The sequence below is a fragment of the Canis lupus genome, chromosome 31, assembly GCF_011100685.1.
Source record: "Canis lupus familiaris isolate Mischka breed German Shepherd chromosome 31, alternate assembly UU_Cfam_GSD_1.0, whole genome shotgun sequence".
In the NCBI taxonomy this organism is placed as follows: Eukaryota; Metazoa; Chordata; class Mammalia; order Carnivora; family Canidae; genus Canis; species Canis lupus.
Window position 1 is genome coordinate 37,313,266 of NC_049252.1, and position 69,293 is coordinate 37,382,558.

The 69,293-nt window shown below is 62.4% G+C and overlaps 1 protein-coding gene and 1 long non-coding RNA gene across 3 annotated transcripts; one reads left to right on the forward strand and one right to left on the reverse strand.

The window, feature by feature from the left end:
* Nucleotides 1-31,356: 31,356 nt before the first annotated feature.
* Nucleotides 31,357-43,199, reverse strand: SIK1 (salt inducible kinase 1). The gene is given in 15 exon segments (XM_038581592.1): nucleotides 31,357-33,820; nucleotides 34,268-34,502; nucleotides 35,027-35,305; nucleotides 35,851-36,067; nucleotides 36,186-36,308; nucleotides 36,721-36,870; nucleotides 37,157-37,380; nucleotides 37,966-38,023; nucleotides 38,025-38,090; nucleotides 38,193-38,317; nucleotides 38,471-38,632; nucleotides 38,808-38,871; nucleotides 41,398-41,514; nucleotides 41,869-42,039; nucleotides 43,147-43,199. Coding segments are annotated over 14 exon segments (2,322 nt in total). The 5' UTR covers nucleotides 42,025-42,039; nucleotides 43,147-43,199; the 3' UTR covers nucleotides 31,357-33,474.
* A 568-nt stretch (nucleotides 43,200-43,767) lies between these two features.
* LOC111093457 lies at nucleotides 43,768-46,100 on the forward strand. 2 transcript variants are annotated; one of them, XR_005382452.1, is made up of 2 exons: nucleotides 43,768-43,893; nucleotides 44,912-46,100. It is a non-coding gene; the product is annotated as an uncharacterized LOC111093457 (long non-coding RNA). The 2 variants fall into 2 exon arrangements; XR_005382453.1 differs by lacking the exon at nucleotides 43,768-43,893 and adding an exon at nucleotides 43,905-44,246.
* The last annotated feature ends 23,193 nt before the right edge of the window (nucleotides 46,101-69,293 follow it).

Here is a 69,293-nt window from a genome sequence, read left to right on the forward strand (position 1 = left end):
CACTGACGCTTCACAGGCCAGCCACGGGGGTGCCACTTCTAGGAGCTAGCCAGCTGCCTTCGGGCCCGGGGTCCTTCTGGCTGCAGCTCGGGGGTGCGAGATTCATCCTCCTTTCCTGGCCGGGATCATAAAGTGGCAGGTGCAGGGCCCCTCGTGCAAACAGAGTCAATCCCTAAATAAGTGAGTTGCAACACCAGCTAGTCAATACTAAGCTCGCAGACAAGTTACTCACTTAAGGAATAACCCACCAGGGCGCCTGGGTGGCTTAGTCAGTTGAGCATCCAACTCTTGATTTCAGCTCAGGTTGTGATCTCGGGGTCCTGGGTTGGAGCCCCAAGTCAGACTCTGCACTGGGCACGGGGCCTGCTTAGGATTCTCCTTCTCCCTCTCCGTCTTCTCCATTTGTTCGCATGTTCGCATGTGCCTTCGCTCAAAAAAATAAAAAGGAGAAAGACAAAAAAAAAAAAAAAAAAAAAAGGAGAAAGACAGAACCCACCTACAGAGAGATGAGTCAGGTGGTGGCAGCGGACAGCAGACCAGCAGGTGCAGGACTGTTCCCCCAACAAACAGGGAGCGAACAACCATGGCCGGTCCAGACCAGTTCTGGGAGGCCCCACGGTACAGAAGGAGCTGCAGACACCCAGATGGAATTTCACAGGGCACAGCGGGCATTTATCCCCCACTGCCCCGTCCGCAGCCTGGCACACCGTGACCCCCTTGGCACAACCTCCCCTGGGGAAGAAAGGTGGATGGGCAGCCCTCGTCACCACCACAAACACTGTGGCTTTCCCTGCCAGGGACCCCACAGCCTCAGCCAACACCACACCTGGGTGACAGAGCTGCCCGCTGGGCCCTACTGCAGGGAGGGGACAGCCGCAGCTGCTCTTGCCACCTCGAGGCCACCACCACGTCCCATACCCCTGCTCTGCAGCTACCCCGCACATTCTCGGGCCTCGGACTCGGGCCCTGCAGCCACCATGGGGACGCTTGCTGGGCTGACACAGCTCCACAGAGCCAGTGCCGGGCCTCTACCACCTGCCGGAGCTGGGTCCACCTCGCCTCCCCCAGCTCAGCCCGTGCACTCACCTGGGGTACCACTCCACACCTGCTAGGAGGGCTATTAGCTGCAGGCAGAAGACAGCAAGTGCTGGTGAGGACGTGGAGCAGAGAGTCCTGCGCTGTCGGCGGGAATGCAAGTTCTGGAACACAGCATGGAGGTTCCTCAAAGAATGATAAATAGAGCAACCTTATGATCCAGCAATCCCACGGCTCGGTAAATATCCAAAGGAAATGAAATCAGGATTTCAAAGAGCTGTCTACACCTCCATGTTGTCTGCAGCTTTATTCACAACAGCCAAGGTACAGAAACAGCCTAAATGCTCACTGAAGGATGGCTGGATAAAGAAGACGGGGTTCACGCTGGAGCCTCATCACCCCACATCCTGCCATTTGTGACAGTGTCGAGGAACCTCGAGGACATGATGCTCCCTGAAGTAATCCAGATGCAGGAAGGCAGACCCAGCTTGAGTTTCATATATGTGGGACCTAGAACACGGGAGCGCACAGAAGCAGCAAGTACAGCGCTGGTTACCAGGGGCAGGTGGTGGTCAAGGGAACAGAGTTGCAGTTACGTGGGGTGAGTGAGTTCTGGAGACACAATGTGCAGCCACTCGACTGGAGTCAACGATACTGTACAGTTGAAATCCACTAAGAAGGGCCACCTGGGGGGCTCAATGGTTGAGCCTTTGGCTTAGGGTGTGATGCTGGGGTCCTGGGATCGAGTCCCACATCGGGTTCCCTGCAGGGAGCCTGCTTCTCCCTCCGTGTCTCTGCCTCTCTCTGTGTCTCTCATGAAAAAATAAATAAAATCTTAAAAAAAAAATCTGCTAAGAAGGTCAATATTAAGTGTTTTCACAAGAAAGAAGAAAGAGAGAGAGAGAGAGAGAGAGAAGCTATTTGAGCAGACAGACATGTTCCTTAGCTGGACTGTGGTTTCTACGTCACAATGTGTAGGACCGCCCCATCAGATGGTATGTCTCAACCGCATATAATTTTTGTTTCTCAAATATCCCTTAATTAAAAAAAATTAGCAAGGGCTTGGTCTTACATGCAAAGCTAGATCCCACTGGAGACCCTGCTGCCTTTGAGGAGAAGACGCCACCAAAGAAGCAGACGTCAAAACATGCCAGGACGTGAGTCTAAACCCTCACTTTGGGGAGGGGGTGGGGGCTCGCAACGACTCTGTGCTGCATGTAGGGAAGCAGCGGCGTGGGGCTCTCACAACACGCGGGCAACATTTTTTCTATCCAGGGCAAACTTCCCCGGGGAGCCACGGCCCCAGGTACAAGGGGAGATGCGCCAATTGGCCCCCGGAAGTCTGAGCTGTCTCCTTTCTTGCTCAGCATGACAACTGAGCGCTGGTATTTCCCATCCCAGGCACGGAGATTTTTCAAAAACAGATGGCCTCCGGTGGCAAGCGTTCTGTGCTCGGCTTCACAGATGGGGAAGCGGTGAGGTTAATTAAACCATTTGTTGCTCCACGTGTCGTCGGCTTTGGGCGGGGAGTCACCCGGAGACCTGCTCCTGTCGACCTTGGCTGAGCCGAACGCGGCCAAAGATCCCATCCTGCAGAGCAGCTTCCCAGCCAGCCCGAGGAAGAGGCCGGGGTCAAAGCTGTAGAAGCCTGTGTTTCCATTCCGGCAATTTATGATTGCTCTGCTCCTCTGAGTTCCCAGGGATAAGAAATCGTGCCTATCAACCAAATTTGAGCACAGATCCTGTATCTTGTTAGATGGCCCCGATTATTTGAGAAAATCTCACACTTCAATGAACAGAAGGACACATGGGGCAGGTTGTGAACAAAGATCCTTTAAAAATCCTCAGAAGAAGAAGGCCGTTCCAGCTTCACATGCCCGCTCCCAGCTCACCCTGGCCCTTACAGCCTGTTCTGCACGAGGCCCCTGGGTGCAGGCGGCACACCTGGTCCACCTCCTGTCTTTGAGGAGCAGGACCCTGGGTGGGTCCTGTCTCAGGCTGGCTCTCCCAGGGGCAAAGCCCGAGGCAGAAGTTGGTGGCGGTGATGGATGGGGAGGCTGAGCACAGCCGTATGAGGTGAATCACATTCTCCCAACTCACGTGCTGGAGCTCCATCCCAGGATCTCAGAATGAACCCACATTAAAGAGGTGATTAGGGTAAAATGGAAACATCAGGGTGGCTCTAGTCCAATCTGACCAGTGTCCTCATAGGATGAGATGATCAGGACACGGAAAGGAGTGTCCTGGGCTTGAGGGACACAGAGAAACAGCTGTGTGAGGACACAGCGAGAAGACAGCCATCCGTGAGCCGGGGTGGGAGGCTTCTCAGAAACCAACCCCGTCAGCGCCCTGACCGCAGACTTCAGCCTCTAGATCGTGAGAAAAAGATGCTCTGCTGCTTAAGCCTGTCGTGTGGGTTTTGTTATGGGAACCTCGCTGACTAATACACCTGGGAAAGGGGGAGAGGGAGACAGGACAGGGGAGATGGCCGGGCTAGGATGTTCCCCGGAGAGGAGTTTAACCTGTCCCATGGGGGCTCTGGGTGTGAGCCGTCCCCCGAGGAGGCCCCCCCTTGTAGAGCTGCAGCAGCCCTGAGCCCGGGCAGCTCACCACTGGGGTTTGTGCCGGGGCCTGGAGAGGGGGCTCACATGTGATGCCAGCAGCACCCACTGCCTCGCTCGGGGACCTCCAGCCAGCGTGATCAATCCTGGCTGTCTGGGGAGCTAAGTGACCATTGCCCCAAGCAGGGTGGTATTACCATTTGGATATCAGCACACAGAGGGACAGACACCAGCAAGGGAAGCCAAGTGCCCAGGGCACACGTGGACCCTGTGGGGAGCTGAGGTGGTACCTGGCTCCTGGCAGGGCTTCCTCATGGCCCTGAGGCTCTGGGCAGCACCTGCATGTAGCTCATTCCATGTCTCCTTCGGGGTCGTGTCAATCGGGGACTGGCGCTTGCAAAAGCTCCCCAGGGCTGGAGAGGCTCCCTTCATGGGGGGGAGCAGAGTGCAGGAACTAAAAGGGGTGCAGGAGGCAGCCCCAGGGCATCTAGGATGGCATCCTCTGGGCAGGGATTGGAGGGGACCCACTGCCCTCAGCGAGAGCTGCCCGCACGCCCCTACCTGCCTGTGCCCCCAAAGTGAATTGCACAGCCGGCAATGCTGTATCCCCCAAACCCTCCCCATCAGTCACTGCTGGTGGGGTCCACGCACCCCTCCCCATGCTCACTGGAGACCAACGTCCAGGGACCCCTGCCAGCAGGCACTGCAGGCCTAGGTGGTGGGCCGAGTGGAATCATTCTCTGGCAGTTGTCCCCATGATGGAACGAGGCTGGGCCTCCGCGTGACACTGTGTGTTCCTCAACGTCCCGCTTAGAGCTGCAGAAGGAAGAAAGGATGTTCGGGGGAGCACGCCCACAGGCCTGCTTCTGCTCACCTGCTGCAGTGCATGTGCAAGCACAAGGCACACGCATGTCCTCGGCTCGTCCAAGAGGAGCGGGTCATTCCCACAAACTGAGGATGGTGTCTGGCCAAGTGCTCCACGGGCCCCAGGTGCCACCAGTGCAGAGCATGGGACGCCTGGAGACTGTGCGCCCAGTGCGAGGACGGATTCCCCTTCCCGGGGAACCCTCTTTGTCCACCCGATGACATGCAGCTTTATTTAGTGCTTTCTGCCTCCGTGTGCTCATCTATAAAATGGGGGGCACGTGCTGCAGGCCCGGTTGCCGCGATGATTGCACTGGATCTCTGCCAGGCCTGGTGGGGACCCCTCGCTGGCTGCCAGCCGCCCTCCATCCATGTCCCTCCTGGACGGGGGCTCCAGACCGCTATGGGATTCCCACCCCGCCCTGGGGTTCCTCGGACCTGCCACTCGCCAGGGCTCCGAATCAGCGGGCGCCGGGCACAGCAGGGCGCGTGCAGAGGGGTCCGGGTGCTGACGGTGACAGCTGTCGTCGTTAGCTAGAGCTGACGGGCGCCTGCTCGGCCACGACTGGCAAGGAAGATCCCTGTTCTGTTTGCTCTGCTGCCTCTCGTGACTGCAAACCAGGCCTCGAGGGACAAGCGCGGTGGCCGAGGCCCCGGGGCCCCCCCGATGCTTCGGAGATGAGAGGGGACGCATGTGAGAAGGCTGGGAGGCCCTTTGCCCAGGGTGTCCCTCTGTGTTCTGCTTCCCCCTAGACGGCCGTCACGGCCCACACCCCACCCCAGGGAAGCCTGGAACACAGCAAAACCCGAGCCTTTGCCAACAGCAACGCGGTTCACGGCGGTTCCCACGGCGCGGGGACGGGCAGACAGAGGGGGTCCGTGTCCCTCTAAGCGAGAGGAAGGGCCAGAGCACTGCCGCCCCCACCATGCCATAGACGGGGTGCGCTGCGCGGGGCCCTGACCACCCCTCCCGACACGGAGGCCAGGGTTTGCCTTCGAGGAGCGGCCTCTCGGGAGAGACCTCGTGCGCTTAGCAAACCCGGCGCCCCGAGGGCAGCCACCTGCGCCAGCCCGCTGCCCAGCGGCCCTCCGTGTCGCCTCGCTCCCTAACCCTCTAGGATGCTTTTGGTCACAGCGGGTTGGGCGGTGGCCCTGCCCGGGGGGATAGGACAGTGAGGCTCTGGCCCGCCTGAGTCCTACGGCCCGTGTCGTAGATCGTGTTCATAACGGCCGGGGATACGCGCCGTGCGCACTCGGGCGACAATACACGTATACAGAGGTTTTAGCAGGAACAGGGGTAGGACAGGAAGGCCGGAAAGGCTGAAAGGGGAGGCCGCGTTGACTTGTTTGGTATTGAACCGGAGGTTTTCAACCCCACCCGCCAGATGGCTCCGTCCAGACGCGGAGAATGTTCTGGACGGCTGGACGGAGTGCGGCTCCCCAGGAGGCAGAGGAGTCCCTGATTCCCCATCCTGGGTGTCAAGCTCGAGTCTGAAGCCGTTCGCTGCCTTCCCTGGGGGAGACCGGCCCCGCCATGCAGGACCCGGTGGGTGAGGACAGAAAGGACCGGCAGCGGCGGCGGCGAGCTGCTGTCCCCCCTGCCCCGCTCCCCCCGCCCGGGGAGTCCCCGCCATCACTTCGTCTAGGCTCCGTGTGGAATTCTGAGTCACGGCCCTGGCTCAGCTCAGAGGGGTCGGTTTGTTTTTCAAGGGAAACATGTCCTGGGGGATTTCTCTCCGTGTGTGTTTTCTCATGACCCCCTCTCCCTCCGCCCGTGTCCCATTTCACGATGCGTCCCCCTCTGCGGTCACATGTGACGTCATCCCCCGCGCCCCCACCGTCAGCTGCTCAGTGAGCCTCTCCCAGCATCGCGGCGGCCTGCGGGGCACCAACCCCCACCTTCCCTTCCCCTCCCATCTGCTGCTTCCTCGTCCGGGCCACCGACCTCAGGGAGCCAGTGGTCCCCAGGCGGCCACCTCTGCGCCAGCCACTAGCCGCCCGCCGCCCCGCCGCCTTCGGGAGCTTCTGCAGTAGGAAAGCGTCCTTCATTCGATGCCCTGGACGTGTTCCTAAAATGCGGTCTCCGCTTGAAAAAACGAATCACACGGTAAATGCACTTGGGGAAGTGGTTATTGGTGCTTCTGGCAAATTAAGGGTGTTCTTTTCCAGAAAAAAAAGAAAAAGGTCCTTTGGAGAGAGTCTTCCTAATTTCCTTGATTTTGCATGTTGGGTTTCTTGAAGGGAAGCACCCCCTGGGGCCTGTGCTCACGACAGAGCAGGACCAGAACGTCCTATATTTTATCATCCGAGCCTCGCCCCTTGAGGACAAAGGAGGACCTAGGACACAGGTGCTGCCGGCCAATGTGGTCGCCCCGAGCACAATGCAGGGTGCCGACCTGCCCTGCGGGCCCGTCTCTTCCACTGTTTCCTAGAATCACAGGCCTCAGGGCCCGCAGTCCTGTTCCCAGGCCACCACGGTTTAGGATCTGCTGGGACCTCGTGTCTGGCTTAGGAGTCTACTAGCTCAGCAAAGGTGGGGTGCAGGGGTCTCCCCGCAGTGTCTTTGTCAGAGGGAGCTGCAGGATCAGGAATGGGCACGGCCTTAAAACTGCTGATCCAAGCCGCCTTCCCTGCTCGAGCTAAATGAGTGTCCCCAGCAGCGGGCCCGGGCAGCGGCGGTGGCGTGCCTGGGGGCTCCCCGTGCCTCATCCGGTCAGGGACCACAGGGGGATCTGGGCTCTTCCAGCAGCTGCACCTGAGAAAGCCCCCCAAGGACTGCTGGCAGCCCCCCAAGGACTCTGCTGGCCCAGAGCCGGGCCCTCCCTTCCCACATCTGGATGAGAGAAGCCAACGGCTGACTCCGGCCAGGTTGGCCCTGATGGGTCCCTCATGGGCCCCTTCCCTGAGACCTGCTACGAAGAGGTCAGCCCGCCCCGGGGCACGTCACAGGCGGACAGAGGCATGCCCTCAGCATGCTCCAAGCACTCCGTCTGTTTGGGTCAAGGACCACCCACCCGCATCCCAAGGGTCATGGACACTCCAGGGGGCGAGGCTGGGAGATTACGGGGCCTCCTGCTCAGCTCCACCGCTGGTCCCAGGGAGGGTCAGAGGGCCCAGCAGGGAGCCCCACACCGAGAGAGGACACCCCTACCGAGAACGAGCCCCTTGGTGGGAGTTGGGGGGCTGCTGTCTCCTCACCTCTACTCTCGGCAGAGCTGGAGCCCACATGTCAGGTGGGTGGGATGGGGCTCCTGCCCCCTGCCTGGGGTAGGACCAGGCTTCCAGCCTGTGGGCCGCAGGCGTGGCCACCTGACGGCTTGGCTGGTGGAACGGACACAGTGAGAGCCCCCAGCCCCAGCGGAAGCCTCGAGGGCCGTTGCCAGCATCAGTGGGCTCTGTCCCCTGGGCCGTCACCATGAGGAGGGGCCCCAGGCAGAGGCTGTGCCTTTATCCCGGGTCTTAAAGCCAAGCCACCGAGACTGGCAGGTGGGCAAGAAGCAGAGCTCTCGTCGTAGAGCCCCAAGCGTCTCTGTGGTCCTACAGCGTGACCCGCAGGGCTGGAGGAGCAAGGGCCGTCATCGCAATGGATGCTCAGCTGTTGTCATGGGTCGGGAGGTGCTGCAAGCACGGCCGTGGGCTGCGCTCAAGCCGCTCACTCCCAGTGAGACCGGGGCGGCCCAGAGCCTGCTTCCGTCCCCCTGGAATGGGAGCTTCCCCTTGGGAGCCACCCTGACTCGCTGTCAGCGGAGACCGGGGTGGGGGACCCGTCCTGCTGCTGGGCTCTGGGCTAGGTGACCCGTCCTGGCCGAGCCCCCGAGCCTAGCTCCGGCGCCAGCCACCCCTGGGGAGAGGAGCACCTTTGCCCTTTGGCGGCCTGGGAGGGGGAAGGTCCTCCGAGGGCCCAGCCGGCCTGCGGGCGGGGACAGCTATGCTCGCCTGACGCTGAGGATCTGAGGGCCGTGGTCTCTGTTGTGTAGTCTTCTCCGCTTCGTCTGGAACCACGCAGACACGGTCAGCTCCGGGCAGTCCTCATACGTGGACACCTGCCTCCGTGGGTCGGACAGGTCCCATCGGGGAGGTGGCGACACATGAGGGCGGGGGGGGATAGCCCTCCCGACAGGTGGATGCACCTCGGCCCCCCCAGCCCCCCGAGGCCCTGCCCGCAGCCGAGGCTCTGCAAGCAGCAGCTGGCTGGAAGATCTACCCGGAGAGGCGTGCGCCCTGGCCCGACGGCCCCCACCACGCTTCTTGGCACCACCCCAGGATGGCCCCGGGGCGGCGGGCGCACAGCCAGGCCGTCGGCGCACAGACCCCCTGAAAAATCACCTGGGAGCTGCGGGGAAACTGGCGGAGTCTTCTCTGCCCGTGAATAATTCATGAGGATGGAGGCCTTCCCAGGCCTGGTGCCAGCTTGTCCACCAGCTGAGGCCAAGTGACAGCCAGGGGGGAGGAGGAGGAGGCGGCGGGGGCAGGGCAGGACGGCGAGGGTCCGGGACGCTAGCCTGTGGCCACGATCCAGTCAGTGACTCCTTGTTTAGGGAAGTCTGGTTACGGTTCCTGGGAGTGAAATGCTGCCCTGGGGACTGCGGGGGCTGTGACAGCCGCCAGGCCCCTGCCCCCACCCTGTGTTGGGGCCCTGGGGTCTCGGGGTCAGGCGGGGCGGCCCAGGGCTGCATGGAGCGCAGAGAGACCCCACCCACCCCCCAGGATGCATTCCAGACGCCGTTGGGTTTTGTTTTTCCCATTCTTGGCTTCTTTCATTACTTTCCAATCAAAAGCTTCATTTAAAAGCACACTCTGGACTCTGCGGGGAGCAAAGAGGTCAGTGGCGGGCGGAGCGCAGAGGACCTGGAGGGCAGAGAAGCCGCTCCGCATGGCACCGCCACGGTGCACACGGGTCATCAGACTGTCGCCCGAACCCGCAGAACTCACAGCACCGGGAGCGAGGCTGACGTCAGCCATGGCCCCTGCGTGGTGATGACGTCAGCAGGCCCGTGGATCTCCACGTGGCGGGTGTGCTGCTGTGCTGGGGGCGGGGGGAACGGGAAATCTCTGTACTGTGCTCGGTCCTGCCAGGAACCTACAACTGTTCTCAAAAATGAAGTCTTTTTTTTTTTTTTTTTTAAAAAGCATAGGTCTGAAAGTCCTTCCAAATGCATCTTTCCCTAAAAATTCAAAGGTATGTTCATTATTAAAATACCATAGATTTATTTTAATGTTTAAGTCTTTGCAACATCCCTGTGACTGTGTGATTTGTTTTCGCTCTACTGGAGGAGAGAAAGAAGCATAAGGGGCCCGAACATGGGCACTCGTGTCCTTGGGGTGAGTGAGGTCAGGGGTCTGGCTCAGCTTCCTGGAGGCTCCCCGACACTCTCTTCTCTCATTCTACCTTCCACCCTTCCAGAAGCTTCCCTGACTGCTGGATCGCTCAGGGCCTGCACAGCAGCAGATCCAGGCTTTGTGGGCATGAAGCTTACACACTTTGGGGCCCCATTCCAAGACAAAGGATCCAGAATCATAACCACAAAATGTAGGTGCAAAAGGGCCTATTTGGAATGAGAAAAGAAATCACAGCAAAGGATGATATTTTAAATTCCACGTACACCACAAAATCAAGGAAAATTATTGATCACTCGACAAACCTGTGTCATTCCCCTTTTTTTTACTATATGTCAACCAGATGCTGTGATGGTCTCTTCAGGTGGCAATGTTACAACGCTGTAGCATTTCCCATTGAATAAACATTGCCTATAGAGAGAATAAAAAGATAATTCAAGGTTTCCTATTGCATGGTTGATCAAAGTTTGTTTCTAATTATTTATAGAAAAGCTTCTTGAAATAAGTCAATCACAGAGAGAGACAATTATCATATGATCTCACCCATTTGTGGGATTTAAGAAACAAGACAGAGGACCAAAGGGGAAAGGAGAGGAAATAAAACAAAGTGAAATCAGAGAAGGAGACAAACCCTAAGAGACTCTTAACTCCAGGAAACAAATAGAGCCGCTGGAGGGGAAGGGGTGGAGGAAGGGTCACTGCGGGATGGGCATGAAGGAGGGCACGTGATGTCATGAGCACTGGGTATTGCAACCTGCTGAATTGCTAAATTCGACTCTGAAATTAATACTCTATGTTAATGAATTGAATTTAAATAAAATTAAATTAGGGAAAAAAAGAAAGCTTCTTTACTGATGATGTCGAGCATATTTTCAGGGCAATCAAACTTAAGGAATCCTCTGGCTGCATTCCCAAGCTCACTCACACACTTCCAGGACCAGGACCCAGTGGACGTGCTGGCGTCCAGACCCAACCTCTCACCCTGAGGTCTGTGTGACGTGGCCACTGGGGTCAGGCCGCCAGAGGTAGGAGTTTCCAGATGGTCACAACTTAGGTATGTGGCCCAGAGGTGGGCGTGAGCCACCACTATAGACATCCACTACACCCAAGCTAGACATGGCCCCAACTCTGTGCCCTCCAAATTTCTGTGGCTCTTGCAAGGCCCCAGAGGGAGGGGTCCGGACTGGAGAGAGCGAGGTTGTAACCGGTCGTGGCTGGAACGTCTCACTTTTGCAAAGCTTATGACGGCTCCAAAGGAGCCCAGGTCCATGCTCCCTGGGGTCTGTGGGTGGTCCATTGTGGGTATGTCATGACAGGACCCGTCAGTCCAGGACGCTCTCAGGAAGTGCCACTCTCATCCCCCTCCTGGCGTCCCTTGAACAAGGGTGACAGTCACCCACACAGAGCATGAGAAGCTGCCCTCCGCCCCTGAGAGCGATGTCCCCCATTGTTGTGCCCCAGCAGCAGAATGTCACCAGTTACCCAGGGTGAGAGGGGAAGGATGTGAGCAGGTGCTGAATGGAGCTGGAGGGCCTTCAGGGGCCTGTCACCCCAAGCTTGGGGACAGCGTCTGAGCCGAGGCGGGCCTCCTGCATATGTAGAAAGGTGGGTGAGATGCAGTAAGTCCTGCCATCAAAGTGGCGGGCATGGTGCCGGCATGAGGGGACCGGGGGTTTCTTCCCTTCCTGCCCCAGGCTTGTCAGCAACAGCCACCCTCCTTGAGGAGGAGGAGGCTTTCTTCCCCTCCATCCCACAGGGCCTCGCTCTGTCAGCCCCACCCACTGCAAAGGCAGACCCTGAGCAGGTGGCGGTCCCACCTCAGTCCCCGTTGCCCCATGTGCTCCCCTGGGTCCGCTTCGGCAGCTGGGGGAAAGCTATCCCAGCGACACAGCAAAACGAACACGTGCTCTTTTTAGAGCATCCACCTCTGTATTCAATCAACAAACACAGTGTGGCTTCCCTGTGCCAGTCCCAGTGGTACAGCAGTGAGCACAGCAGATACCACCCTCCTTGGGAGCAACCAGAGCAGATATCGACCCCAAAATAGAACACACGCATGCGCACAGACACAGAAACATCTTTTCCAGCTGTAATGAGCAGGTGCTCAGGGGCCTGGTGTTGGGGGATGGGGTGGTTAGTCACATCTTCCCAGGGACTGACCCTGGAGGTCACAGGATGGGGTCCAGCTGGCTGGAGACCAGGTGTGGTGGGGGCAGAGGGTGTAGGAAGGGGAACCCACACTGGGCATGTCAGGAGCTAAAAGGCTGGTGACCAGAGGGCAGAGAGAAGCCCATCATGTGGGGCCCCGAGGGGCTTTCCCACAAGCAGGGCGTCAGGAGGCTCTGATCCGCCTTTTAGGACGTTGGCAGAGCTGCTGTGTGGACGTGCTCAGAGGTCAGGGAGCTCCATCCTGCGTGCCCCAGCTGAGAGGGCTCCAGAACACTCAGGGGAGGACGGTCAAGGCCTGGCCAGGTGTCAGCAGCGCAACAGGAGAGCGCACAGACTTCCATCCGTGTGGCTTGGTCTGTCCTGGGTGGTGGGTGAGGAAGAGGAAGGGACCAGGCCATGTCTCTGCTTCTGGAACAGCAGGCTGAGAAATGGGCAACGGAGCCCTCGTCAGTCACAACAGGTGAAGTCAGGCTAAGGTAACAAATAGTCCCAAGGCCTCCGAGGTTCAGGGCCCCCATGTTTATCTCTCACCTGTGGGACATGCCCATCCCAGTCGACCCTCCCAAAACATGCGGTCTCCATGGCAGGGAGGCTGGGGGAGACTCGGGAGAGGTACAGACTTCTACAGGCTGTCCCCTGGCAGTCACATGTCACCCCACTCACTCCTGTTGGCCAGATGAGTCCCACCATGATGGAAGCCAGATGGAGACTGGAGCATTTGGATAGGCCGCCCCTGGGGCTGGTGGGAGGAGACAACTCCAGTCTGTCTGGGACATTCAGGGGAGGGGTGCTGAGTGGACTGACCCCAAGGAGGCCGGTCAGAACTGGGAACCCCCAGGCCCCGACAGCCACAGCCAAAGCTGCAAACCCAGATCCCAGATTTAGAAGCAGACAGGGATTTGAGTTGGCCAAAGACTCAAAGTAGGAGCCAAACAGCAAAAGGGATGCCAGATGAGGAAATTGGGGTTTGCTCTTCTGTTGTCAACGTTGTCTGGTTTTTAGGATAGAGAAGGACCCTACCCCCTGAGTGGACCGACGTGATGAGCCCCTTGTTTAGCTTCCTAACAGAGAAAAGAGTGTGCACCTCTGGGGGAGGGCAATACTCACCCCACTGTCTGCAGTTCTTTTAACCATAACACCCAGAAGACAATAACAGGTTATGAGACACAAGAGGAAGTAGGAAAATGTGACCCTTAATCAAGAGGAAAAATTTGGCACGAGGAGCAGACTCACACATGACCCAGATGTTAAAGTTATTGAACAAGGACTTTAGAATAACTATTACAAATATGTTAAAGAATTTGGAGAAACATATAAAATGAATTAAGGGCTGGAGAATTTCAACAGAGAAATGGAATCTCTGAAAGGGAACAAGAGGCCCTCTATAGCTGAAAACTCGGGGGTCTAAACCCAAGGATTTGTTGTAAGGGCATGAGAAAGAGTGAAACCAGAAGAAAGAGTGAGACACAAAACAGCATTCTGGACACGTGCTCGAGTAACAGAGACTACCCATGAATGCGAGGCATCACATGTTCAGGCGCTAGATTTACGTGAGTTCCACAATACGGTTTGGGCAAACACAAGTCAACGGAAATTATCCAAAGTGAGGCATAGACAGAAAAGAAGTGGGGATAAAAGGACAGAATTTAGGGGCATAGGAGATAATCACAGTCTATCATCCATGCTTCCGTGTAATCGGCATCTCAGAAGGAGAAGAGATTGAGAATGGGACAGGATAAATATTTGAGGAGATGATGGCCAGGGATTTTTCCAAAACTCATAAAATACATCACTCCATCATCCATAGATTTAAGAAACTTTAAATTCTGAAGAGGATAAAGGCAAAGAAAACCATGCCCAGGCACATCATAGTGAACCTGCTAAGAGCTAAAAATATAGAGAAAACCTTAGAAGCTTCCAGAGAAAACAAGACATTGCCTCCTGGGGAAAGAGTGGTAAGAATGACGAGTGCCTTCCAGTTAAGAACAAGAGAAGCCAGAGACAATTTAATACACCTTCAAAGTGCTGACGGAAAGAACTTTCAACCTAGAATCCCATACCCAGTGGAAACATCCTTCCAGAATGAATACAGGAATGAGCAGAGAGGCCTACACAACCAAAAGCCACCGGAGGAAGCTCTTGAGGCTGCGGGGAAGTGATCCCAGCTGTGAGCATAGATCTGTAGAAAGGCAGAGACAGAGCACCAGAAAAGTCTGGGAGAGAGGGATGGAGGATGAAAGAGAGGGTGGGACGAATGAAGAAGCAACAGTAAGGTGGAAGGTCCGAAGCCGACCATATCACTGATTACATTAAATGTAAGTGGACTAAACTTTCTAGTAGAAAGACAGAGCCCATCAAAGTGGATAAGAAAATCAAGGCTTGGGACACCCTTTGGCTCAGGTCATGATCCCAGGGTCCTGGGACTGAGTCCTACATCCTGCTCCTTGCTCAGCGGGGAGTTCGCTTCTCCTTCTGCTCTTGCCCCCTGATCTCACTCTGTCTCTCAAATAAGTAAATAAAAATTAAAAAAAAAAAAAAGAAAGAAAGAAAGAAAGAAAATGAAGACTCAACCGTATGCTATTGCTGAGAGACACAGGTTCGATATTAGCACCCAGAGATTGAAAGTAGAGGATGGGGAAAGACACAGGGTCAAACTGTAAGCATAAGAAAGTGGACGGGGCTGTGTAGACGCCGGGCACATCCACTTCAAGACAAGAGCATCACCCCAGCTAAAGATGGATGTTTCTACATGAGCAAGGGGTCGAGTCATCAGGGAGATGAGGGAGAGGAAGTGCTCAGGATGTTTGCAGGGATGTTTGCAGGTGCAGGCAAAGGGCCTGCAGGCAGTTTGCAGATGACAGAAAGAATGAGTGATGTGGGTCAGAGTCCCAAGGAAGGAATGAGGAAGAGACACAGAGAAAGACTAGCAGGTGAGGACGAGCATCCCAAGGCAGAGAGCAGGTCAGCAGGGGGCTTGAGCAATAACTGTGGTCTCGTTAACCAAGTGTGTACCAAGGTCGTGGGAGAGTGGGGTAGGTGGTCCACGGATGGGGTCCTCGCTCGTTGGTCGTAAATGAGCAAAAGGAGGGAGGATGCCACAACCCAGTCCCATAAGCCCTCTGCAAATGCTAATTGGAACCCACTGTATCCAGCGAGGGCCAGGGGCTGGGACCAGGGTCCACCCGGATTCTGATTCATAAGCTGAGTCCCTCCAGCTCCAGGCCACATGCAGGGAGGAGCCCACCTGTGCTGTGTGACCTCGGATGAGCCCCAGCCTCCCTGGGCTTTGGTTTTCTCTACTGGGTACTGGGGTGCTTCCCCCAGCTGGAATGATGCCCGGGTGGCTCTAGGTGCCCCAACAGCCTTTGATCCCATCAGGGAGGTCTGAGCCTGCCACTCAAATGGCTCATCTAGGAAGAAGGCCTCCCGCATCCTGGGACAGCCCTGGTCGGGCCGTGAGGCAGGTTAGGCTCACCTGGACCCAGGTGGGTAGGCTTCGTGGGAGCTGGGCAGGCAGTTTAGATGGGGCAGAGAGTGACAGCGGAAACACGAGTGGCAGCTCGGCGCTTGTGTAAGGGGAAAGCCTGGTTCTGTGTGGCCCCGGGGGCTGCCTGCTGGTGGGCGGACCGGGTGCTCTCTGGTCAGCCCCCAGCTCAGCCGGCCACCCACAGGCCAGACTGTGGACGGCTCCGAGGGGTCCTGCGGGGCGTCCAGGACAAGCCTTGCGGCCCTCCTCCCCCACGCACACCCTTCCCCTCTGTAGGCAGCCTGGACCGTCCCAGGGCTCAACCAGGCCGTTGGAGAAGCATCAGAGAAAGCAGCCGCATAGGCAGGGGCGTGCTGACCCCGCGTGCAGCCACCACCCGCTCCCCTCTCCAGGGGACCCGATCTCGGGAGGCTGGGGAGCTCCGAGCTCCGGGGTGTCTCAGGGGCAGATGCGGAAGAGACAGGTCACTGAATGCAGAGACCCAACCCCATGCCAGCCAGGAGTGGGGGGCAGGAGGGTGGGGTGGTCGGCAGGATGAACCCCCAGCACAGCACTGGGTGGAGGAGCATGGGCTGCCCCTCCTCTATTTATCGGGAATAACAGGGTCCCCAGGGTCAGGGCCGGGGACACCTAGCAGAGGACGGGGGGAACGTGTCCCCTGCACCCTGCAAGTCCGTGATGGCACTGGTCACCGGCCCACATACAAACACACTGTTGGAGGTGGGTTTGGAGGGACACGGGCGGGAGAATGGGGCAGAGCCGTGCCCTTGCGTGGCTGGCAGCCAGGGAGGGAGCTTCTAGGACAGGCAGGGCTGACGTGGTCCTGGGGAGTCTGGGCGCAGCCCCACGGAAGGGCTGGCTGCCTGGGAGGAGGGGTGGCTGCGGCCCCCAGGGCCCCCCAGGGTCCCCCAGGGCACTCTCCTGGGGAGGCCCCCGCCAACCTCAGGGCCGTCCTGCCCGAGAGGCTGCCAGCCGCCCTGGGCCTGCCCGCTCACTGCTGCGCTGCGGGCCTGCGTGGTTGCCGGGACGGGCACCGCGATCGTGGGGCTCCCGGGGCAGCGGGGCCCACCGTGCCGGCCGCCAGGATTCAGGCTCCGCGGGAGTCGGCCCCGCTCAGAGGCCGGCCAGGCTTTCACTGTGTCGGTCACCCGGTCACTCAGTCACTCGAGGGCAGGGGACAGATGCCTAGCCTCAGGGCATGCCAGGGGGACTCGTCTCCCTGCAAAATTTAAGTGGGAGTCGCTAAAAAAACTCATTAGGGCAACACTCCTAAAAGTCAAAATTAATTCAAAATTCATAGTGAACAAAATATCGAACTTTTCAACAAAGGCAGGCTCCTGCCCAGCTGGTGCTGCCCCTCATCGCGGGGGTGGGGGGACTGCATCCCCCCCATTTTCCCAGTGACCAGCCCGCCCCTGCCCCCCAGGAGTGGGGAGCTCTGCTTCAGGGGAATCCCTGCCAGGAAGAGAGCGGGCTTCCTGGGCTTCCTTCCCAGGGAAACGACGTTCCAGGGATGTGGTGAGGAAATCCCTCCTCCCGGGGCTTTCCCGGAGCGCGGGGTGCAAGTGCGGGGCTGACGGGCCCCTCTGCCCTCTCTCCCCGCTGGACTTGGCTCCCGGGGTCCCCCCCAACCGGAGGCCATGCTTCCTGTGCACACCGAGCGGGCAAAGTGGGCGGTGGGTGATGGTTGACCCCAGGGCTCCCTCCTCACACATCGCCCTTGGAATGATTATTTGGGGGGAAACAAGAAGGAAGCAGCTTCGGGGGCATCTGGTTGCATTTTCTTTATTCAAAGTCGTTGCAGCCTCCAGCGAGGTCGGGGAGATCTGAGGCGCAGGTGGCAGCTGCCTCCAGGCTCCTCCAGCGGCGAATGGCCTGGAAAGTCCCTCCCAAGGGCGGACCGCTGGCCCTTGACCTGCGTTGGGGTTGGCTGTGTGGCCCACGGGCCTGACGACAACTTCCTTTAAACCCGGTCACTTGAGGGGTTTAGTCCAGACACGGTTTCGCAGGCGTGTAGACAGAGCTTACGATTCAAGGCAGGGGCAGCCCGGGGGGCTCAGCGGTTCAGCGCTGCCTTCGGCCCAGGGCGTGACCCTGGGGTCCTGGGATCGAGTCCCGCATCGGGCTCCCTGCATGGAGCCTGCTTCTCCCTCTGCCTGTGTCTCTGCCCCTCTCTCTGTGTCTCTCATGAATAAATAAAACCTTAAAAAAAGGGATCCCTGGGTGGCGCAGCGGTTTGGCGCCTGCCTTTGGCCCGGGGCACGATCCTGGAGACCCGGGATCGAATCCCACGTCGGGCTTCCGGTGCGTGGAGCCTGCTTCTCCCTCTGCCTGTGTCTCTGCCTCTCTGTCTCTCTCTGTGTGACTATCATGAATAAATAAATAAAATCTTTAAAAAAAAAAAAAAAAAAAAAAAACCTTAAAAAAATACATTCAAGGCAGGGATGGAAGGGGGTGTCCCTGGAGGTGCGGGAGCTGGCCTTGGGAGCCTGGGAGAGCTGCCGTGTCAGGGCCCTCGGGAAGAACACACGTGCACACACGCACACGCATGCACAGGCCGTGCCCATGCCACACTTGGTCCCAGAACTGAGCAGCTGAGAGCCTCAAGCGTTGACTACCTTACACGGTCTCCGTGGCTCGGGGATTCGGGGATCCTGCAGACTCAGGGTTTATCATGAGCCTGCAGCTAAGATGTCAGACAGGATTGCATCATCGGACGGTGTCACTGGGGCTGGAGGGTCTGTTCTCCACACGGCGGATTCGCGCGGCCGCGGGTGGGAGGCCACGTGGCAGCTCCCGGAGCCACCTGCAGCGGGGCGGCGGGCTCCACCAGAGCAAGTGGCCTGGTGTCCGGGGTCACATACCGTCGTTGCACGGAGCAGCCCAGCCCCACAGAGGCACGAACACCGGGAGTGGGGGCCCCGGTGTCGCCCCGGGAGCTCGTGGCAGCCCGGCGAGCATTGGGACCGTGAGCGGGATTATGAGTGAGGTTCTTACTGGAAGCCCTGGAATTGGTCCCCGAGGGTGCAAATAGCAGTGGCGCCGAGCACCCCGACGCCCTCCCCACACCACCACCACCACGCACCCATCCTGAGGGGCCTCCAGGGACCCAGACCTCCCTCTATGGTGACCCAGCAGGGCAGACACCCACAAGCGAGGCCCGGGGCATCCGAGCTGCTGGCGCCTGAGGGTGGGGGGCCACCCGGAGGGTGAGGGACAGACACGCCTGCACACGCCCCTCCGAGCCTCGTCTGTCGCAGCTTCGCCCCAGGTTCGGGGGGCACTGGGTGGGATGAGAAGCTGCTTTAGACGGTGGAACAGCACTGTGACAGCCCAAAGCCCCGGGCGGCGTGGAGTCCCCACAGGGGAGGGAGGGCAGAGCGTGCTTGGACGGCGCCCTGGGCCCTGACGGAGCCGTCCCGTGTTCACGCCGAGCTGGGCTCCGTGAGCATCGTGCAGCCGTGGGCTCCGCGGCACCCACAGAGCAGGGAGGCCTCTCTTGCCCTTGATGGGGACAGAGGGCCTTGGAGGCAGCCAGCTCCAGGTGACGGGAGGCGCAGGGGCCCACGGGCCACGAGCACGGAATCCACGAGCACGAAATCCGTTTGAACTCCGCTCCCATCCCTGACAATGGGTTGGTCCTGTTAACATTTATGCAGGGAAGTCATTTTATTTTATTTTATTTTTATTTTTATTTTTTTTAGGGAAGTCGTTTTAATGCACATTCTCACAAAGACCTAACTCCCCTCTTGCAGACTCTGGGACCTGGTGATTTGGGAGAGTGACTCAGATGAACTTAAGGAGAAAATCTGTTGGCTTCCATACTGCATCACCCGGAGCAGCTTCAGGCATGGCTGGATCCAGGACCCCAAGTGATGACCCCATGGCTCTGACCCCACCAAAGCTGGCGCTGGGGGTCCTGTCTGGGATGACCGTGGCAGACTGTCCGGCCTCTGTTTCGCATTTTCCATCCCACTGTTGCCAAAGTCAAGCTGTGTAAGCCTCCCGTTTGGAATCGGAGTTGAACAATGCCTCATTGTGAGCCGGGCCTCAGGGGCACGGAAAGCCTGCCCACCCCTTCCTCCTGTCAGTTGTGCGGCAGTTTAATCCTTCATCTTGAGGCCACCAGAGGAGGAAGGGCCAGACCTGGGCAGCTCAGAGCTTTCCCAAACGTGACCTTTGTCACTTTATCATTTCCCCAGAGCCCGTGTGCTCCCCTCTCTAAGGCCAAGAAGCCTCCCTGGGGAGGGGACAGTTGCTGGTCAAGAAAGATTGTACCCAGCTGTGCGCTGGTGCAAGGGGCTGCGGGTATAGACGCACTTAAAATGCCCAGCACCCCTGCGAGGAGCTCACTCACCTGCTGGGGACGCTGCCTGGCTTCCCTCTCCCATCTGCCAGGCAGTGACCCTCTCCTTCCCGCGGGCTGACCTCACCCAGGATAAGGACGGACATGTACGGCATCCGCCAGCCGCACTGGCCGCCTGGGGTGTGCACATGACCCAAGCCATACCTTGAGAACCCTGCTCTGGGACATGATTACACAGTGACCACAAAATCGGCCTCTTCCCACTCGGAGCTGCTAGCTTGGCAGGAGGTGAAGGTGGGAGGTCGAAGGGCACCTCCAGCCCATGGGGACAGAGGTGACACCCAGAACGAAGTCAATAAAACGCAAGCAGAACCAAGACATGGAGAGACAGGTAGAGCTGTGAGGCTGTGATTTGGGCTCCTGGATCCAGCCAAGCCTGAAGCAGCGCCTGGGAGATGTAGTTAGGGTAAGCCAATGAATTCCCTTTTTTTACTTATGTTCATTTGAATGGAGATTCTGAGCCAAGACAGTCCTAACTAATGAAGAGAGACCAACGCTCAGTTTGGGGGGATGCAGAGCCACTGTGGGAACAAGGGGAAGGGCAGTGCCAGGTCTTGAAATGGGGACGGGTACCCAGGAAGGGGTTCTCAGGGTGACCCGGCAAGAGGGTGCATAAGAGGGAGGCTGGGGGCGGCTGTCCCAGGCCGGGGTGGAGGCCAGCTGTGCAAAGCCGAGAGGTGGGCCCCTGCGGTCACCTCCTTCCATCGCGGAGCACCCCAGATTCCACACGCGAGGACACACGCCCATGGTGACCAGGCATGGTGTGCAAATCAATCCTTGGCCTGCATGTCCTCCCAGCAGCCTGATGGGATCCCGCAGGCAGCCTCTCTCCCCACACCCCGCCCACGGGCTGACCCCACCCCCAGAAGACACTGCCCTGTGTCCTGACCCCGAGTCCCCATTTAGGGAGATCTCTCCACCCCTCTCCTTACTCCACCTTCCCCGTCTCTCCAAACTCTCCAGACAGCACCCCAGCCTCCAGCCTGGGAACCCCAGAGCCTGCCTGTCTCCAGGGCACAGTCTGTACCCTAGGGTAGGGGCGGGGAGGGCCCCAAAGCCTCAGGGAGGCTGCAGAGGGCTCCTGGCATTCCAGAGCCAGGCGGGGGGCCGGGCGGGACTCCTGAAAGCCACACCGGCCTGGGCAGGGGGTGGGCTCAATGCCCAGGGTGGGCGCGCCTGGGCAGGCTAACTGGGTGCCTCCACCCCAGGTCACGCGTAGGCGCTGGCAGCCGAGGCTTCCCAAGCCCAGCGCAGCCAGGGTGAGCGGGGAAGCTCGTCATGGCTCTGCACCCGATGAGTCACCCCGAGAGCACCTGCCCAGGGCGGAGGGGCCTCCCCCTGCACTTTCGGTCCGTCCCCTCAGGAGACAAGGCTGGGGAGGTGAGCCCAAGTCATTGTCTGAGTCACTCTCAAGTGTCCCGTCTCACCAGAGCGATACTTGGACGGGCCTGGAAGCCAGGGCTGGCGGGAGCACGGCAAGGTCCCCTAGAGCCCTCCCTGCGGGGTGGGGCCTGGCTGGGGGGGAGCCGGGGAAGGTGGGTGCCCCCAACCTCCGCAGAGTACTCCTGCAGCCTCCCAAGGCCCAGGTGCCCAGAAGGATCCTGACGCTCGGAGGCAAGCCCATGGCTCCGGGGCTCTCCCCCAGGATAAGCAAAGGAAAAGTTACCTGGGGCTCAAAGTCAAGGATGAAATGTCCCCAGAAGAGGACTCGTGTTTACACAAAAACTCCGATAACTCGGCCTGCGACCCAGCTCTGTGCCCCGAGGCCGAGGCCGGGGAGAGGGCCCTGAAGGCCGGCCCCACAGCCTCCAGGGCACACGCAGTGAGCGGGCACCCCAAGGGGCCGGGGGCAGGGGTGGCGCTTCCTGGGACCCCGAGCCGGGGCAGAGCATCCCCCCACCACCCCGGGCTCTGCTCACCTGCAGGCCCTTCTCTGAAGCAGGCCTTTGTGATAATATTTGACAATAAACCAAGGCTGGGAGGAGCCCTGTTTGCAGTAAACCTGCACTTCCTTCTGCCTGGATCCACAGGACTCCTCTGGGCCCGGGTGTCTGTGTCTGCGGCAGAGACGCCGTCAGGCTCCACCCGCCTCGTCCGGGGCTCAGCGCGGCCGGAGGGAGGTGGCTGCCCCCGGCGCCCTGGCCTGGCTCTCCCGAGGCTCCCGAGCCCTGAGCACCGGCCCTGCTCAGCGGGCACACGCAGGGCCCGGCGGGGAGAAGCCCCTGCGGACGGCGAGAGCCGGGCCCAGGCCAGAGGGCCCCCGGCACGGGGACCGGGAGGGGGGGCAGGAGCTGGTCGGCCCGGGCCCTCCCCGCACACAGGGCACAGGACGAGTGCCCTCCTCCTGCTGAGGGCCTGCTTCCTCAGCCTGCACTGCGGGGAGACGTCACCTCCCCCCGGCCACCTCGCCCCCCAGTCACCCCTCCCCCCCGGTCACCTCTCCCCCCCGGTCACCTCGCCCCCGGTCACCTCTCCCTCTGGTCACATCAGCCAGCATGAGACACCCTTCTGCCGGGAGCTCGCCCACTTAGCCTGTCCGTCAAGGGCGCTGTCCCCAGGCCTCAGGAGCCTGACCTGGAGTCCCGCGGGCCAGAACAAGTAGGGAGATGGGTTTCTGTGCCCGCATGCATGCCAGTCTGCACGTGTGTGTGCACGTGTGCGTGTGCGCGTGTGCATGTGCCTGTGCGCGTGTGTGCCTGTGCACGTGTGTGCCCGCACAAACACACATCACAGAGCAGCCCGCTGCAGCTGAAGCTGTCCGGCCGCCCAGCCCCCCTCTCTGTTCCCTGGCCCCGTCATAGACGCCGCTGGAGCAGATGCATCCCCTTGGGGTGAAGCGGAGGGGCCGGGCTGTGGGTCCCACGGGGACGTGGGGTGCAGCCCCAGCACAACGCCCTCCTTCCTGCAGGCTGAGCCCCAGGGTTCAGCTGCCTCGTCCGGGGGCCTCCCCACTGGGTGGGCGTGAGGGCAAGTCACCCCGAGCCAGCCAGCAGATCGCCGAGGGTGTCCGGGGAACAGGGGTTTGCAGGGGGTCCCGCACCCGCCAACACCAGGGCTGGGGTGCCTGCTGCCCCTAGGGGTGGAGGCCCTGCCGCAGCTCCTCCCCCCGCCCTCCCTGGGAAGCCCCTGCCATCCTGCCGCACCCTGGCAGGGCTGTGTCTCCAGCCGCCCTGGGCTCCGGGGAGCCCCGGAAGAAGCCTTTCCTTCTGGAGCGACGATCACCAGTGTTTTCAGGGCCACCTCCCAGGGGCAGACGGGCCCCACTCACCACATCCTGCCCCCTCTCTTGGCCCATCCTGTCACCTCTGCCCCGCGCCCCATCCCAGGTGACCCAGGTGACCCGGCCTGCCCCCTCAGGACTCTGCGGCTCCTCTGCCGCGGGACCCTCGGCATGGGGAAGCCCAGGTGTGGCGTGATCATGGGGTGCAGCCCCGAGACGCCCCCACGGCTCTCCCGGCAGCCCAGAGGTCTCCGTGTGTCCACGGATCCCGCCGCGGGGGGCTGGGGGCCCGGCCCCCCTCCCCAGGGGCCCGAGCGCCCGCCGTCCCCACTGCCGCCTTCCACACGCCGGGCGCTTGTGACTTTCTGCCACGTGGGAAACCACTTCCTCCTGGTGTTTTCATTTCCCTTTTTCCCAGGGAAGGGAAGACCACGGGCCGTCACCCAGCGCAGCCACGTTCCCAGGCCCGGGACGCCCGGCTCGGAGGGGGCCAGGCACCCAGGGGCAGCAGGGGCTCTGGGGATTCAGTGTCCTTCTTACGTACAGGCCGAGAGAGGTGTCGCCGACCCCCGGAGGGGAAGGACTGCGGGCGGGGAGCGGCTGGGGAGTCTGGCTGCAGGGGTCCCAGAGCCCTGGAGCAGGGCTGGGGAGACCCATGGTGCGGCCTCCCCGCCCCGTGGCCTTCCCGCAGCCTCTGCCCCAGGAGGACGCCCTCCCCTCGCCCTCCGCAGGTCACCCCAGCACAGCTGATGGGTCCCACTGGCCAGCCCGTGCACCCAAGCACACTGAGGCAGGCACCCTTACCTGAGCCCGCCCCACTGAGGCTGGGGAGGTGCTAGGGCCCCCAACTGGGGGCCACCCTGCCGACTGGCCCCACACCCAGTTCTCTGAACCTCGCAGCAGCCAGCTCTGCTTACCCAACAGCTCCACGGGATGGAAGCAGAGGGAGGGGTGCCCTGTGTCCCCCCGGGGTCGAGCCCTTGATGCCAAGCCTGGGCACATCTGGACCCCTCCCATGGGAGGGCACAGGACCGGGCCGGGCACCCAACTGTCCACAGTCGGTTGGAAGGGGGAGCAGGGGTCAGCAGGGAAGGGGGGCCGTTGTGTCTCTCTAAAGATGCCCCTGCCCCCCACACGCGGGAGGAGGAGGGGCCCTTCCCTCGGGAAGCTGCATCAGCACCGGACAACAGGGGCCCGGAGCGTGGCGAGGGCAGGGGATGGGGACCCCAGAAACGGGATGGAAGCTCCCTGCCCAGGAGTCCCTGTGACCGGACGCTGGAGGCCTTTACCCTTCAGAGGCAGGGCCTTGCCTGTGTTGGCCTCCGTGTGTGCTCTCCGGGGCTGGGGAGGCAACGCCACAGACTGGGGGGGGAGCCTAACACCCCCAATTTACCCTCTCATGGCCCTGCCGTCTGAGCAGGGCCGCGCCAGCTCCAGAGGCTCTAGGGCAGGGCCAGTCCTGCTGCACCTGCTGCCCTGGCGCTCCCGGCCTCCCGGGCCTGTGGCCACGGCACACGCATCTCTGTCCGCCTGCTTCCCTCCACATGTGTCCAAAGTCCCCTCTTCTTGTAAGGACACCAGTCCTATGGGATCAGGGTCCACCCTGGTGATCTTAGCTCAACTTGGGAGACAGGCCAGGGACCTTGAGCAGGGCAGGGGGTGGGTGCCGGGCCGAGCGAGCCCCGGGGGCACAGGCTGCGGCTCCAGCTCAGGGCGACGGGCTGTGTGCGCCCCATGGTTCACCTCAGGAGCCTGTTGCCCCACTTGCGACCCCGTGGGGACAAAGCTTCTGTGCTTGCAGCCTCCTCCACGGGTGACACTGAGGCTCTGGCCCTCTGAGCTGCAGGAGGAGCTTCGGGAGGGGAAGGGGAGGAGAGTCTGGCTTGGAAGGGGCCGCAGCCCAGCCTCCGGGCGCCTCTGCACCTGCAACTCCCACGCCAGCTGCTGCCAGCCCAAGCGAGGGAGAAGGGACCCCAAAACAGCACAGAAGGGAGGGGTGAGCAAGGCGATGGCCCTGCCAGCACCCCTTCCCTGTCCTGTCCGACCCCTCGCCACAGACCGTGGCAGCCCCAGGCAGTGACCCAGGCTCCGAGGGCTTCCTCTTGGTGGGGGTGACGTCCCTGGGGTGTGCGTGGTGGGGGCGTCCCCTCTCCCACCGCGGGACCTGGCTTGGCACTCCATTCAGACGCAGCTCCCCTGCCCCATCCAAGCCTCACTGACCCCCCGCCCGGCCCCACCCTGGCCACCAGCCTGTGTGACCAGCCACGCACTCTCGGCACCAACCCCACCCCTTGGAACTGTACGTGACTCCTGACCCCGCGGCCTCGGGGTGGGGGGCGGTGGCTGTGGTGGGCAGCAGCTCGCCCCCCTGGCTGCCCCTGACCCTCCCCTGCACCACCTGCCAGGTCTGCAATCACTCGGGATCCCCGGTGGCCAGTGCCACGCCACACCTGCGAGAGGCGATAATCACCACCCAACCCAGACAGGCCAAGATTACTGGGCCGTCATGCCTATTTCAGGAGAATTAATTATACCCCGTCCAGAGAGGGAAGTTGCCCCTGAGGTGTCTTCAGTGCCTGGGCCCGAAGGTGGGGGACAGCCTGCCTGCAGCCCCGGCCCGGAGAGAGGGTGGGCAGGCCCCCCAGGAGCTGTAGGCGTGTGGAGGGCTCCTGGGTGGTGGCCGGCAGGGCTCCAGGCCCTTCCAGCTGGCTCCCACCTTCTCCATCCATCCATCACCCCCTACGCCGGGAGTCCCCATCCAAAGCCAAGACTCCGGGCCAGCTCACTGCCAGCAGGATCCCTGGCTGGGGCTGGTGGGAGAAACTGGCTGGCGCAGGTGCCTTTGGGCAACTCTGCACCTTGAGGTGCCCAAGCTCGGGGATGGCTGCCCCAGTGCTGATTTGGATGGTTGGACGCACCCCAGGACCCCTTTCTTTCCCCCACGTGCTCTTTGGGGTCTTCTGATCAGCCAGTGAGAGGACACGGACAAGCAGTGCATCAAGGCCCCAGGGCTGGAAGTGGGGCTCAGCTGACCTGGGCCCAAAACCCCAGCTCCAAGCTTCTGCCCGGTGGGAACTGACACCTTGGCCGCCAGGCTGCACATCGTCAGGGAGAAGCTTCTGTAGGAGGAATAACAAACAGCAGCTCACGCTGGCCCAGTGTACCCCCGGGTCACACTCTGCTCATACGTGCCTGGACGCCCCCCTCCCCGCCGACAGCCTGGGGCGCGTGCTGCCATCAGCCATGTGGCAGGTGGAAGAAAGGGCTGGAGAGGCTGCAGCCTCGCTGGGCCACGGAGCACGGCCAGGGACCTGCAGCCTCCAAGCATGACCGGCCGGCTGCTCCAGTCCCATCTGAACAAGCAAAGTCCCCCAGATGGACACGGCCCGACCTCTGTGCCGGGTTTGGAGCTCATGGGAAAGGGAGCCCACCTGTCCTCGCTAAGACCGTCTCTGTATCCTTTGGTGAAAGCTGTTGGGGTCTGCTGGTCTGCAAGCCTGTGTCATGGTTGTGACCGTGACGTAAATCTTATGCAAACACTGCTCTCAAGAATATGATAAAAGTGGGCGGCTTTGTTGAAGCCCACAGCCTCCCCGTTGAGGGTTGTGGCCATGTGTCCAGAGTGTGACCCGTGGGAGGTGGACCGGGCGGTGCCGCAGCCCCTCTCCTTGTGGAGACGAAATGGAGCATTTAAAACACAGCCCCGCAGAGGACATGCAAGGAAGAGCGAGCCCCGAGGTGAAGAGCCAGACGGGCGACCGGGACCCAGCATGTCGGCCACGGAGGAAGCCGTGTGCTGGTCGGCACGAGGCTCCACGCGACAGGAGACGACGCTGCGGTCCAATAAGAGGAGACGAGGAGGCGATCGGGAGCCTCCGAGAAATAAACCCAATGAGCCAGATGAAATGTGCCGTCGTCTTGAAAAACACAAACTTCCAAAGCTCAGATAAAATGGGGACTGCATCACTCTCCGTGTGGCCACCAGACGGGCTGGGCGGCTTACAGCCCCCCCACAGCGGCCCCGGCCCGTGCGCGCTCGCCGCCGCGCTCCGTAGGCCTCCAGGAGAGGATGAACACCGACTCCACACACATACACAGACTCAGAACAGCTTGTAGGGAACGGCAATGACTCCAAAATGCATACGGACCCGCAAAAGCAAAACTAACGTCGAGAAAGGAGAGCGGGATTAGACGATGTACGCTACCCAGCCTCACCAAGACGTCGCCTGTAACGATAAAATAATCCAGACCGCCTGGTACTGCCCGGCAGAGACGTCCAGCTCCGCAGAACGGAACAGGGACCGGAAATAGGCCCTTCCGTTGACGCTGATTTTCTGACAAATGTCTCAAACTGACTCCATGGGGGCAGAGGAGAGACTTTTCCATAAATGGTGCTGGGACGACTGGAGACCCAGGGAGAAAACGTGAGCCGGCACTGCGGCCCCAAACTGCAGGAGAAACTAATCTCGAAGCGGGTTGTAGATGTGGACCAAGAGCTGAACGAACGCATGAGAAGCTTCTGGAAGGAAGCACAGGAGGTCCTCTCAACGTTGCGGGGGTTGGGGGAGGAGTAGGGATCTCTTAGGACACGAGAAGCAACAGAAAAGATAAAATACATGGGACTTCATAAAAATTAAAACTCTGAACTCCTCTCTTCCAGTGACAAGCGAGCCACAGGTGGGAGAAACACTCTGTGTGCATGTGTGTGTGCCCACGTACCTGTGCCGATCTGTACGCGCACCTGGGTGAAGGTGTTTATCATACACACGTGTGTATGGGCGCACACACGACAAGAAACTTACATGCAAAATATATAAAGAGTTCCTACAACTCAATAATAAGAATGCAAACGGCCCAATTAAAAATTGGCAAAGGCTTAAATAAACTTGAAAAACAGAATCACCGCTAAGCACATGGAAAGATGTTAGACATCACTAGTCATCAGGAAAATGCAAAATAAATGCCAAATAAAGCCATAGTAAGATACCGCTCTGTGCCTCCTGGAGTGGCTAAACCCCAAAGACGGGCACCACCCAGAGCCGAGCGCCGGGAAGGTGCAGGGCCACCTGGGACGCCCACTCGGGTCGCGGTGTGGCAGCTTCTTGTGAAGCCAACAGCAATCGTGCCGTAGGACGCAGCGACTGCACCTCCCTCTCCCCGGAGAAGCGACACACATCCGCACGGACTCGGGCGCACATCCTCGGCCGCACGTGTAGCAGCGCAGACCGGACCGACCCGCCTCCCGCCGGCAGGTGCGCGCATCCCAAACCCTGGTGCGTCCCAGCGGGAGCAGCGCTCTCAGGACCGGAGGTGGCCACACCCGGCCCAGCCGCCGCGCCACGATGCGGGAGAAAGAAGCCGGACAGACGGCAGGGGGCCGGGGCGGGGGGCGCACGCAGTACGGCTGGTTCATAGAAAACTCCAGAAAATGCACAATTAATCCACAGAGTGACGGAAAGCAGGCCAGCAGCTGCCGGAGGCCAGGGGAAGAGGAAGTGCCCCTGCCGAGGACCCGGGGCTTTCCGGGGGACATGGGGCAGGTGTGCTGGGTTTGGTGGTGGCCCCACAGATCCATGTGTGGTCAAAGCTCAGTGAACCACACGGTCGGGGAGGGCGCGTCTCTCCGTGTGCCAACCGCACCTCAGCAGGGCTGCTGTGTTGTGGGGATGCGTTCACACCCGTGTGCCGCTCACAGCCCGCGATCTGTGATCCGGCGGGTCCTAGGAGCCCTGGCTTTACACGTGAGCCCTGTGGCTGGAAGGGGACACACCCAGTGAAGGTAGAAAGCTATCTGAGCCAGTATTTTCAACAACAGGCCTGAGACGAGTGGCTGAGCCTTGAGCCAGCTGGTCCACTCGCCGTGTGCACGGTGCAGCCCTTGTCCACGGTCACGGGCCTAGAAAGCTGCAGACGAGGGACTACACCCAGGTGTGTCTGACCCCAGAGGCCACCTTCTTAGGCCCTCATGCTCCTCTGCGTGCTGGGCTCGGCTCCACCTTGCACACTCTAGAACTCAGGCACCCCTTGGTCTGCAGCGGTCATGGCTCTGGGCGGCCCCCGGACCCTCACCCAGGAGACCAAGAAACAAACTCTCCGAATCTCATCACTCAGTGGAGCAGCCCTGTGCCGTGGACATGCCAAAGCACCTCTGAGCCTTGCCAGGCCCCAACAGGAATGGCTTGTGCACACTGTGAACACCTGGAGACACACCTGAGTGGGTGGGGCCCTTGCAAAAGCAAGAAGCAGGGGTGGGGAACCCAACACGCCGGCGGGCCTCACCCAGTCCCACGGTTGCGCTGGCTTCCCCGCTCTGTGGGGCCGGAAGGATTCCAGAGCAGATGAGCCGGCCCAACGGAGTTAGGAGCTATTTAATGATGGTGATGGTGATGGTGACGGTGACAGAGATGGTGATGATGACGGTGGTGGTGACAGTGATGGTGATTACAGTGACGGTGATGGTGACGGTAGCAGTGATGGTAGTGATGATGGTGACAGTGATGGTGATGGTGACGGTGACAGTGATGTGGTGGTGATGGAGATGGTGACGGTGGTGGCAGCCCCCCACAGACTCCGAAGCCCAGTGTGTATGTGGGGTATCCCAGCTGGCAGCGTCTGTCCACGAGCTCCCCATGACTGGCTGCTCCCGGTGCCCCAGGTGTGGGGACAGGACGTGGCCGGCCCTCCAGGAGCCCCCTCAGCTGGGGAGCTGAGGGCCCCGCACACCAGGTCAACACGTGGTGGCCTCCTGCATACCCGAAACCGTGCAGCCTGCGTTCAGGGACCTGGCTGGGGACAGGCGCAGGGGGCCATCGAGCCTGAGCTCCCCACCCCCAGAGCCTCGGCTCCGTGCAGGATGTTGTAGCTGGTCCTGCCCGCAGCACCAGGAGCCACCCGGTGCAAGAGCAGTGGTCGCCCATGGGCTGGCTGCCCCGCCGAGGGGTGCTCAGGTGTGCTGTCATCTCCGGGCCGGCCGACAGACCCCGACGTTTCTCAGGACCCTGCGGGTCCCAGCCTGCTGTCCTCTCGCTCTCCGATGCACCACGGGGACGCTACGGTTCACATTGGGCACCGCCCGAGACAGTTTCTTCTCGTTACGGTGAAATACACGTAACGTGACAGTCACCATCGTGGCCACGTTAAGCGTCCAGGTCTGTGGCGTGAAGTCCAGTTGTGTCGTCACCTGGCCCTCACCGCCGCCCGTGTCCAGAACTCTCTCTCGTCCCCACACCGACCCGTACCCACGAAGCACTGACTCCGGCCCCCTTCCCAGGCCCGACGCCAGCGCCCCCTTCCTGTCTCTGCGGGCCTGGCCACTCTGGGTGCCCACGTACGTGGGTCACTCGGGGTCTGTCCTCCCGCGCCTGGCCGGCCGCACTCAGCGTAACGTCCTCGAGGGGTGTCTGCGTTCCAGCAGGAGTCAGAGCCCCCTTCCTGCCCGCGGCCAGTGCTGCTCCCCGTGCGCGCCCCGGGGGCCCCTGGCTCGCAGCCGGGAGCGAAGGGGTCCCACGGGTGCCAGGTGTCTCTGCCTTCCGCTGGCCGCGGTCTTCCCACGCGCAGTGCACGGACCCGCGGGCCGCGCTCCAGTTCCCCGGCACGTTGACGTTCTTTTGATAAGGGCCATCCCGGTGCGTGGAAGAGACTGAAGAACTTTTCAACCAAAAAATATTTGCCAGGGAGTCAAAACGAGGAGATTCCCTTTGTTGTCTGGCGGCCGCGTCCACCCCATTGCTGGGACTCAGGAAAGTCGATTTTAAGAGACTGGGAGCGATTGGCCGTGAGAGTCTTCCAAACCCTTGACTCACTAGTGGATTCACAGAGCAATAGGGGGGAAGGGGGAAGGGGTGAGCAGCGCCCCGGGAGGGGAAGGGCCGGCGGAGGATGGACGGGGCTGTGACATGCTCGCCAGGTTCGTAGAGCCTGTCACCATCACCCGTGTCCGCCACCCATGCCCAGCACCCATGCCCACCACCCAGCACCCATGCCCAGCACCCACAACCACCACCCAGCATCTGTGCCCAGTACCCAGCACCCATGCCCACCACTCAGCACCCACACCCACCGCGCCGGGCAGGCAGCAGGAACCACCAGCAAGGCCAGGGTGCACTGAGCTCCAGGCCCTGACCCGCCCTGCTCAGCAGCAGGTGGGTTCCCACCTCAGGGCAGGGGAGGAGGCTGTGGCTGCTGCCGGGGGGCCACCGGCTCCTCGAGGCCAGGCCGATGCGGGAGCCGGCGCCGTGTCCCCCTCCTTTAAGATGTGAAACCTGAGTGGAGGCTGGAGGACGCGGCTCGGAAGGAAGGCACTCCCACAGACACGAGCCACGGGGAAAGGTCGAGGGTTTGTTCCCCCAAATATTTTATTTAAATATTAAATTAAAAAACATACACCCACTAATCATTTTGGCATACATTTCTCATGTGAACATAAGAAATAAAATAATTAAATCAGTTATGGTAAAAAAAAAAAAAACAGACTATATACATCTCAGATCACGTAGTGCCTATAAACAGGCGCCCAGCCTGCCCCACGGCGCCGTGGGGGGAAACTACAAAACACACGTCGCACACGCCTACACACGAGACGCAGAGACACACGGCTCACAGCAAGAAAGAAAACCTCCGTGAAAGTAAAGTGCTTGTCATGGTTCTGAGGCCTTTGATCTGCGGCGTTAGAACAGCGAGGAGTAGAACAGGGGAGCGGCTTGGTGGGGAGTCAGCCGTGCGGCCTCGGCGGCCCCGCAGGCCCGGGCGCCCCGACCCTCTCTCCGAGCCAGCAGGAGGCTTTGGTGATTTCTCTGCGGCCAGGCACGAGGACAGTCCCCTCCCCGACTCTTGCGACAGCCACAGGGCAGTAGCGGCGGCCGGAGGGCCGGTAGCAGCAAGCTGGGCAGGTGCACAGACCCGGGCGCGCCCCCCGCGGCCTCCCTGCCCGCGAGGAGCCCCGGGCAGTCTTTGGCTTCTACAAATGCCCACCTTTCCCCCTGTTAATACTGTAGGGCGTAAGAGCCAGAGTGAGCTGAAGGCACCTGGGTCGCCGGTAAGGGCTTGGGGACCGCCGGGCGTGGAGGGCGTGCAGCAGCCGCTCGCGTCGCTCCACTCGGGTGGCGCGCGACTGACCCAGCAGCCACATGAGATCACCTGCCAGGGGAAGGGCGCACCTTGTCGCCCTCCTCCATGCCGACCCGGTGCTGGCGCTTTGTCACGTTAACCAGAGAGGAAAATTGAAACCAGGAACACAAAAGAGTGTAGTAAAAAATATAAAAAATAAGTAGTGTATATTTGTCTCCTATTTATATACATGTACAACGTTTGCTTTAAAAAAGGAACAGAGCTTGAACAACACTGATCCGACCTCTCGTTTCATTCTCTTGAACGAAAGGAAGCCTGACACGCGTGAGGCCTGGAGAAGGCAGGGCCACCCCTGGAACCACGAGCCGGCCGCGGGCAGGTGGGGGCCCCCGACCCCCGACCCCCACCCGACGACCGCCCCTGCCGTATTGCACGTCCCCCACCCCAGTCGGTTGTTCTTTTTGGACCCTGATAATGAAATGCGTAAAAACTTAATTAGCAGCGGAAATAAGATGGGCAGCGGGAAGAAACGTCTAGGGCCCTCCAAGGCACGCGGGGGATCTGGGCCCTGCGCCCCGGGGCCGGAGTCCCAGCCTCACAGTCACCCACCCCTGCCAGTTTCTTCCCGTGGCTCTTCTGAAGAATCCCGGAAACCTGACTCTCGAGCAGTGGATACAAGTTCTCATCTAAAATAAGGGAAAAAAACAAAAACAAAAACGTCCTTGGGGTTCTGATTTCAGGGTGGAGAATTCCAGGAATTTGTAGATTATTTTCTCCTGGGCTGGCCAACAGAGCTTTTTTTTTAAGAAAAAAAACAAAAACAAAAACGGATGCGTAAAGCAGAAAGTTCACAGTTCTCACTCTGAAGCGTAAATGTTTCGGGAAGTGGAGAATTGTTAACTAAAAATAAAAGAGGATGCTAAACACTCACAGGCACACACATGATGGACACGCGGCTCACGCGCGGTTTCTTCCGAGGCAAGCCCTCCGTGGCCCCCGAGGTCCCCTCCCGCCGCCCCCGACCGACCGTGGTGGCGCTGGCCAGCCCAGCCGAGCCGGCCGCCTGCGCCCCGCCGCCCTCCTTCCCCTTCCCGTCCACCCACCCCGACACGCCCCTCGATTATTATTTTTCTTCAGAAAGTTTCCAGGCCCTACTCAGAGTTACATCTGCTCAGTGCAAGGAAAAAAAAAAACAAACAAACCAAAAATCAAACAAAAAATAAACTAAAAAGCCAAAACACCAAACGTATTGCTTGTTTCGCTTCTAGAAACGTATTGGCTTCGAGTCCGGAAACATCTTCACATCCTCTGAAATTATTGCTTCGAAGGGCCGGCGGCCCGAGCGGAGGCGGAGGCAGGGGCGGGGCGCTCACTGCACCAGCACGAACGTGCCCAGCTGGCCCGCGGTCAGGTCCTCCATCTCACAGTCCCCCTGCGGGAGCCCCGTGGCCACAAAGCCGGGGGGCAGCGTGGCGGCGGGACGGGGGGCCACGGTGTGGCTGATGTGCAGGTGGGTGTCCAGCAGCCGGGCCGCCGATGCCACCGGGGAGCCGCCGGCGTGCAGGAGGTGGGGGGGCAGCAGCGGGCCGGGCCCCAGCCCCAGCTCCTTCTGGAGTCCCGACACAAGGAGGGCGCCGTCACACGGGGCGAGGACCAGCGGGGCGGCCTGCTGGCAGCCGGGGGGCCCTGCCGGGTGGTGCTGCAGCTGGAGCAACCTGCGGGACGCGAGGGGGCGGGAGGGAGAACAGGTCACTGCTGCTCTGCCCGCTGCGCCCCCCGCAAGTGCCGCCACTGGCCCAAAGGGCTGCCCCGTCGCTGCTCACTACGTGAAATGCCGTGTGTGACGATCCCCCGAGCAGTCCTGACATTTCCGCAGCTCGCTTTTGCAGCGGCTCAGAGATGCCGCCCAGACGTGACACGCTCACTCCCTGCCCCCTCCGTCCCCCCCAACAGGCGGGCGGGCTTCAAAGCAAGGGCACCTGGCGGCTCCCACCTCCGTCACCACCTACAGGGAAGCAGGCCCCCTGCCCCCCGCAGTCCTCCCCACGCCCTGCATCTGATTACACGCACAGGGGACGGGCTCAGGAGCTAAGGTGGCTCAAGAAACCCAGCGGTGCGCAAGGCCTACCGCGGCGAGGGTGGCGGGCGCCAAGCGGGCGTACCTCTGCTGGTGCAGCACCTCTTCCAGGGGGCTCCGGCCCTCCCGGCTGCTGGGCCCACTGCCGTGCAGGCCCGGGCTCTGTGTGGGCAGCTGGAAGGCGCTCAGGCCGCCCCTGGTGGCCCGGCTGGAGGAGGAGGGCTGGCACACCTGGCGAGCCAGCCCCTTGATCTTGTTGAGACCCAGGAGCCCTTTGGTCCTCGCGTTCTTCCTCAGCTGCTGCCGGAAGGCTTTCAGCCCTGCGGGGAGCAAAACCAGGCTGGTCAGTGGATCTCCGTCCCAGGGCGAGTGAGGGTTTGCAGACCTGGGGGAGCCCTAAGGAGGGATCCGGTGCAAACACGATGGGGTAGGTCGATGGCACGCTTTCCTGCGGGGCTCACGGCTCCTCTCCGGTCACCCGGTCACTTCTTACTACAGCCCCCTCGAGGCTAAGTCATCTTTGTTTGATTTGGAGCAGCAGCCCCAACCCAGGGGTGCAGCTAGGAGTCTGGGCAGACAGGGGGTCCCTTGTGGAAGGAGGGCACGTGTGGCGCCTTGGAACAGGGAGCGAGCCTGGGCGGGCAAGGGGAGCTGGCCTCCTGCAGGTCAGGAACTGCTGGGCATCCTGGCGTCCCCTGGGCTTTTAGGACCAGCCCCCGGGAGACTGAGTTCACCCCAGGAGACTGCTGCTCACCCAGCTGGGCTGCGCCAGGACTGTGATGCCCCCCAGGGCCACAGAGCATCTTCCGGGAAAGGCGGGAGTGTGCGTGAAAGGGGAACCCACCTTGAGTGAGCGAGGTGTCTGACGCCCTCCGGCCTTCCTGGAAGCTGATGGGGAGCAGAGTGACCCCTCCCGGGGCCCCCTGAGCCTGCAGCACTGGAGTGGCTGACTGGGCCCCCAGGAGCGGTGAGGCCAGTCTGAGAGGGGAGCAGGTGCCCACCAGCCCCTGAGCAGCCAGGCGTCCACTGAGTGCTCCCGGGCCGTCGCCTGCCGAGAAGGTCAGACAGCTGTCGGAGCTGGTGCCCTCCGAAGGGCTCGCGGTGGACGAGGAAATGACTATACCTGTGGGAGAAGCACGTGCTTAGGGGGGCCCCGGACGCTCCCCAAGGTCAGAAGCGGCCCCCAGCACCCCATAGTTCTCACTGGCAATCTGCTGTGGCCACGGCTGAGAGGAATGGGCATGGACACCTCCTCCATGCCTGGTGCGGCCTCTCCCCGGCCCGTGGGTGGCCCACGGGGCCTGACGTCAGGCCGGACAGCCGTGCTGGGCGGGGTCTGTGATGGCCGGAGGCTACCAGAGTCTGAGCCACCACCGTAACGGTGCAGCTTCCCCCGCGGCTGAGTGGGGGCTCATGCAGGTCATGCAGGGCCTGGACGGAGGACCTGCCCTCCAGACACCCGGGGGGCAGCTAAGCCCCACACCCTTCTGCCCCTGGAGGGTCACACGCGGCCTCGGGGGTTAAACAAATGACAAATCTGGACCAGTGTAAGCAGAAGCTGCCCTGCAACAAGGGCACACTTCACACGAGTTGGCGGGAACCTCAACCGTAAACTCGACCCCGGGGCTGAGCTCCAGGCCCACGTCCCTGGCCCACGGGGACACTTACACGGAGGGGCGCACGGGGAGAAGCAGGTGGAGACCTCGGCCAGCGTGTGCCTCCGGGCGGTGCTGCCAGACGGGGGCTTCTGTGCCTCCCGCTCCTCCTCTAGGCCTGGGGCCTGCCCGACCTCCTCACTGATGGGCGCGTCCAGCAGGCCATTGGGGGAGATGGGTCGGTGCCGGAACACCCCGTTGCAGTTGGCGTCCAGGGGGAAAAGCAAGGGCTGGGAAGGGACAGACACGATCCAGTGACTTCTGGGGCTCGTGGGGCCTGGGTGCCACCGGCACTACGGCTGGGAGAAGCCCCTCCGCCCCAACGGCAGCCCAGGGTAAGCCACACACCTGGAGCGAGCTCAGGGGGTCACAGTCCGTGTCGGCGTGCAGGACAGATGGCCCCAAGGCCTGGGGCTGAGGACACAGCAGGGAGGATCGGAAAGGGTCACCGGAGAAGGCTTCCTGAGTCACCTGTGGGCGAGCAGAGGACAGACGCCGTCAGGGACAGGGAGGTGGCTCTGCGGCGCCATGAGGAGGCCCCGCTGGCTTTGCTGGGGGCTTGCAGACACCAGGTGCTAGCTGACTGGGCTTCCCCGAGGCCACACTGCCCAGGGTGCCAGAGGACGGGGTCAAGAAGCCAGAGCGGAGACAGTTAAGGGACAGGTGGCCACAGGGTGGTGCCCGAGCTCGGCAGAGCCGCCAGGCCCGCCTCTGGTCCGCGGCTCACACAGGACCCCCCTCCCCACGCCTAACGGGCAGGGGCCGTGACCTGGGGGCGGCCGTTCAGCCTCCCGTTCCCAGGCCCTCGGAGCAAGGGATCTGTAGCTGGGGCGGGGGCGGGGGCGCAGTCCAAGGCAGAGCTCGAAGGACACTGCTCCCCCACCTCGAAGCCGCTGAGATCTGAGCTCCTGGGCCTCTGCTGCCGGGCGGGGCCGGGCCGGGCCGACGGCTGCGTGTGCCGATACTCCTTCAGCCGCTCGAGGAGGAGGTAATAGATGGCGGCAAAGTGGTTGTAGCTGCTGTTCTGCAGGGACTGGGGGAGGCGGAGAGGTGGGGTCAGAGCGAGGCCAGCGGGAGTGGGGTGCAGCCGCCCGCACGGGGGTGGTGCCTCCCTGCGCTCACCGAGTGGCTGAGGCTCCTGACGAGCCTGTTCCCAGGGTTATTCTGGGGTGGCCGAGAATATCCCTCAGAGGAGTGGACAGCTGGCCCTTAAATTACCCCTGTTCCCGTTTTAACTCCTCGGGCTAGTGCCTGCTTCTCCTCGCAACGAGCGCCTCTCCCGTCAAAGTGCGCGGGGCAGGGGCGCGGCGGGCCCTCACCTCCACCGTCCTCTGCCGGTCGATGCCCAGGGTGTGCATGATGCCCAACACCTGCTCGTCATAGTGGCCCAGGTTGGAGTTGTAGCTGAGCGCGGAGAGGGCCGGGCAGGCCTGCCGTGGCACGGAGGGGTCAGCCTGCATCCACCTGTGCTGCCGAATCTGGGCGATGGTGATGCGCTTGGTGGGGTCCACCACCAGCATGCGGCGGATCAGCGTCTCGCAGTCTGGGGGACGAGGGAGGCCTGCTGAGCCCGGCGTGGCACCTGCGCACACGCCCCCACCCCCACCCGGCCCCATGGCAGCCTGCTGGGGACGAGACTCCCTTCCTGAGGGCGGACAGACGAGTGGTTCTCCTAGAGAACACCGGGACCAAGAGCAGCGGCCTGGGCGGTCAGCTCAACCTGTCGCCGAGGAGAGCCAGGGGTGGAGGGGCCGGGCCCCTGGGGGCACGCGGTCCTGCTAGCCTGCCAGACAGGGGACCACTTAGATCCCCAGTGAGCAGGCCAGCGTCCCCAGATCCGGGGCCGGCAGGGACCCAGGACTAGGCCCTCTCGGGGGGCAGCAGAGCCCAGGCACCGCCTGCCCTGTAAGTAGGGCACTGAGGAAACACCCAGTGGGTTGGGTTTCAGTTGCGGGCAGCTTGTAAACACCCCACGGGAACACGGGGCTGATTCACGGACCTGACGGCACGCTCAGACACAGTCAGGCAGGCATTTCAGGATATAAATTCCTCCCTCCTCTCCCAAACTCGCATCCCGGTTACCCAACAGTCCCAGCAGCTGGCGGGGGAGACGGCTGGCGGTGCCTACCCTGAGACATGAAGAAGGGGATGCGGAAGCGGCCCTCCAGCACCCGCTGCCGCAGAGCCTGGCAAGTTGGGCCCATCGAAGGGGAGCGAGCCGCAGACCAGGACGTACAGCACGACGCCAAGGCTCTGCAAAGGGCAACACGTCGCGAGTCAGGCCCGCGCCCCAGAACACTTAGCCGTTAACTAGAGTCCGGGCGTCTGACACGCGCCGTGCACACGGGCTCCTACCCAGATGTCGAGCTGCGGGCCTTCGTACTCCTTGCCCTCAAAGACCTCCGGGGCGGCGTATGGGGGGCTCCCACACCACGTGGACAGCGGCTCTCCAGACTTGTAGAAGTTCCCAAACCCAAAATCTGTGGGATGAGAAAACAGTGAGGTCACAGGGCGAAGGGCAGGGCCCAGGCTACAAAGCCCAATGCACGGTGAGCAAGGAGGGCCCTTGGAGGCCTGCGCCCGCCACCCCTCGCCCCTGCAGGTCGGCACTGCCCGGGCTGCGGACGCCTTGCCTGCCAGCTTGATGTCCATGCTGCCGTCCAGCAGCAGGTTCTCGGTCTTGAGGTCCCGGTGAACAATGTGGTGGCTGTGGCAGTACTCGACGGCCGAGAGAATCTGCCAGAACTTCTTGCGTGCCTCATTCTCGCTGAGGTGCCCGTTGGAAGTCAAATAATCTGTGGAGCGACCAAACAAAGCTATAGCCCTAAAATCCAAGGGTCTGGCTACCCTGTGGGGCACAACTGAAGAGCACTGTGGACTCGTAAGATGGGCAGACCCAAGGGCCCGCAGAGGGATTCCTGACAAGTTACACGTCTGTCGTCAACAGATACTGAAATAGGTGTGGCTTACCAAACATTTCTCCATTTTTGGCGAACTCGGTGACAATGTAAAGCATATCCTTTGTTTCCATAACCTAAAAGCACAAAAGACCGAACGCTGAACCACACGGAAAGGGAACATACCAGTGGTATAAATAATCCACTTGAACCCCAGTAAATTTTTAACTTCCCCAGCATGAGTGCATCCATTATCTTGAAAAAGGAAAGAAAATAAACACTTCTGCCTTAGAGGAACAAAGATGGGGGTTCCTATTCAGGAAAAGAATAGAAAACGTCGGAGGGGAATTCTCCATCAGCCTGCCCGGCCTGACGCACTGGAAGCCCAACGCACCTGCCCCGCCTGCCCTGAGGCCTCAGACGCGCGGACGCCGCCGAGCAGCATTGCGAGCAGCAGTGCGTCAGGCCGGGGGCCAGTACCAGCTGAATAATAGATAGCAGACCCCCCCTTCCCACCTGCGCTGGCCACGCGATCACTTAGGGGCTGGGAAGCCGCCCGGCCAGGTAAGCGAGCCGCAGGGGCAGCGAGCAGCACCCCGTAGGTGTGTGTCAATAGCAACAGCCAAGGTCACATACACCCTCTGGGCTCACTTACGAGAATTTTATCTCGCTTTGAAAACAATTTTTAAAAGAGCTTCAAATCTAACTAATTAGGAAACAAGGTAGAATTAATCTGTAAAACCAAGTCACGTCCCTGTATTTTAATATCTCTCAGAGCGGGGTCCCGGGGGGTCTCAGCGATTTCGTGCCTGCCTTCGGCCCAGGGCCTGATCCTGGGGACCCGGGGTCAAGTCCCCTGTCCGGCTCCCTGCATGGAGCCTGCTTCTCCCCCTGCCTAGGTCTCTGCCTCTCTCTCTCTGTGTCTCTCATGAATAAATAAAAAAATCTTAAATAATAAAATAAAATCTCTTGGAGGGAGACACAGGGACAATACATTCTTACAGGAACAGACTGCTTTCAGGTTCGAAATGCAGTTGTTCCTCAAAAAAGACACTTTAAAGACAACTGCATGCAGCCGTTAAGTCTAACAAGAACGTGAAACCAGGGCAAGTTTTAACCACCCTGGCGCTCAGTGCGTGCGGCAGAGTCGCGGGTGAGACCACGGTTAGTCCCTGTCCTCAGCTAAAGAGAGGGACGGAGGAGAGCAAACGGGTTTTGAGTTTCAGAAATCCTCAAGGCAAGAGGGAAGTGACTCCCCCGAGGCTGTGGGGCCTGGGCCAGCTGGATGAGAAGTACACACCGTGTCAGAACCCGGGGACGGACATGCGTGGCTGTCCCACGGAAGCCTATCCCCTCCCAGCCCGACCCCCCGGGGAGCAGCGAGCAGCCTCGCCCCAAAAGGACCTCTAACTCTGATGACGCGGGCAGCGCGCCGTCTAACTGGGCTGCTCCACACAATGGGTCAGCGGAGGGACAGGAAGACCAGGAAGGTGCACGCTGGCTCATCCCTCCAGCAAAGTCAAAAACAGGGTTCAGCCCACTCCTGCGGAAACAGGCCAGGCACATTTCTCAGACGCTGACATCAGTGACCATGAGGAAACCTCTTATCAAAGCAGCACAACTGAAAAATGACACAGAAACAAAACACAAGCCGGGTGGATGGTGACGGGAGCGCCGCACTTAATGACTCTGAGTAAACTGTCATTCAGGGGGACACAAGCTCGGGTGACGCTGCTTCCGTGGCATAGTTTCTATTCTGATTCCTCTCCTATCACACTGGACATCCAGGCTTGCCAACTGGACACGCGTGTGCACACACACACACACACGGGGCCATATTCATCCCAGATTCAAGGCCTCCATGACCAACACCGAAAGGAACTTAACAGCCAACACAACTGGATGGGACACTACTGAGGACGTGCAAGGAACTCCTCCTCTGCGAGCAGGCCCCCCTCACCTGCACCAGCGGGCGGCTGCCAACGAGACCGCTCGGCTTTGCTGTCCTAATTCAATCAACGCCCATACTCCAAAGCTATAATGTATTAGTTTCAACACGATAACAAAAATAAAGTCACAGAACAAACCAACAGGCGGGACAGGGTGAGGCATGTTCTTAATGTGGATTAAATGTCAAGTTCCCCACTTTCACCACGGCGAAGGTATTTTCATCTCTCCAGTCTCTGATGGGAGAGTTTAAATGGGAAGATGAGTGCTCAATGCTGCCGTTGCAAGTTTACAGAAGCCGGTAAGAGCAGCCAGTTTTAAAGTTTAATAATTATCTCCAAAGGCGGAAGTGTCTCGTTGCACTAAAATCTGTCCTTCTCCGCTAAATGTTTGACTTGTGGCAATACATTGATCTGGTTAGTTGTTTTCATAGTAAACTAAATGTAAACAACCAACCTCTACGCATCTAAAACCGGAATGAATGACAAGACTAAATAAAATTCTAATGAGGCAAATCTCAGTTACGACCCAAAAGCAAGAAAATAATTGGAAATACATCTGAAGAGCTCACAAAAATCGATCTATTTACCCTACACAACCAGCTCCCAGACTGCCACATGTAGCCAAAGAGGAGCAAGATTGAGAAACTGCAGACTTATTCTTGAAACTAATGCACTTGCCGGACATAACAGCAAAAGGCAAACTGGAGTCCTTACCTGATAAAGCTTTATGATATGAGGATGATTCAGAAGCTTCATGATCTGAACCTCACGATATATTTTCTCCAAATTGCTTGAATCTAATCGGGTTTTATCAATTATTTTTATTGCAACCTACAATTTAAAAGAAAGGATATTTAAAAAAAAAACAACCTTCTATTTATATGTTATGTATTTTGCAGCTTAATCTCAAAAACACTTTATGTCCCCAAAGGGTCACCAAAAGTTGGGGGGGGGGGGAATAAGGAATAACCAAAGTAACCATTAATAGTGTTTAAACGGGCAGGGCAACCCTGGGTTATCTGGTCATTACTGTCTGCTGTCCCCTAATACCTATACAAATCACTCAGAATCATAATCTAAAGCATCTTCTCTTTGTGGAACTGTCAGCGCTGAGACACCCCACATGAACCCCAAGGACAGGGACTCTGCGAGCGGCCCCCAGGATGCTCTCCCCCCCCCACGCACCTGGGTTTTGGTGACTCGATGGCGGGCCAGCTTCACCACCGCGAAGTTGCCCTTGCCCAGGGTCCGCTCCACGTCGTAGAAGCCCACCCGCAGGGGCTTCTGCTGGCCCGGGCCGGAGCCCGCGGGGGCCGCGCTCAACTCGGACATGATCACCATGGCTCCGCGCTGCACCTGCGGGCCACGGGCGCTCAGCGCGGACCCCGACCCAGCCCTGCCCCGGCCCCGCCCTCTGCTACGCCCCGCCCCGACGCCCGGGCCGCTCCACTCCGTCCCCAAGACCCCCGGCACCACCCCCGCCCGCCGCCCGCGGTCGGCTCCATCCCGAGCTCCAAGACCCCCGGCCCCGCGGGGGACCCGGACCCACCCCCGCCCGCCGCCCGCGGTCGGCTCCATCCCGACCCCCGATCCCCTAACCTCTTGGGGGACCCGGACCCACCCCCGCCCGCCGCCCGCGGTCGGCTCCATCCCGACCCCCGATCCCCTAACCTCTTGGGGGACCCGGACCCACCCCCGCCCGCCGCCCGCGGTCGGCTCCATCCCGAGCTCCAAGACCCCCGGCCCCGCGGGGGACCCGGACCCACCCCCGCCCGCCGCCCGCGGTCGGCTCCATCCCGACCCCCGATCCCCTAACCTCTTGGGGGACCCGGACCCACCCCGCCCGCCGCCCGCGGTCGGCTCCATCCCGAGCTCCAAGACCCCCGGCCCCGCGGGGCGCCCCGACCCACCCCCCGCCCGCCGCCCGCGGTCCGCCCCATCCCGAGCCCGATCCCCCAGCCCGGCGGGGCGCCCGGATCCCCCCGCCCGCCGCCCGCGGTCGGCTCCATCCCAACCCCGGAGCCCCCGGCCCCGCGGGGGACCCGGGCCCAACCCCGCCCGACGCCCGCGGTCGGCTCCCCCATCCCGGACCCCCGAGCCCCCCGGCCCCGCGGGAGACCCGGAACCCCCCCGCCCGCCCGCCCGCGGTCGGCGCCATCCCGACCACGAGGCCCCCGGCCCCGCGGAGACCCGGACCCCCCTCCCCAGCCCGCCTTTTTGCCCGCGGTCGGCTCCATCCCCCGGCAGCCCCCGTGGGCCGCTGAACCCGCTCCCGCGCCCCCCCGCCCGCAGCCCAACAAAGGGGAGCCCAGCGGCGGCGGGGCGGGAGGCGTCCGGGTCCGCGAGCCCCGCGCCGCCCCTACGGGCCCGGAGCCCGGCACGCGGCGGCGGGAACCAGAGCCCGGAGCCCCGGCCCCGCCGCCCGAGCGCACACTCGGCCGCTCCCGCCCGCGCGAGCCTCACCTCCGCCGCCCCGCGAGCGCCGAGGCCGCGCCGCCGCTGTCCCCGCGGCCCCCGCCGCCCCGCTCGGCCGCTCGCGCTGCTCGGGCGCCTGCTGCTCGGCCGCCTGCTGCTCGGTCCGACGCCGCCGCCGCCGCCGCCGCCGCCCGGGCCGCGCCGCATGTCAGCTCTGGGGCCGCGCCGCGCGCTCGGGCCGCACGCGCCGCCCGCCGCCCGCCCCGCCCCGGCCCGCCCCGGCCCCGCCCCGGCCCCGCCCAGGCCCCGCCCAGGCCCCGCCCCCGCCGCCCAGGCCCCGCCCCCCGCCGCCGCCGCCGCCGGAGCGCTACAGCCCCATTGACGTCGCTTTGACGCCAGAGCGACGCGCGGCCGCGGGCCAGGCGCAGGGAGAGCGGGAGATCGGGCCGTTGCCAAGAGACCGGCGGCTCTGACGCGCGCGCTGATGGGGCCGTCGCCCTGGCGACCGCGGGGCGGTGACGTCAGGGGCGCCGGCCGCCCGAGGCCCGCCGAGGCCTGCCCTCCGCCCGCGCCGCGGCCCCGCCGGCGAGCGCCCCCTACCGGGCACGGCGGGCGCGGGGCCTCGGGCTCCCGGTCCTCCCGCAGCGCGCTCCTCCGCCCTCGCGCCGCGCCCCGCTCGCGCTCTCCCGCGGGGCCGGCTCCCGGGGCGGCCCCCGAGCCCCAGCAAGCGCAGCAGCGCGGCGGCTGCGTCCCCTTCGGAGCCCGCGCGATCGGGGGACCCGGTTTCCATCGGAGGTGCTCGGCCCTGGGCGCGTCTGTTGGGGGAAGGAGCAGGTGGCGCCCGGGGAAGCTCGCAGACTCCGGAGGGGGCCCCGCGGGGTGCCGGGGCGCTGGGCAGCTGCGGGCCTGCAGGACCTGCGATTCCTTTTCTTCTGCACGAGTCTCCATTGTTCAGCTGGCGACAACTGAGACAGGGAACGCTCAGCATCCCCGGCCCACCTGCCACTGCCGACCCACCCCACACCCCGCGGGGGGCCGCGGGCTGGGAGGGGGGAGCCGTGAGAGGGATGGGATCGCGGCCCGGGCCCTCCCGCGGCGCGCCGGGGCGTGGTCCGGCTCGCCCTGCCCTTTCTGGGTCACCTCTGCAGGTCAGGACCTCGGGATGAGATGCGGGGGACGCTGTCAGGGAATCCTCGGGCTCTGCTTTGATGAACAGCAGGATGGGGGGGAGGCCGCCTCCTGTGCTGCAGGTGGGAGTGGGGCGTTCAGGTTCTTGGGACCCGCCGTGGGAAAGCCAGTTAGCAACCCCATCAAGTGAGGCGGTCATCTGGCAGGTGGCCCAGTGCTGTGTATGCAGACAGGGAAGGACTCTGCTCCTGGGGCTGGGGGGGCCCCGCCCCAGAGGCCACAGGAGGACTTCCTCTTTGCCAGCACTGCACACTTTGCAGGCCCTGTGGGTGGTGACTCCAGGGGGGCCGCTTGCTTCCCCAGAGCTGCAGGGGAGCAGTCCTGTGTGGGTCTGCACTGGTGCACCCCCCCCCCCCCCCCGGTAGCCCACAGCCTGTCCCTAGTAAAGGGGAGGCTGGACAGGCCGACGGCAGCACTGGGTGACCACCTCCATGGTACTGCTGCTCACTTCGTCCCCCCTTTACGCCTCTGCACAAAACAGAATGTTCTCTAAGGGAAGACAGAGGCTACGGGCGAATGGTACCTTTTGAACGTCAGGCGTTAGGAGGGCAGGGGTGTGGGGTTTAAATTCTGCATCTCGCCTGGAATCATTCTGCCTCGTGTTAAAGGAAATACTACTTCACAGGAGGGGCTGGGGAGCAAGAGTTAAGATGGATGCAGAACCCACAAGCGGTCTTCCGGAGGCTTCCATGTGTGGGCGGTCGCCTGGAGACGTGGCCGGCCTGGCAAGGGTACCATGGAGGACTCGGACGTGCTTCTCCTGATGCACCGTCATCAGCCAGACCAGAGTTCCCCGTCGCCCCCTCCCTGGGCTGTTGCTGGCGGCTCAGTTTGTTTCTTGAAAGGCCTCTCGAGGGCACCAGGAACGCCAGAGTTTTCCTGTCTTTCAAAGGTGCGCTCATTATCTGTCCTGGGTTTATCCACCAAGAATCTGGAGTATTTTTACTTTCTGATTCGTTTACAGCGGCTTTTCTTCCCTTCCGCGGGTCCCCCTAACCTGCTCCTCCGGGAGCGAGACACAGAGAGAGGAAACCAGGGCCCTGGGTGCACTCACCTGCTGCCCCTCATTCTGTGACCTCAGGACTTTCCGCAGGCTCATCCAGGGGACTTCCAGCAAACCGGGTTCCTCCACCGCCCTCCTATCCCGGGTTTAGCCAAGTCTTCTGAAAGGTCACAGGTGTTTTGCAAACACCTGGCTGGCTGTTTGGAAACATTTTGTCATCGCTGAACAAAAACTGCAGGCAACAGAGCCAAGCTGCCTTCCCAGAGAAGGTCCCTGGAGCTGGGCACCCTGGCCCCTCTACTCCCAGCCCGTCCTGAGCTTCCAGCCGTCTGACCAGCCCTGTGTGGGCCGCGGCCACCCCAGCCCTGGGGCGGAGAGTGCAGGCGGAGCAGAGGAAGAGTCTGACCTCGGAATGGCTGTCGTGTCTCCAGCGGGGTTCCTCCTGGCACCCCCATGAATTTGCCATTGATGGGCCTCTGCTCCCAAGTGTCTTTGATTATTGTTTGCATCCTGGGCACATGGAGGCCAAAATTCCTTCCAGAATCCTTGATTTCTTTTCAGATTGCTAGTCTTGCGTGCTTTGCACATGCTATGAGGGAGAAAAAGAAAAAAAAAAACATAGCGTGTGCTCAGTGGCTGTGAGCAAGTGATGGGACGAAGTCTCCACTTAACAGAGTGGAAGAAATGCTCTCAAACTCTGCAAGAATGTACCATCGGGCGTGCGTGTGTGTGTGTGTGTGTGTGTGTGTGTTTTGTATATCATTGCAGATTCAGGAGAAACAGTAAAATCGGATTTCTTTTCCATTCAGAATTTCTTAAGCCTGACTTAGAATTGCAATATCTCTGGAATTCATCTTATTATTTTTAAGTCTTGAGACGGGGAGACCTCGTCAACAGGAAGTGGGTGTCTTTAATATTCACACATTTCTGGCCGGGCACCCGTAGTGCTGAGCAAGAGCAAGTCACAAAGTTCTCGAAATAATAAGTGCAGAGTGGGGTTTGAAGACAGCGTTTATACGCACGAAGGAGTGCACCCAGCCTGTCCCCGGGGGTGTGCTAAACCTGCTCCCTCTGGATTAAAGGTGGGGGGGGACGACAGCGCCCCTTTCGAGATGGCTCTCCCTTTGTCACCTGTAGGAAGACGAGGTGCTCCTCCTTCTGCACACCCTCCTCCTAGATGCCCAAGGCCCTCTGTGTCCTGACGGCTGTTCTGTTGGGTGTTGTGTGGTTTATCGAAGGCATCTGCCCGATGATTTCAGGTATCAGGAAATAAGATGGGCTGCCAGCAGCATCCTCGGGCCTCGGGGCTGGCCCTGGCCGCTCCTGCTGCGTGTGACATTTGTGGAGCTTGACACACGCACGCTGCTTCAGGGAATCACTGCCCCTGGCCTGGGGTTCGGCAGGTGGGGAGAAAGCCCTAACGGTCAGCGGCCAGCCCGGCTCTGACGGTATCGCCTCCTGCGTCCCGCTCCTCCGCGATGCACTTGGTCTGTGCCTACCTCGGTGATGTCCGTGCTCTCGGTCCAGGCCCTCTGCACCCTGGGAGGGGAGGCATCCTGGTCTTAGGGACACTGGGACCGGGGTATGGGCCCTGGGGAGACCTGGAGAGGCAGCCCCCAGACAGGCAGGGTGGAATTCCAACATCCGAGGCACACGCTCGCACACACACACACCCACACCAGCAAAAGCCTCCTCCTCTCCCACCAGCTGGCTCTCGAGTCCAGAGATCTAGGGCTCTGCTTCCCATTTCTGGCTTTGAGGAATCAGGTGGCTAATGGGGTGGCCCGATATTAAAGCAAGGCTGTGGTTGATGCCACACCTAGGGACCCAACAGACCTTCGGATGCCTGTCTCCCTAATGGATGCTCTGCAGACAGTGGTCTCCAGGAAGCTGGCCGTGGGAGGATACCCGGACAGGGCAAGGGAGCACCAGGGGCCTGAAACACAGGCATCAGGACTTACAATTTAAGAAAAGCAACACCCAGAAGCCTGGTGGGGGTGGTCTCAGGGCCTGATTGCACCCCCAGAGTAAACCAGGTGACATCAGTGGGTGGAAGGAACCCGCGCCTGTAAATGCCCCAGTTCCCACCCTGGTACTGGCGATCCCAAGCAACTGGGGAGAAAAGTCCCGAGTCCTCCACGTTGTAGAGCAGAAGCCTCTGGGGTGCTCCGGCCTCGTGCAGACCAGGACTCAGGCCCAGGAGCCCCTGTGTAGTCACGTCCCTTATTCCGGGCTTCGTGCTGGCGATGCACAGAGCACCCCGATTCCTTCTGGGAGTAGCGATGGTGTCCGATGTATCCCCCAGCATCAAGCCTGGAATACTCCTTTTTATGATTATTCAGTCATTTAGAGACCATGTGAGTTCCTACTGTTTGTCAGAACTGTGAACAGGCGTGCGCCCAGACTCCGGCGTGGGCAGTGACCGGCGCGCCGGCAGGGACGGAGTGGGCAGGGAGGGGCGGGTCTGCAGGGAGGGGAGGTCCGGGCACGCGGTGCCCCGAGTCACCCGTCGGGCGTGCACCCAGGCTCCCGAGCGTCTGCCGGGTGCCGCGCATGGTTTGGGAGCGGGAGCACAGCAGGAAGGGAACAGACAAGGTGGCTCCTCTCCAGGGCAGGCGTCTAGTTAAGGAGACAGACAACAGGACATGAGATGACGGGGGATATGCTTTCAGAAGCTGAGCCAGAGGCGAAGAAAGTGTTTCCAGGCGACAGAGCAGAGGGGCTGGGCTGGGGACGGGGCCTGACACAGGGGGCTCCCTCCGGGTCCCCCAAGAGAAGGCAGAGGGTGTGGACACAGGCCAGGAGGGCAGGGGGAGAGGCAGCTGAGGGGGGAAGCAAGAGAGGGGGGATCCGAGCCAGCTCCCGGGCTGGAGAGGCACAGGGGGTGGGATCGCTGACATCATTGGACGTGCCAATGTGCCATGTGGCTTCTCTGGAGGTGCTCGGATGGGGACCGCTGTGTCCTAAGTGGGGAATCTGGGCTCCAGCAGGGGTGAGGCATTGCCAAGCAAGGGTGGTGGCAGGGAAAGAGGCCAGGATGGGGAGAAAAGAGTTTGGGATGTCCCCCTGGCAGTGGCCAGGTCCTGAGCGTGGCTTCCCCACGGGGAAGGAGGGAGTGAGCACGGGGGCGTGAAGGGGTGATGGGGAGGGGGAGGAGGTCCACGGGGCGGCGGGGGGAGGTGGTTTGCCCAGCCTAGGCCCTGCAGCAGATGGAAGACTTCCTCGTCCAGCCCAGGGGCAGCTTCCTGGGGGAGCCATGGGAGGACAGGCAGTGACAAGGAGGCGGGGCACGGGGTCCCTCTGCAGCCACAGGATGGATCCAGACACTTCTGGCAACGCCAGGTGGGCACAAAATCATTAGAAAATGTAAGGTGGGACATTTAGAAAATGCAGAAGTACCTAAAGAGGAAAATAGAAACCACTAGTGATGCTATCGCAGTGAGACAGTTGTCCCCCAGCCCCAGCCCCATCTTTTCATTAAAACAGCGTGGACACCCTTTCCGCCGGCCTTTTGCACCTGCCGCGTAGGGAACTGCCGCATTCAGGGCACCGTCACCGAATCAGGTTTTAGTGGCTGCACCCGATTTACCCCCCTGCTGTCCTCCCCTCCGTGCCGACACCTCGGTCCCTCCGCCCAGGCTCTCCTCTGACATCCCCCGGGAGGAGGCCGGCTGGGAGAGGCTGCGGCTCCCCTGGCTGTGGAGAGGCGGCCAGGGTCACGACGGGTCACCAGCAGCGGGGACCACGCGGCCTGCAGACCCGGGAACCCGCAGGCGCAGGCTTGGGGGCCGTGGGGAGCCGAGCACACCTCATCGCCCGGTTACCAAGGCGACGCGGAGGCCTCTGACTGCCCAGGAGGACGCGCGGCTCCGGGCTCCGCACCGGCCTCTTGCACGCGCAGGGCCTGCCGAGGTGCCTGGTTTCCGTGATTGCGGGATGGTCGTTGTGTTGTTCGTTTAGACAGAAAACACGGAGGCTTACGTCGCGGGGAGGGAAGGACGTCACAGGCATCAAGTAGTAAAAATGACCGTAAGCTGGCGCCCGACCGCGACAGCTCCCAGGTACAGCGTGAGCGGCGGTGAACAGAGTGGGACAAAGCGCAGTGGTGCTGGCAAAGGACAAAGCCCCGCCTGTGCTCGCGTCTCCACCGTGGTCCCTGCGAAGCCAGGAGGGGCACAAACTGGGGTGGGGGAGAAAACAAGACAGCTCGGCCCCAAGCTACTGAGAGTAGCGGCAGCCGAGCGCGGGAGGCATCCGGGTGCCCACCGCAGGCTGTCACAGCCCAGCTCCCGCCGGCCCCGTCCCTGGTCTGGGCTCCCACAGCCCTCAAGTCGGCAGGACGAGTGCAGCAGAGGCTTTTGAGACCCCCCCCCCGCCGCCCCCCTGCCCAGGGCAGGGAAGGCCCACGAGGGGCAACTTTAGAATAATAGGGCAAGTTCAGGAGCGGGGTATTCCAGAGAGGTTGGCAGCAGGGGCATATGGTCTGTGGGGCCGTGGGGTCACGGAGACGCCGAGCCTGCAGCTGGGGGGCTCAGCTGAGCAGGGCAGCCTCCGGGCTGGCAGGCAGCAGGGGTGGGGCATGCGGGCAGTGGACCCTACACAGGAGCATGAAAGGAGGTGCCTTGTGTCGCCTTGGCCTCTGGCCCCCGAACTGACTTCCCCTGACCATGCTTCCCCCCATCTGTCCGCTCGGAGAATGCCTCCCTCCGGGTCCCCCCACCTAAAGCTGGGCCACTCAGGAAAGGTACCCAGACAGGGCCCGCCACACCTCCCCTCTCCCTTCCGGGTCCCTCCACCCCTCCTGGGTGCTCCCCCCAGGCTCCTGGGCCCCAGGCTCGGTGCTGCGACCCTGCTCCTTCCAGGCCTGAGCCGGCGTCCTCCCCGAGGGGTCCCCGGGGATACTCCACAGCATCCCCAGGCCCAGCCACTGTGAGTCCTCGGGTCAGATGCTCTCTCACCCTCTGCCCCCAAAACCAGACGAGGGAAGGGGAAGAAAGGACAAGAACGGAGACGTTCGGGTCCTAGGGGCAGGAGTCTTCTTTGCAGGATTCCTACGGGCTGCAGGATGGGGTTCAGCGGCTCTCAGGACACCTTCCCCCCTGTCAATCAAGAGCCTGCGCCTCCAGAGGGAGGTGTCCAGATGCCCCAGGGCCCGAAGTTTGAAGCGGGCATGGCCAAGCAGGGTCATTCAGGCTCGCTCCACCCCTCCCCATCGGGCTCCAGGTGACGGTGAGGTGGCTCCTGAGGCCCTGTCATGGCAGGAAGGAGCCTCAGACACCTTGGGGGTGGGTGGGTGGGTGGGTGGGGAAAGCGCAAGATGTTGCCTTGGGGGTGGGTGGGTAGGTGGGTGGGGAAAGCACAAGATGTCACCTTGGGGGTGGGTGGGTGGGTGGGGAAGAGCAAGATGTCCCCTAGCAGCGTAAATGCTTTTCTTATTTATTCTGATTGCTCTTTATATACTGAGAATATGAATCCTTTACCTCTTTCTTCCACATATTTTTCTCATGGCTTGTCTCCTGGTTCTCTTCCTGGAGGCCAATGCCGTCTTTTGAGTTGTGTCACCACCACGGTACCCCTGCCCTACAGCGCCCTTGTGTAATGACATTAATTCAGGGGGTTTGGTTGGGCCGCATTCCCTGGGCGTGAATGATGCCACCAAACAGCAAAGGAAAACACCTCTGGCCAGTACCTCAGTAAACGACTAAGCACTTAAGAGCTTATCTTGGGCAGTACAGACGTCACAGGTGCACGCAGAAGCCCGGAACCGCCCTGCACCCAATAAAAGCACAACCACGCCCACGACGGCTCCCGAGGTCACAGCAGTAAAAGGAGACAAGGGCCAAGGGCTGCTCCTCCAGATGCAGGGCACAGACCCCCGCTCGCACTTGGAGATGTGATAAGGGGTGGACTCGGAGCTCGTAAACCCTGTGACGGGGCGCCCGAGCCTCCCAGAAGCTGGCACCGCCTCCCAGAGGCGAGGGCTCCAGAGGCCCAGCTCTGCAGCACCCTCCCTCCAGGCTCCCGCTGCCCCCGCACCCTCCCTCTGCTCCCTCCCAAGGCGGTAAGGACGCCCATGCAGACACTCGGCTACTCCACCCGGTCCCTGGACCCTGTCCGCGGCCAGGATCCCAAGCCCAGACTGGAGGCTGACATTCCAGGGTACCGGAGCGTGGCCCTGTGGGCCCGGGGACAACACGTTCCCTTCTGCAGGGCTGCCGGGGGCTGGGCCTGCGGCGGGGACAGCGGCCAGGTGGGCGTGCAGGTGGCTCCCGGGGCACTTGTGGCCCACGCCGCTGCCCGGAAGGAGGCCTCCCCGGGGACACCCCTCAGGGTGCGGGGGGGATGGGGCGCCCCTTCCACAGCCTGGCGGGAAGGGTCCTCGGGGCAGACAGCACAGCTCAGAGAGGTGACTGGAGGGACGGGCATGGGGACGGGTCGGGAGACAGCTGGAGCATCACCTCACGGAGGCTGACCAGCCCCTGGCCCTGCCGTCTGCAGCCTGGGGACCGGGACCTGGGAGCCCTGGGGGGTCTGAGTCCCAGTCTGAGTGGAGGGCAGGAGACGGAGCCGCGGGGGCCCCTTCACCTGAGCACCCTGCACGCCTTCTTCCCGGGAGCCTCCTGCATCCCTCCAGATGCCCAGCTCCTCAGGAGGTGGCCTTGGATTGTCCCGTCGGGAGCCATCCAGGCCTGCTGCCCAGGTGGGGGCACGGCCAGGGGACAGGGGGCCCCGCGGGGGCCGCCCTGCACACCCACCCCTCCTGCTGCCTCTCCAGGGCCGCTGTACGGTCACCGTGTTGTTCATCTTCAGCCCAACAGGGGACCAGGCCCGGGGCTCAGCCAGGACGGGGAGCACGACGGCCTGCCCCCCGCTGTGTGTTTGCCCTGAGCCCTGCACCCCCACGGAGGGGCCCAGCTGTCACGGAGCAGCATTGGGGAAGGATCCCTGTGTCTCTGATTTGGGGACAATCCCGGCTTCCTGTCATTTTATTATATTCAGGACACATAATTAATTTTCTCCCTTTCAGAGATTCCAGAGAACTTTACAAATCAGAAAAATGCTTGCAAGCCCTGCGGGGCCAATCTGGCTGGCAGGGACACTGGCCAGCGGCCCCTGCACACACTCACGCTCTCCCACACACTGCCGCACTTGTGCTACACACGTGTACACACGTAGTAACGTCCGCACGCCCCCTCCGCCACCCCGTCCTGTGTGGCCCGCCCTGCCTAGCCACCCCGTGTGTCCCCAACCCTGGGACACCATTTGTCACCTCCATTCCCGGCCACCTGGCATCGCTGCAGGCCTCCTGGCCGGTGGGACACAATTTACCACGTGCCCTCAGCTACACCCCGTGTTTACACGCCGGCCACCGTTCACACCGGAGGCTGCTGCACGTGCTTCCTGCTGGGAAGACCTGCGGCCCCGAGGCCGGTTAGGACAAGGCCGGCCAACGTAGGCACCCTCAGCCGACGGGCCTGGCAGGCTGGGTCCCCAGGCTGCGGGAAGGTCCCCGGGCTGGGGCTGGTCGCCCGCAGGGTGGGGTCCTGGCTTTGTGGGGCCGGAAGGACCGGCAGGGGCACGGCAGGCAGGCCCGGGCTCAAGGCAGCCCAGACCCCGTCCGCCGAGGGACGAGGGCGCCCGGAGGGAGATGCTGGACGGCCTGAGCGGGAGGGCCGCACCCAGGGAGCAGGGCTGGGGGGGGGGGCGAGGCTGAGCCCGAACCAGCAAGATGGTCAGAGGCAAGAAGAGGGGCGGGGTGGGGGGGCGCGGTTTGCTCCAGGCCCCTGCCCAGCCGGAGAAGGAGCGTCCACCGGCCGAGTCCCCGGCCCGCTGCGTGCGCGGCCCAGAGCTGACCCTAACAGCCCCGGGACAGGGGCAGCGGCCACGTGGGGCTCGCGGGGGAACCTGCACGTGTTCTCGCATCTGGAGCGCAGGCAGCAGACTGGGGGGGGGCTCCCCTGAAAGGACCGGAGCCAGGGAGCCCGGGCAGGCCCCTGCAGGACACCCCCAGCGTCCCGGCTGCCCTGCCCCTGTGCCCAGGTCCCCGCCGTCGGACACCACCCGCCACCGCCTGACACCAGCGATCCCGAGCCGCCGGCAGCGGCTTCTCCAGGGGTCCTGGGTTCAAGCCCATTTTCCTCAGGGGCGCGCCCGTCTCTGACTTGTCCCTCTCCTGAGCGCCAGGTGGGCCACGGGGGACAGCAGACAGCGGGCTCGTGGGGGGCGGTGATGTCACTGTCCCTGCCCCACGCCCTTTCGCCCTGCCCGAGGGCGTCCTCGGTTCACAGGGTGCTCAGCCTGTCTGAACTCCGGGAGCAAAGTCCCACGGTGCTGGTGGGGGTGGCGGGGTGGGGGGTGTGACCAGGACACGGCTCTTTGGCCGAGGAGGCACCGCGTGGGGGTGTGGTCCGCGCACCTGCCAACAGCCGGTCCCCCTCGCAGCCTCCCTGCTCGCTGGGCTTCCTGGGATCGCCTGCACATAAACCACCCCCACCCGATCCCTTGCCTCAGGGCTGCCTTGGGGCGGGGAGAACCCCAAGTGGGAGGACTTGACTTCACTCCCAGCAGGTGCAGGAGAGCGGGGCAGGGGCCCCACGCCCAGGCCCTTCCTCTCCTCCCCTCGCTAGCTGGGGGAGCCCAGGCCCGGGGAGCCGGGCAGCAGGGGAGCGAGGGTCGGCTCAGAGCAGCTTCCAGAAGGTGGGGCTGGGAGGGCGATGGGGTCCGCTCGGCCGCAGCCTCGTGCTCACGTCTGCTCTGCGGTAGCAAAGGCTCCAGGCGCTGTGAGGCCGTCCTCCGCGGCCCCCCCTCAGAGCCCGTGAAGCCCCCACGTCATCTAGCAGATTAGGTTGGGAGGAAGCGCCGCTGCAGCCCTTGGGGGATTCCATGGGGGAAGAGGTGTGGAATCTACTAGAACACAGCTGGGAGTGCTGTTCCTCGCCTGCAGCTACGACCTCGTGGGACCATCCAGCAGCTTCGTGGGGATCCACCTTCGGGAAACCCCGCATCTTCAGGTACAAGTTTAAATAAAACACAAGTGGCTGAAGAACTTTCTTTGCATAATAAATTCCCCAAAGGATTCCCTGAACCGCTTCTGCTCTCGCTGGGGGCGGGGGGGGCCCTTCCCGGAAATAGGTCAGGGGCAACCAGGAGCCAAGCACGAGGAGAGGACGGGGCCAGCGGATGCCCTCGGGCCAAGCACGAGGTGCTGACATCCATGGATCCATCGAGGGGACTCCGCCGAGGCCAGGGCGACACAGCACCGCCAGGCAGAGCAGGCCCCCCCCCCCCCGCCGCAGCCTCTGCGGGGCGCAAGCAGGAGCAGCCCCCTAGCGCCCCGGGGCTTCGGGGGCTGAGCCCGACCTGCCCACTGTGGTCCTCCTCGAAAAATGGGGGAGCCTCAAGGTGCCACCCCCGCTCCCCCCACGGCACCAGAGGGCAGGGAAGATCGCATAGGGGGGGGGGTATTGCTATGTAAGCTGTAACATCTACGTGAACGCATCCTGGGGCCTGGGGTGGCCTCACAAAGCACAGCGGGTGTTGGGGCGTCCCCGTCCTGGAGGCTGGCATGGGGGTCCAGGCCTGGGCAGGGCGGCTCCCCCCAAGGCCGCTCTCTGTCCTGTCCATGTGTCCTCCCGTGCTCCCCTGTGACCGTGTCTGGGTCCTTGCCCCCACCCTCACCACCTGACTCCCGCCCCGTCCCCGTCCCCGTCCCCGTGTGAAGGCCCCATCCCCAAATCCACCCCGTCCTCGGGGGTCAGGGCTTCCGTGTGGGAATCTGGGAAAGACGCAGAGCCCGTGCCAACACCAAGGAATGGGGGAGGGGACTTCAGGAGGACAGCTTCTGGACACTTCCTCTCGTGTGGCCCTTAAAGTTGTGTCGGATCTTGTTTTACGGGAAGGGGGAGGGAAATCGAGATGCACCCCGGGGCTGAGCACAGGAGACACCCCACCAGGCCGCCTGCTCAGCAGCTCTGCCCCGCGCCCCTCGGGGTGCAGTCACCGTGGGTGCCGAGCCCCTGCTGCCTGTTGGCTGGGGGTTTGTGTCCGGCGGCCCGTGGGCTGTGGGCGGGTCAGTGCCTCACCCCTGCCAGGGGTCCCGGCCATGGGGGTCTCCCCCAGGGAGTCCGGTCTCTGTTTCCAGAGCTGTCCCTTCTGCAATAGCTTAAAAAATAAATGAATGTGAGGGGCGCCTGGGGGGCACATTTGGCTCAGGGCGTGACCCCGGGGTCCCGGGATGGAGCCCCACATCGGGCTCCCTGCAGGGAGCCTGCTTTCTCCTCTGCCTGTGTCTCTGCCTCTCTCTCTGCGTCTCATGAATAAATAAATAAAGCCTTTTAAAAAAAATGAATGTGAATGCGAATGAGCCAGCATACGGACGGAAGACGGGGCGAGGACAGGCCCTGCCCGCGGGGACCAGCGTGGCTGGAGCCCAGGTGGGCTGAAGGGCAGCCAGGAGGACGATTTCGTGCAGAGCACTGCGGTGGCAGGTCTGGGGGGCACTCGGCACCCGGCATCCTCCTGACCCTCCTCCCCCCACCCCCAGACCTGCTCCTTCCACACACAGCTGAGAAGGGCTCCCAGTCCCACTCTGCAGAGACGTGGGGCCAGAGGGGGTGAGGGGCTGTGTGTGTGCTGCATTTCCAGAAAGTTCTTCCCAAGTGTGGAGCGATATGTGAACCTGGAGATTCACTGTGGTTCTATCAGTTTTCTCATTGATTAGCAAGGAGTCGGGGGCTGATGTTGAAGGTGCTCAGCTCCCGCAGAAGCTACTGGGCCCACCCCCTCTGCCCGCGCTGTGCCCGCCACCAACCCGAGACACGGCCTGAGTCAAATCAGCCTGGGGGTGGCACAAAATGTCCTTCTCAGCATAGCCATCCCATAGGGGGGCGGCACAGGCCGAGGTCTCCAGGCCCGGACCTCACTGTGGTCAGGGGCATGGCGCTGGGGAAGAGCCCAGGGTGGCCCAGGGCGGCCCAGTGTGGCCTAGAGTGACCCAATGTGACTCACAGTGACCCACGGTGGTCTAGAGTAACCCAATGTGCCCCAGGGTGCCCCAGGGTGGCTCAGTGTGGTCTAGAGTAGCCCAATGTGACCCAATGTGACCCAGGGTGGCTCAGTGTGGTCTGGAGTAGCCCAAGGTGGCCTAGGGTGGCTCAGTGTGGTCTAGAGTAGCCCAATGTGACCCAGGGTGGCCCAACGTGGCCCAGCATGGTCTAGAGTAGCCCAGTGTGGCCCGTGGTAGCCCTGGCTCAGAGTTCATCTCTCCTGCCGGCTTGGGGCAGCATCAGTGCATGCCTTGGCCTTGGGCCTGGTGGGTGTCCTGGGGCCCCCTCCAGCCCACTGAGGTGAAGGGGCACCCGTGGGCACTGGTGTTGGCCCCCACCAATGTCCAGCGCCACACCAAGCTCTTCCCAGCATCTTCGTCTCATTCACCCCCAAGGGCCCTCACTGTCATTGCCACTTTATGCAGGAAGAAACGGGGTTCAGAGCTCCTGGTATGCAGCAGGGGGCACAGCCAGGCTCCACACCCACGGCGTCTAGAGTGGCCCGGGGGCCACTGTCCGCTTCCAGGCTTTGCCACCTGTGTGTCAGAAACCCTGCATCGGGGGACACGCTGGATGGTGCAGGACCGCTCGTTCTCTGAGACCAGACTGAGTGTGGAAGCGCTGACCAAGAGCGTCAGGCCCGCTCAGATGACACCCGTCCACCATTCCGCTCGCCGGGCTCCAGACGTGGCTCGGCCACCGACGGGTGGTGTGACCCCAACATGGCTTCCCCCCCGAGGTCCCCCCACTTCCTGGAGAGGTCTCGGCCCCCTCCAGCCCTGACCCGACCAGACCGGGCCAGCGGGAGCCCGTCAGAGGTGGGGGAGCGGCTGTCAGCAAGGAGCGCCCCCTCCCCCGCCCCGGGCTGCAGCCTGCGAGCATCTGGGACGCCGCTTCTGGGGTTCCTGGCGGGATCCGAGCCCCCCGAGGCAGGTTCCCACCGCGCCCCCTCACATGCTGGGCAGCCGGCTTCCCACCACAATCCTCTTCATCGAAAGTGCGCCGAGGGCCCTTGGGGGGACAGGACTGGGCCAAACGGGCCCCCACGGTGTCCTCTCGAAGTGCCACATGTGGCGACAGGAACAAGGATGAAGACCCTCCACGTTGTGGACACACAGGATCGCCACGTGGAGACGCGGCCTGGCCAACCCTGCTGGGGACAAGCGGAGGACTCGGCCCGGGACCACCCCCTGCTCCCTCTCCCTGCACCGAACAGTGTGCGGCAACCGTGCTGGACACTGGGGGGGGGGGGACTCTTCCCAGGCAGAGCCCACACCCCGGGTGCTCCAGGCCACCATCCCCTGCCCCCATCACCCTGGGGCCAGGAGCCAGACGGCCAGGGACAGCCCCGTGCCCCTCCAGCCCGCCCAAGTTAGGCAAATGGGCTGCCCCTGCCCAGCCCTTCCTTCCCGTGGAAACCACAGTGAGGCTCCCGCCCCCACTCGCCGGCCCGCTGCTTCCCCGCGAGGGCATGTGTTGCGCCCCAAACTTCAGTGACCGGTCATTTCCTGATCTGCTGACCTCACCACGCGGGCAACAAATAAAAGTTAGATTTTATCTTATTTATTTTATTTTATTTTTTAAGATTTTATTTATTTATTTGACAGAGAGAGAGAGAACATGAGCAGGGGAGGCGCAGAGGGAGAAGCAGGCTTCCCTTCCCACGGAGCAGGGAGCCAGACGCAGGATTCGATCCCAGGATCCTGAGATCACGACCTGAGTGGAAGGCAAATGCTTCACTGGCCGAGCCATCCCCGCCCCCTGTACCCCAAAAGGAAGATTTAAAAACCCTGTGTGCACAGGGCCGGCCCGACAATTCCCGCGTCCTGGGAGCTCGAGGTCAGGGCTCCAGGCTCCTCGTCCCTGGCATGCGGCCCGCACTGTGTCCATGGGACCTGGGCCTGCGCCCTCGCTGGCTCCCCCACCCCGGGGCCTACGGCCCACGTCCCGTCCTCATGGGGCAGCCTCCACCCCCGCCACTCGCTGGCCTCGGGAGCAGGGCCCGTGAGGGGTCAGCTTCAGGCGTCCACAGAGACGGGCTGCCAGGGGGCAGGGCTGCTTCCTAAATACCCCCTGGGTCTGCCCCTGCTCCGGAGCCGCTGAGCGCCCCAGATCCCGCGAGGGGGACGCCTGCCTCAGGACGGACCCCGGGACCAGGGAGGCAGCAGCGTCGCCTGGGCCAGCCTGGCCACCTGGGCTCGCTGCTGGAGCCTCGGGCTGGCCCGGGGTCCCGTCCGTCCCGTCCCATCCCTCCGTCCGGTGTGGCGTCGCCCCTCTGCCTACGTTCCAGCTAGTGTGGCCGGTCGGCTGCCGCAGCCCCGGGCAGCCTTAGCCCCGCGCTCCCTCGGTCCGTGCCGCCCTGGACCCAGCGGCCTGCGGCCCCCCGGCGTCCTCACCTGCCATCCTGTCCTGCCCCCTCCTCCCCTGCTGCCATGTTCTCAGCACCCCTAATCCCCAGAGCTCCGTCCTCCCGAGCGCCCGGGCTCCCTGCCCATGCTGGAAGCCGGCGCCTGTGTCTCCAGACTCCGTGTCGCTCACACGGCGCTCCTGCGTCCATGCACCCGGTTCAGGGGCACCCTCGGGGCTCCCCGGGGTCGGAGGACTCGGCCCCCCTCCGCCTCCCCCGGCCCCAGCTGGCTGGCTCCCCACTGCATGGCCCGGGGACCATCTCCCAGAATGTGCCAGAACAGGAAGGCAGCAGCGACAGAGGGAGGGGGTGAGAGACCCCAGCGTCTGCTTGCCTGGGCGAGGCCACTCCAGGGGGACACGGGGCCTCCCCAGGGGCAGGACAAGAGGGCAGACCTGGGGTACCCGGGGGGGCTCGCAGTTAAGCGTTGATTCTTGGTTTCGGCTCAGGTCACGATCTCAGGGTCATGGGATCGAGCCCCGTGTCGGGCTCTGTGCTCAGCGAGGAGTCGGCTTGGGATTCTCAGTCTCCCTCTGCAGCTCCCCCCACCGCAAGCACACACGTGCTCTCGCTCTCTCACTCTCTCTCTCGATCTCTCTAAAGAAAAACAGAAGAGCAGGCCCAGAGGTTCCCCTTCCTAGGGGTTTTCCACAATCCTCAAGAGCAAAGAGCCGTGGCCTCAGGCAGGAGGGGTTGAGGTTCTTAGCTGGGGTCATGATGGGTCACAAAGATGCCCCCGGGGACCCCTGACCCCAGCGCAGGCAGGACCACCCCACTCCACAGACCCGAAGGCATGGCCCTGGACGCCGGCCGACGGGGACGGGACTTTGCCCTGTTGGTGTCCCTGGGGACGTCCCGGCCAGACACAGCTCGCAGGGAGCCAGCGTGTGCAGCGGCTTCGGTTTCCATGTGCAGATGTGACCTCAAAATGCTGGCAGCTCCCTTTCTGGTCTGAGTCCCCAGGACCTGCACCTGGGGCCCCAGGAGGAACGGGAAGCGGATGACCCCAAGTGGAAGCCACACCCCAGCTCCGAGCTGCAGGATAATCCCCCAGGAGGGGGAAGAGCTTGTAGCGCCCCTCGGAGCAGAGGCATTGCCTCCCCCGGAACCCCGGCCCCATAGCCTTCCTGGGGCCGCAGGTTCTGGGTTTGGCCCTGGACTGGGGCTCCCGCGGGTGGCAAGGCTGGGAGGCCGCGCGGCCAGACCCCTCACGGTCCGTCACCAGCGCAGCGATGTGGGCCAGGCCGCCCGGCACCCGGCAGGCACAGCGCCCCTCCGCTGCCCCCTGCTCCTTCTCCGTCCTCCCCCAGGGGCGGCTACGTGGGCGCTGACGTTTACCACACTCTTACGCGGTGGGGTATTTGTCCTCGTGGGTGAAGTGCAGGGCACCGTGTGGAACAGAGTGTGCCGTTCTGCTGGACTTTGAACCCACGCGCCTTTTGAGGCCTGTGGCTCTTTCGGTTGGGTTTTCGATCACATAATCCAGTAGGTTGGCCAGTGTCCCCTGGCCCCTGCCTGGGTACAGTCCGCGCCGAACCTCAGCGCGGGGACCTCATCTGGAAACGGGGTCTTGGCAGGTGCAAGCAAGTTAAGAGGGGGCCTGGAAGGCAGGCCGTGCCGCCGGTAAGCAGACCCTCCGGGACCAGCCAGGGAGGTGCGCTGGCCTTACTACGGGGGCGACTCCCCCTCCCAGGGAGGCTCAACTGCACCAGCTAGCTGCAGGGGGGTGGCTGAGGGGTGGGAGGTGGGGGGACAGCCTGGCCCGGCACCACCCTCTGGGGCCTCCCCCGTGGCTCTAGCAGAAGCAGGGCTGAGCCCGACTGCAGCCTGTGTGGTGGTGCAGGTGGTGCCGGAGGCTGTGGGCTCCAGGGACTCGAAGTGCAGGCCACAGCGTCAGGTGCCCACAGCCCCTGGGCGACAGTGACCGTGCGCCCGATTGGCCAAGGAGGTGGACTCAGGTGCCCCTTACCTGGAGGGAGAACGAGAAAGGCCAGGGGGCAAGATGATGGACAATCAGAAGCTAAGGAACAGCAAAGAGGAGGGGGGCGGGGCAGGGAAGCCACGGGTGCTCGAGGGGTGCGGGGGGAGGAACAGGGCCGCGTGTGGGGGCTCCCACCCACCTCCCCGGACGTGCCCTCTCCTGTAGCGAGCCTGCCCCCCGCCAGAAGCCCCGCGGGGTCCTCGCCAGCTGAGAACCCAGCCCTGATCCTCGCCGCTCAGACCCCGTGTCCCCATCTGTAAAATTGGGGGATTTTGTCTCCGAGCCACCATGCCAGTCAGGCCGGGCGCCCCTGAGAAGCGTTTACGGGGAGCCCATGGCCACCTTTACAAGCCGGGAAGTAGTGACTCGAACGGAAACTGCTCGTTCACCACCGGCCAAGCCAGCAGAGCCCGGCCTTCGGCAGAACCGTCTGGGTTTGTCCGTCTGCTACGGCCCGGACGGAGCCGCCAGCCCTCCGTGTGCTGATAGCAGACCCCCAGGAGCCGGGCCCCACGGCGGGGGGCGCGGGGGACAGGAGGCCGCCTGGGCCTATCGTCCCGGGGTCTGGATGCCTTTCTAATTCAGGGCTTTCCTTAAATGGTCAAACGCGGCCTGATGGCCATGGGCCCGTCATCAGCCCTGTGTTCGATCTCCCGCCACGTCCCGCTGTCCCCGGGGCACGTCTACAGGTGGGAAGGGCCGCTGTCCCCCAGCCCCGGGCGGCGCACGGCTGCATGACGTGGTCTGGGGCGGAAACCGCTTCCTCTGAGCGCTCAGGGCCTGACCCCAGCCATGCGGGGCCCTGGAGCGCACCAGGCCTGGTGGGGGGCGGTGGGGGGGCGGGACACACATGCTGGCAGCTCCAACAAGTGACCAGACGTGTGCCCGTCACAGCGACCAAGTCACCTCCACGCCCTGGGGCCCTGGGAAAGCAAGCACGTTTCTGAAATCAGGGAAGAGCCTGATTGGAAAGAGCAGGTGATTGATCTCGAGGGTTCGGAGCAGAGCCCGCGCAGGTGCGGCCAGTGTGAGGGGGACGGTCCCCCAGCAGCCCCCGTGGGGCGGCGACAGCGCAGCAGGGGAGGTGCCGACCGACACCGTGGGGCTGGGCCCGCGGAGCACTGGGTGTGGGTCTGCGTGTCCCTGGCCTCAGACGGTGCCGTCCCCCGTCCTGCCCTCAACGACCCTTCTCTCTCAAGTGTCCCCGTGACGGCGCCGTCCGTGCTGGACCTGCACACAGGCCGCCTCCTGGCTCCGGGGGGCGAAGGGCCACATGGAGCCCCCGCCCCAGCTGGCCGTCAGGGGGTCCCGTCTCAGCAGGGCACTCCCTGAGCTATGAGGGGACCAAACGTGGCCTGGACGGGACACCCCGGGTGCCCAGGGGGCTTAACGAACAGGGAAAGTAGGTCCCTTTATTTGTCTTTTTTAATATTTTATTTATTCTTGAGACACAGAGAGAGAGGTGGAGACACAGAGGGAGAAGCAGGCTCCCTGCGGGGGGCCCGACGCGGGACTCGATCCCAGGACCCCGGGGTCACGCCCTGAGCTGAAGGCAGATGCTCCACCACTGAGCCACCCGGGGGCCCCTAAGGTAGGTAGGTCCTTTTATGGGAACTCAGGGGACCCCGATCCTGAGGAAGAGGTCAAGGTGCCCCCCATCCGGGTCACCCAAGGCCGGTTCAGAGCATCACCACAGCGGCAGGATCCTGGCTCCGAGGGAGCCCCTAACCCGCCCTGCCCGTCTGCCTCTGCTGCTCCTCCCCGGCACCCCTCCGTCTCTCTCATGGCCCCCGACTCCCACTGGTGACCCCATCTCTACCCCTGAAGGGGAGGGTGTAGGCGTCTGGCTTCACATCACCGTGGGACCGGTTGCCCCGCACCCCCCCACCTGTCGCCGTGAGTGTTGGGGGTACTCCTGAGCCTGGAGTTTGAAGCCCGTCTGTCTGCAGTGGTGCCGCCGGCCACCTGCCCCTCATTCGGCCCCTGGCCTGTGCAAGACGAAGGTCCATGGGAATGAGCCGCCCCCACCCCCCTGCACATCCGGGTCCCCCGCCCACGTCCCCCCTCCTCTGCCATCCGCCCTCCGATCTGGGGCACGCACGTGGCCAGGGGTGCGGAGAAGAGGGGCTGCATCGGGTACCCTGGGGCCTCGCTCTACCCTCCCAGAAAGCCCTGGGAGTGCACCTGTGCAGAGCCCCAACCCGTGCCATGCTAACTCTCTTGAGGTGCACCCTCCTTTCTGAAGAGGGCCTCCTGCCCAAGCCCCCGGGAGGAGGCCGCATCAGCGAGCTCCGAGGCACACTCCTGAAACAGGCCATGCCCCATCTGCTGAGTCTGCCCCCAAGCTCACTCCCCCGGCCAGGGCAGCCCGCTGGGTCTTGACCCTTTACTTTCTGGAAGCATCTTCCCAGTGGGGAGGACAGAGAAAGCCGAGTCCGTCATCAAAGTATTAAGAAGGGAGAGGCCTCGGGACCGCCAGGGCTCGGAGGCTGGCCGGGCCTCGAGGGGGTGGACGTCCTTGCAGGTGTCCTCACTCCATCTGCAGTGCCAGGCGCCAGGAGCCAAGAGTCAGGGCACCGAGTGCCAAGCGCTGAGCTAGAGGTGGGGGGCGTCCCGGGAGAGCCCAGACACCCCATGTCCTCCAGGAGCCTCAGCCCAGGAGAGGACACACGGGGGCCTTAGCTCCAAGCACGGGCTCCCGGCTGAGGACTAGGCCACGGCCCGACACCACCCAGCGGGTCTCCACACGGGCCGCCCTGAGCCCCCACCTCGCCTCCCTGGCCCTCGTGCCCAGCCTAGGGCCTGCACGCGGGGGTCCCTCCTGGGACCTGCATCATGGCTGGAAGGAAGGGGGTGCCCGGGGGCTGGAGGCAGGAGCTGGAGAGAACCAGTAAGTGGCTACGTTGTCTGCTGCCCGTGGCACAAGCTCATCTCGGGCACGTCCTTAAACACGTGTGTCCCGGGAGCGCAATGGACACCATCCCAGGGCCCGAAACACAAACTGTTTTATTCCAAGCGGAACCAAGAATGCTTGATGGGCACACACGCCAGGCGCGTGTCCCGAGTCTCCTCCAAGCAGGAAGGGTCCCCGAGCCCCACCTGGCCCTGGCCCGGCTCCCAGGAGAGGCGTCCCCTCCCAGCGACTCAGCGCCTCTCGTGGGCCATCCTGAATTGGTGGGGAGCGCGTGGGGCAGGGGGTTCTGGCCCCATCCTGTGACCGGGGCCTAGGGCCGCGCTGCTGGGCACACAGGGGCACGCTGGCGAAGGGGGTCTGCAAACAGCACCGTCCCTCGGCCGAGGCGGGTGCTCTCGCGAGCAGGGGAGCGCCCCAGGAAGCGGCCAGCACGCCGAGGCCGTGTGCACCCCCTCCCTGGTGTGGGAGTCCCCCCCTTCTGGCGGGGACCTGAGCAGACCTGAGCGGGACCCCGGCAGAGGCTACGGGGACCCACTGGGGCCGGGTGGCCTGCCTGCCGATGATTCCCCGCGGGCGCCCGGTGGGGACACAGAGCGGGGTTGAGGGGTCCGGGGGGGGCTCCCTGCCTTGCCACCCCGGGGAGACGAGCGGAACCTGCTGAGGCTCCCGTGATGCTCGGAGCCGCGAGGTATTCAGAGCCTTTCCCTGGTGACCCTCCCGCCACAGGCTCAGCAATCGCCAATTTTTCCGTCAGGGCTTCCCAGACACGCGGCGCTGCTGAAAGTGGCCCCAGGCCTGACGTCAGCCGTTGGCTCAGCACATGGGGCCGCTCGGTGGCGCGTGGCCCCGCGCCCGATGCTCCCGGTGCAGGTCCCCACGGAGAGTCGGGGTCTGGTGCTCCTTGGCTTGGGGGGCCCAGCTCTGCTTGGAGAGGGAGGGGGTTTGGGACGCCCCATGCCTCGCCGCCCGGCCGGGGGGTCCCCCGCACACGTGCACACAGCGCCAGCCTCTGGGCAAGTCCTGAGACCCCCAGCTCCGGGGAGGGGGGACTCGGCCCTCCAGACGCCCTGCGGGGGGACCCGCGCTGTCGACACCCCAGCCCTGGGCTGGCCTCCCTCCTTACACTCCCTTCGTCCTAAAACCCTGTGTCAGTGGCTGCTGGCTGCATGGACGCACCCCTCCTTTCCGTCTACGTCTGGAAGGGAGCCGACGAGGGTGCCCACCTCCAACCTCAGCCTTCCGGGTGTGTCTTGAAGGGCTTTTCCCAAATTAAAAAATAAAGTATAAGCATTTAAGGGTTACTTTGTATTCTTGAGATTTTTTTTTGAGAGAGAGAGAGAGAAGGGGGAGGGGCAGAGGGAGAAGCAGTCTTCCCGCTAAGCAGGGAGGCCGATCCCAGGACCCCAGGTCATGACCTGAGCCGAAACCAAGAGCTGGACGCTTAGCCAGAGGAGCCCCTCGGGTGCCCCAATATTTGACATTTATAACAAGTAACTGCTAACAGCAGATAAACTGAGTTTACTTGTTTTTTTATTCTAAAAGGCACACTTTCCCGGAGCCCTAAGGCTGGTGGGACACTCGGGACAGAGGGGCCCATGGGCCTCGGGGCCGCGGGCAGGAGGGAGGGCGGGGAGGCTGGTCAGGAGGCCTCGGGCCCCCCAGCGGCACCACCAACCACTCCCAGGGGCCGTAGCCACTTGCGTCCACCGAGCCGCTCCCCGCACGCTCGCACCCTGCCCTCTGTATGGGGTCGTCCCATTCCCAGGGTTGAAGAAGGGATTCACGGACCCACTTCACAGCCGGAGACACTGGGGTACAGGCCAGGTTCTTGCAAGGACCCAGGTCCCATGAGCAGTCAGTGGGGGCCGTTCCTCTCCCCTCTCCCGAGTCCCCCCAGCCCACGTCCCCGCAGGCCTCCTCCTACACCCCGGCCCCGGCCCCACCTCCCTTCCCCCTCCACGCCCGGCCTTGCACCCTGAGCTCTGGACTGACCTTCAAAGTGGAGGCAACTGTTTAAATATTAAATGGTCCTTGGAACACCCGGGCTTCCATTAAGACTGAATCAAAAGAGAAAAAGAGGCATTTTAAAGATCGCTGCAGTTCTGAAAAGCCGAATTATTGATGTCTGTGTTCCGGGGCTGCATCCACGTCTTCCTCCTGTTGGCCGCGGGCACCTGGCAGCAGGGCGGCTCCTGGGTGCTCCTCTCGGGGCGCCCTGGCAGGGAGTGAGCGCAGGCAGGGAGGGGACACGCGCCAGGCCCGAGGGGCGCCCGGCCGGCCTGCCTGTGACGGGCCTGGGGTCCCGACGTGCGGAGCGACGGCGCCGCCCGGGAGGGCCCAGGGTCCCTGCCACGCCTCCTCGGTCACCCAGGCCAGGAGCGGCCGGGAGCAGCAGGCCAGCGTCCTGCGTGGGGAGGGCCGTGGCCGCTCCGAGCGCCCTCTGTCCTCTGCCGGCCGCAGGCCTCGCGCTTCCTGCACAGAAACAAGAACTTCCTTCGTGAGGGACGTTTTGCTTAGAAAGTCCCCTAAAGGATGTCGGAGGAGGATCCTGCGCCCGGCCCTGCCCGACGGCTTCACCGCCTTCTGTCTCAGGTGCTTAAACAGGCCCAGGTGACGGCGTCGGAGGACGGGCCAGTGCCCCACAGGTGCCCGTCGGCGCCCATCCAGGCCCGGGCTGTGAGCAGCCGCAGGGAGCCATGTGGCTGCCACGTGCCGTGCGTCCCACCGCATGCGAGCCAGAGAGAGATGCAAGGACACAGGCCCAGCCGCCAGCTGGGAGGGACACCAGGATGGAGAGGACGCCTCCCCGTCCCACTGGCCGCACCGGGGTCGCAGTCACCGGGAGGCCTGGCTGGAGAGGTGTCCCGGGCCTCGGACCTCATGACACCTGTGCACTCGGCCTCCAGCGTCTCAGACGCACCCGGCACGTTGCACCTGGCCATTCCTCGTCCCGTGAGTGACAAGCCCCCTCTGTCTTCCATCTGGCCGCCTCTCCTTCCCTGAGCTCGGGACCCGGGGACAGGTCGCCTGGCACCTCCTAAGGTCCTCTTGTCAGCTCCTCTTCTGTCCCTCCCAGAAGGACGTCCCTTCCCCAGACGGCCCCACCCAGGGTCTCCTGGGACCAGCTTCCAGGGCATCCCCGACCCTCCTGGGCACAAGGCAGCCAATCCCCAGGGCGTCCCAGCCAGAGGGAGGAGGCGTCCAGCCCACAGCCCTGAGTAGACTCTGTCCAGGGTGTGGGCAACCAGGATGCTTCACTGGGCCCCGACTTCACCCCTGACCCCCATCGCCCAGCCCAGAGTGGCCAGACGTGACTCTGGGGCTCATCCAGGTCACGGGGCCGGGGCTCCAGGGCATGTCCACTGTGACCTAGTCGTGCACTGAGCCAGCCTGTTCACCCTCCCTGCAGCTGTGGCAACAAAGAAGATGCTCCTTTGTCCCCTCTAGGCCTTAAATAACTGGGTGACCCCAGATAGTTTAGGCTTGCTGGTCCAGCTAAGTCCACACCCTGCATATTCCTCCCCTCTACTGGGGTCAGTGGCCCCCCAAACATCCCACCAATACCGCTCCACCACCGCCAACAGCACCTACACCAACACCAACAAATCTACGTCATCAGCACCAGCAGCAACATTTTGCCAACATCGCGGCCACCATTAACCCCACTGCCATTGACACCACTGCCACCGCCACAGCCCTCAGCTCCGGCAAGGGAAGCCTGGCACGCAGAAGTGCCCAGCATTCATTCTCTCATTTGATACACGGGGTCTCCCTTCATTTGCAAGTCTTCGCGGCCAACAGCTAGCTCTACCACAGAGGCTCCAGACGGGCACCCAGCCCAGGAGCTGTGGGGAGCCCCAGGGAGCCAAGGGCCCAACCACACCCTGGCAAGCAAGAGGATGACAAAGACGCTCCCTCCCTCCCGCTGCCTCGCAGGTTGGAAAGGCATGAGTCAGGAAGGGGTGTGCTGTGCCCTCAGCTGTGTCGCTTCCTAACGCTCCTGCGGTCATGCATTCTTCTGGCCAGCAGCAACCTGAGTGCCATGGCTTATCCCCTGGTGCCCCGGGACCATCCCCACCTGCCACACACACAACATGCATGCAACAGCCCCAAGACACACACGGCACACACACACACACAAGATATGCACAACTCACACACACCACCCAGCACACACGTGCACACGTGTGCTATGATATTTTGTGCATATGTAAATTGTGTTGTACTCTGATAAGCTGTCCTGTTGAGGCCTAGGACTAAGGCCATCCCCTCTGCAGGGATGGAACAGACTGGCTCAGCTGGCCGGAGGAGGGAGTTTTATCTGTCAGCCCTGGAGAAGCTGTGACCCTAGAGAAGCTGCTGGCCCTGGAGGAGCTGTTAGCCCTGGAGAACCTACTGGCCCTGGAGTAGCTGTAGACCCTGGAGTAGCTGCTGGCCCTGGAGTAGCTGTGGCTCTGGAGAAGCTGCTAACCCTGGAGAAGCTGCAGACCCCGAAGAAGTGGCAGACCCTGGAGTAGCTGCTGCCCCTGGAGAAGCTGCTGGCTCTGGAGTAGCTGCTGCCCCTGGAGAAGCTGCGGCTCTGGAGAAGCTGCTAACCCTGGAGAAGCTGCAGACCCTGGAGAAGCTGCAGGCCCCGGAGAAGTTGCTGACACTGAAGCAGTGGCAGACCTTGGAGTAGCTGCTGCCCCTGGAGAAGCTGGTGGCTCTGAGTAGCTGCAGACCCTGGAGTAGCTGCTGCCCCTGGAGAAGCTGGTGGCTCTGGAGTAGCTGCAGACCCTGGAGTAGCTGCTGCCCCTGGAGAAGCTTCAGACCCTGGAGAAGCTGCCACCTCTCACCCTTTCCCGTCTATCCTAGGAGGCTGAGCCCTCCCCAGGTATAAACCACCTTGAATGGTAAGCAGAAAATCACCCCAGGCACTAACTCCACCGCCCGAGGACAATCAGGACTGGTTTGTACAGACTCACGTGCAAGAGAGAAAAGCAGTGAAGCCGCCCGGCCTGCCACACCCTCGCCTGGCTCCAGGATTTCATGCACCACATCCTCTGAAAAGAATCGGGTGGGTTGAGGGTGTGTGATTCCAGCTCTGTGACATTCTGGAAAAGGCAAAGCACAGGAGACAGCAAACAGATCAGGAGCTGCGCGGTGGGGGAGGGAGGGGCGGCCCGGTGGAGCCCAGGCCTGGGGGGCAGGGCCTCCTCCGTATGATTCTGGAATGGGGCACACACGTCAGCCTTCATTTGTCAATACGGCCCGAGAATGAACCCCGCGGGAACCATGGCTTCCTAAGAGCGCATCGACCCGGGCTCAGGGATTGTGAGGAGCCGAGCGGCACGCAAGGTGGGGCCCACGGGGGAGGGGTGGGCACTGCACTTTCCCATCAGATCCTCTGCAAAGGGAAATTCCTATAAAAGGAACTAAGTCAAAAAAAAAAAAAAAAAGGAACTAAGTCCATTACTTTGAAGGAGGAGGAGGAGAACCAGGCTGCGGCCCGGCCACCCGCTGCCCCCACCCCCCCGAGAACCTCCTGCGCCCCCACAGACACAGCCCGCCCCTGGGAGCCTGGGCTCGGTGCAGCGGAGGCGCCAGCCTGTGAGCAACCCCGCTCTAAGGAGCCGCCTGGTGCAGTCCCGGCAGGCGGGCAGGCGTCCCGGGGACTC